This window comes from Ambystoma mexicanum, chromosome 1p (genome assembly GCF_040938575.1).
Source record: "Ambystoma mexicanum isolate Mex_15411 chromosome 1p, UKY_AmexF1_1, whole genome shotgun sequence".
NCBI lineage: Eukaryota > Metazoa > Chordata > Amphibia > Caudata > Ambystomatidae > Ambystoma > Ambystoma mexicanum.
The window spans coordinates 893,520,558-893,592,646 of NC_090921.1; positions in this window are offsets into that span (position 1 = coordinate 893,520,558).

Consider the following 72,089-nt stretch of genomic DNA (forward strand, 5'->3'; position numbering starts at 1 on the left):
GTTCCGACGATGGCGGATGACGGGCTGAAGTGAGTTGAAGATGGAGCCCGTGTGATGAATAGAAGCGCCTGGAAGCACGTAAGTAAGCGCTTGTTGCCTGCTTTACGATGCGCTCTAACTGTCTTTTTATTTTGCAGGTACGAGTTCGGAGCGGCTGCAGGGTGCCGGAATACCCACTGGATTAGATGTGGAAAGGAGTAATGGCACGTGAGTATTAAAGTGCCCCAATGTCTTTAAACGCACCTTGTTTTGTCTTTCAGATGCGGAATGCAGCGCCGAAGGCCTCCGGAGCGTGCGAAGAGTTGGTAAGCTTTTGTCTTTCAGATGCCGGAATGCAGTGTGAAGACCTCCGGAGCGCACGAAGAGTAGGTAAGCCTTTGCCTTTCAGATGCCGGAATGCTAACCTGTTCTTTCTTGTCTTTATAGGTGTTGCTGAAGACTGGATTCAGGATGGTAAGCCTTTGCCTTTCAGATGCCGGAATGCTAACCTGTTCTTTCTTGTCTTTATAGGTGTTGCTGAAGACTGGATTCAGGATGGTAAGCCTTTTTCCTTAGGCCCAGGACCGGATGCAGAAGACACGATGAGCGTTCTGCTGCAGAGGTTGCAGAATAACGCAAAGCAAGATTCATCCATCGGGTGTGGTTTAAATAGCCTCCTGTAGTGCTTAGGCGTCTCCTTCCACAGCCACGCCTAGTAAGAAAAGAGTTCCTGCTTTCCAGAAGAGTTCCAGTGTTCTGAATCTAGGGAGTGGCTCCTGCCCCACCCAACAGGAAAAGTAGTTCCAAACAGAAGAGGATCAGAGGCTCAACTGGCAGGCAAGTAAGCAGCATGGTCTGCTGCAGGTAAGTCCACCCAAGCATTATGAGCCCAGCGCTTCCAGCGCTGGGACTGGGCATATTTATGAGCCTGGTGCCACTGGCGCCAGGACTGGGTCCAAAAGGTCCCAATTGGGACTGGTTGGCACTCGGAACCTGGGTTATGGATCTGCTTCCAAGGGAGTTGGGAAAACCCTGACCTTTTGGAAGCAGAGATCATGACAATAACCGCCACACCCAAGACTCACGCCAAGTGCAGGTAGTAGGGAGTTCAACTACCTCATCCTCGTCAGCCTCTTCTTCCTCCTCTGCATCCTCACTCCTGTTCCCCTCTTCAGGCCCTTGGGGAGGTGGTAGTGTTGGAGGGGGTGAGGGTGGTGCTGAGGCAGATGCAGCACCAGGTGGCAGCAGTGCAGCCATGGATGCCATCAGGTTCACAATGGAAATCTGCAGTTGGCAGTAAAATTCGCTGTAGGATAGCCAGAAACACAATGAGAATAAGCTCAAGGCCGTGGTTTTTTATAGGGGTGCTTGTACGCGATTTGTGGACATGCGCACTGTCCGCGCACAGATCGAACACAAAAAAAGGTTCAAAAGGTTTCAAAAAGTATGTAGAAACTCAGGATTTTATGCTACATATACATATGGGACAATGGTATGTGGTTTTTTGTTTAAAATTATCTTCCACAAAGTGTTTTAAATTTTTAAAATTGGCCAACAGTAGATCCATTTTTTTCTTGTATGCTGTGAAGAGTCTTATCCATAAAAGCTTTTTCTGTAGTACTTTCTATTTTGGTATGCTCTGTACAAAAAAAATATATATGTTAAAAGTATATAAAATAATAATAATTAAATGGTTTATATTGTAAAGTGTCTACCATTAGATTCACTATCTTCTGACATTTCCTCATGTGGGAAATGCTCCTCTAGCCACTCCAGAGTACTAGAAATTTCTGTGAGAAAAAAAACATCATTCTTTTTTTATCTAATACAGAAAGTTTATAAATATATGAGTAAAATGCAGTACACTTACTATTCCAGGTAAGGTATGTTCTGAGTGGTCTGTAGATCTGCTGTTGTTCTTGGTTGTGGAGTTTCTGTGAGGTAATCATGTTGGAAGCCTATCTTTCTTCTTTTGGTATATTCCATTGTATTGTATTTAAATGAATGGTTAGTGTGTTACATATATGGGTTACACTTCTTATGTATTACTACATATAATGTGTATGTGTGCTGGTTTGGAAATTGTAAAATGTTCATATGTTATGATATAACAATGAAACATACCCACCCAGAGTTTTTGGGTAGTGGTGCTGTTGTCCGAACATGTCCGCGGACATTAAAAGAGTTTGCGGACATAGTAGTGGGGGTTCAGTATGTTCAATTTTACATGTACATAAAATCAGAGTTATTATTATTAAATTGTGCTACTAAAAACCTATGAAATTCAGTGAAAAAACTTTGTTAAAGGGACGTCATGGTTAAGTTGCGCTACTAAAAACCTATGAAAGTGATGTCATCAATGACATTTGTGATGTCATCTTTGATGTTGTGGGTGTTAGTCTTAGCAGTGTACGTGGTGGCACGATTTATGGTTGCTTAGCTTACCATAACTGGCGAATTTCAGGGTTTTTTCGGTTTTACTTGGAACCATAACGTCCCTTTAACAAACTTTTTCACGGAATTTCATAGGTTTTTAGTAGCGCAACTTAACCATAACGTCCCTTTAACAAAGTTTTTTCACTGAATATATATACATATATATATATACATATATATATATATATATATATATATATATATATATATATATTGTCAGTCATGACTTCAATCAATTTTTTTGTCAATTTTATTCATGATCTATTATTTGTTTTATATTCTCCTTAGCCTAGCACCACAGTAGATTGCAAGTGAGAAATATTAATTTAAACCTTATTCAGCAAAAAGATGAACCCTTTCCATGATCATTATATTCTACAGTTTGTTTATCATTACAACAAACATAATGACATCATCACATCACGCACATTGATGCAAACGTGTCCAATCGAAATGTCGGATATTTTGGGGGGTTACTGCTTAGCCTTGTAGACCTGTAGCCTCGACAACCTTGTAGTCCTTTAAGATGCAATTAATGAACTCCATCCTATAAGAAATACTACAAAGACGTATAATATCTAATTCTGTGACTTCGAGAATATGTCTAAATGCATAGACAAAGTCCTATTTCCGTTTGTCAGTTCTCTTCTATCATATATCAGAGATACCACAGACTTCCTAATGTGCATTAATGAGATACCATGGGAATATGATTATATGATGGTCACTATGGATGTTGTATCTCTTTACACATCAATAGGTCACTCATTTGGGAAATGGGCTTGTCAGCATTTTCTTAATACCAGGTTGCTGAACTATCTCGAAAATACACAAATGGTCTTACAAATGATAGATCTCTGTTTGACAAAAAATGGTTTTCTTTTTAATGACGAGTTCTTCTGACAAGTCCAGGGCACTGCGATGGGCACTACATTTGCGCCATCGTTTGCTAACTTAACAATGGGTGCCTGGGAGGAATGTGAAGTATGGTCCGAAGAAAATCAAATAAACACTGACAATGTGGTCTTATGGCTCAGATATATAGATGACTTGTTTATTATCTGGAAAGGATCAGAACTAGGTTGGCTCAACTTTGTTGGACAGATGAATTTGAATAACCACAATTTAAGATTTACAGAGACACACAATTGTTCCTTTCTCACCTTTTTGGACGTTAATCTAAGGGTCACATTATCATGTGAACTGCACAGAAAAGCAACAGGATCGAACACCCATTGCATGCCACTAGTGGATACCCAAAGAATTGAATATGCAGTGTCCCGTGTGGCAAATTTGTAAGCATGCAATGCAACAGCACAATGCTGGGGGCCTATGATTTAGAAAGCAAGATCACTACATAAGGCTATAGAAATCAAGCATATCGAAAAAGGTGATTGAGAGAGCATAACTGAAGACAAGATTGCAAGACAGACAAGGCCTCTTAACATGATCCCTCAAACAATCGAATCAGGATATAGAAAAAGATACCACTCAGATGATTCTCACATTTGACAATCAAGGTCCCATAATCAGACGCATCTTGCAGAGACATTGGAAAATCTTACATGCAGATAGGGATCTTGCATGCAGCCTGAACAAAAATCCAGACATCACTTTCAGAAGGAACCATTCCCTGAAGGACACATTGGTTCAGAGCTTCATGACTAAAACAGAGGATAGAAATGGAAGCACTTGGCTTACCAATCAAAAGAAGGATTTCACCAAATGCACAAGATGCAATATATGCAAATATGCTAAAAACTGTCTTTTAAACACCCCATGATAGGCGATACAGTTGAGATCTTGGACAGAATCACATGTGAAACAGAATATGTTGTGTATGTCCCGACTTGTGGTTGTCAGAAATGGTACATCGGAAGCACTAAGGGTAACTTAAAGATCAGAATCCAACAACATGTAAGAGCCATCCTGCATAAAGATTCCAACTATCCTATGGCCAAACATTTCACAGGCTACCATCAAAATAACATGGAAAGCTTTGCCTTTTTTGGCATTTATGCAATAGCAACTGGACTCTGGGGAAGAAACAGAGAGCTTATGCTCTGGCAAAAGGAGATACGCTGTATTTTAGACTTTGAGAGTAAACAATCGAGCAGTCACAACATCAACTAAGAACTATATACTTTCCTAGGACAATGAATCTACCTCTCTAACTCTATTAGATATGAAGTGCGCACCTTCTGGTCTTTTTGCCTTTACAATATAGTACGATTGAAGTTGGATACCTTATTGTGTTTTCAATAACATGCACAATTTTAATTCTATTTTAATTATTTTCTTATTGCTACATATCTTTTCTTGGTTATCTGTTTCCAGTACCTAGCACTTTTATAGCCACATAGGCATGAGATTATATGGCCCTCTATTTCTCCCACCCCCTCCTTTTTCTGGGTCGGCAGAGATAGAGAGATATGATATAAGGGCTAAGAATTATTGACATCTTCGGGGAACAAATTGTAGACAACAAAGGTTTGGCGAATGGTTGGCCGTTTCACAATTAGGCGTAACATGTTTGGCACACCCTTTGGTTAAAAGGCAATAGTTATGAGAAAAGACAAATTCCAATTAAGTACTATGCAGTTTAAATCTGCTTTGGTTATATAAAAACAAGCTACCAGTAATGGAACACCATGCATTTTATAATGGTTTTACAGTGGTTTTGTTTTAGAAGTAGGCTTAAAGTGCACAGTGGACCTGTTGACTATAAAGATAATGGTAATGAGAGAGGATATACACAAATCAAGCAATAGGGACTTCATAGTTGTTCTGTTCAGACAGGAAATTGCTGCTAATGATAAGCACTATGCACTTTATAGTGGCTTTGTTTACATAAGAAAATGCTGCTAGCAATTTTGCACTTTAAGGTTGTTGAGCTAAGAAAACTTTGCCAGAAATGGAGCACTATGCACTTTAGAGTGTTTTCGTTTACATGATAAAATACTATTGGCTATTTTGTACAGTAAGGCTGAATTTTAAGATACATATATGAAATATGGTTTGTTCAGCAATTGAAATGTGATAACAATGTAAATATGTTGTGATAAGCACTTGGTACTTAATGTTTAACTGTTCACATATGATTTCATGATTTGCACTTAGCTATTCTTGCAATATTGTGTTGAAAATGAAAAGAACTGCGCTGGCATTTTACCTATTGAATACAGAGTCACATTACCATCACCTGTAAGGTTACAGGGTTCCACAATCAAGTCAACAGCATATGCATGCACAAATTAAGACATGCCTTGACAAGCACCAAGCAATACCCACAACATGATGAGGACTAAGCAGCTTTTATTTATTTCCTAATGAAGAGGAATGTGGTCAGCATATTTCCATTCTTTATGTTTGGAACACAATTGTAAATATCAAACTGATTTGGATATAATGTTGTTTGCATTTTGCACTTTAATAAGATGCCACTGACAGATATATTTATATTTTTATATGTATCCGAAAAAATGCAATGTTTAGGTACCCATAACTATTAGCCGCAACGTAAAGGTAAAACATATGAAGGAATCAACCAGCTAGTAATGGCCACCACAAATACATAGAGGAAAAGGTCTGAGAGAAATGAGTCCTCTATCTTTGTTTCAAAACACACAGAATGTTTAAATGTGCACTAGGTACTGGGACAGTTGGTTGTGAACAAGCGGCAAGGTAGCCGCAAAATGTGTCAACACCAGGTTTTCTAATCCACACTATGGGAGCATCGCATTTCTGATGACTTTTAATCCCTTTTTCTGCTATTGCCTTGATTCTTGAACCAATGTTAATAAAGAAAGAGTGTTCATAAATGATGGTGGATCCTGATGATGATTTATAACCACGGAGAGTGCTGCTCATTTGACTGATTGTGATCAGTGTTAAGAAGATAAATATATATTACATGGCCTGTGGTAGCAGCCATGTAGTTATGGTTCAGTTGCTAATCCCATAGGAAGAGCACTTTATGGGAGGCTTATAACTTTGCTCATCCTGGACGAATCCTCAACAAACCTTTGCAAATAAACTATATGGCCCACTCTGGAGTTTGGTGAGGTTTGGTCCCGAGGGGACAAAGCTATAGTGGGGTCCCAAAATGTCTGTTTTTTCCCATAGACATAATGGGAAAAAACTTTGCTCACGCCTACAGGTCAAACCGCTGGACGGATTTCCACTTTCCATTTGGGGCATGCGTGACGGCTTAGTCCTGAAAGCGTGCTTGTGTTAATTTGGTGTAAATGCATCCAAAACTTCTTTTTAAAAGACCAAAACATAAGGCAAAAAACGTTGTGATATCTATGTATGGTCCGCGGACACACTTCCCTGTTCGCTCCGTGGACAGGAAAACGATTGGCTAATAGACTTGCATCATGTCTACGGACACACAACGTGTTCACTGATTGGCTGGAATGAGGCGTGAGGTGCGTCACATTGTTTTGATGCGCCCGACAACTTGGGTCCGCAGCGCAGCATCGAACAGAGGCAAAATGCAATTTTGGGGAGTGTGTTGGTGTGCAGGAGTGCTTGTGGAGGGTTGGGGAGTAAGAGATGGGTCAAATACTGTATTTGTTTAGGTGGCAGGTGCCCCTGATGTGTTCGCCATGTCCGTTGTCTTTGCGGCTGTCCACGGACATAATAAATGCACTACTAGCTATTTTACTTTAGTATGATGTTGGTTTTGGGTTTTGGGTTGTTTGAGCATTGATTGTAATTAATATCCCCTATAAGCAGCCCACATATCACAGTCAAAATGTTTGGTAGGATAGGTGTGCTATGCTGCAGTGGTTGTGGCCATGGCGGCATGCACCCAAACTTCTAGGCCCTGGCCACAACCACCGCAGCATAACACACCCATAGAATCGAAAACCCATCAAATATCCACAACCCACAGGTTTGTGTACTGTTTCATTTGTAGAGTTTGTATGTGAAGTTTTGGCTAGGCTATGCAGTTAAGATTGTAGAGTTTGTAACAAGGACTGCGTCATAAGATACGCATGGAAGTCAACATTTTGGATGGTGGTATATGGTTAGATATTTGCTTGAATGGGTGAGTTATGCAGCAGTGTTTGTGAGTCCATTCATTGTGTACTTACGGTTGAGTTTTTTGTGGTTGTATGCAGTTTTTTCATGACATGGGTAATTGGAACAGACATACTTTTTTGATCTCTGTGATAAAAGAAAAGATCATATGTTAGAGTAGGTAGTCCATAATGAGTTATTGCATTGCATAATAGACATTTTTGTATTTTTTTGACCCTCACATTTCATACTTTACAAGTACTATATTTCAAACCAGTGTACTTCGCTAGTTGCTCAGTTTCTGTGTTTGTTTTCTAAACCATTGTGTATGTGAGAAAAAAATCCATGCTGGATTTAAAAAAAAACATTCTTGGTTTTGTTAGAATATATTTCTTACATTGTTTTACTGTTTATTTCTTGCTAATCTTCTTTTTGTTGGGTTGTTGCAGATTTTTTGGGGCAGTTAGATACCTGTTGGCATATTCTAACTGTACATTTCTTGTTTGATTTTAGTAGTATTTATTTATCTGTTTGCTTGGTGCAGAATCTTGGGGCAGTGAGATACCTGTTTGCATATTCTAACTGTGTATTTCTTGTTACATTTTAGTGGTATTTATTTATCTTTTTGCTTGTTGCAGAATCTTGGGGCAGTTAGATACATGTTGGCGTATTCTAATTGTGCACAGTTTTGAAGTTGAAGTTTTGCTTATGTACATACACAGATTTTGGTTTTAAGAATATTAAGTAAGCAGTTACAAGATTTGCTGGTAATCTCTGCTTTAGAGTAATGGTACTATCATTACATTCGAACCATCCACAATTCTTTTTTATATATGCAGTGTAGTGACCTGCATTGGTTGTGGCTCCTGCGTGGTAGAGTATACATATTGTTGTGAAGGTTTTCTAACCAAGTGATACTTGACCATGTGTGAATCCAGTCAGTTTACAATTGTTTTTTTGAACCATCTGCATTGTAACGTAAAAGCATTACTATTACGTATTTACTATGTGTCTGTATTTGTAAGGTGGAGCGATTATCTGAATTGCAGGTAGTACATAATCTGCCATAGTTTGCATTTTATACAAGCTGCTGAAATGGAATGGATTCACAGTGAGGTATTGATACATACACAAACTGTTCATTAGGGACTTGTTCCTGTGCCACATGGCTACAGAGAGATGTATGTTTCCACATGTATGAAATCTGAAAGATTTCATTTATAGGTATGTTTTGTTTTCCAGTACTTGTAGTAAGTACATTAGACATTCTTGTGGATATTCTTGTGAGTTTATAGTGAATTTGACCATTCCAGCACAGTAGTCCAATTTGTGTCTTATTCCATGAACACTTTAAGTGTTATCAGGATTGTTGGTTGCATTTCTATGAAGGACTAACATTTGCAAACTCAATTGGTCTGTACTGTGTAAGTGAATGTTGTCAATCATTGGTGGCTTTTTGGAATAGAATATGTATTGCTACATTTGCGTAGCAATTTACACCAGTTGTATGTGAAAATTTGAATGGACCTGACAGTTCTCTGTCAAAGTCATTTGTTCGGAGTGTGTTGCTTCTTTGAAGAAGTAGTTGAGTTACTTTGACCAGTATATTCTTCTTTGGTTGTGGTACTTGATGAAGTATCAGTTTCTTTTTTTTACTTTGGAGGATTTGCAGTGAGATCCTGTATCGTTTCAGTTTAAAGTAGTTTTCTTTTAGAACGTTTTGCTTTTTGTGGAACAGGATAGGTTTTTAGATGGAGTGTGTAGAGTGAACACAGTGGGCCTCATTACGACCCAGGCGGTAAGTTACCGCCTGGGTCGTACCTTTACCACCATGGCATAAACTACATTTACGCCATGGTGGTTGGCGGATTTACCGCCCCATTCCGAGGTTGGCGGGGCGGTAAGTCCCTAATCCCCATTTACCCTTCCCCATTCCCATTTTTGCCCCATAGGGCATAATGGGAGTGGGGAAGGCGTTAATTACGCCACCGTAAATTACGGTGGCGTAATTAACAACAAGGTCCCTTAGCGCCATGGATTTTAACACCTGCTAAAAGCAGGTGTTAAATCCTCCATGGCACTAAGGGACCTCGGAATCAGGCGGTAAGGGTCGGCGCTGTTTACGCCGCCGTAAACCCCTTACCGCCTGGGTCGTAATGAGGCCCAGTCTATTGTATTCTAGAATGCAAAAAATATCAGTGTTGACTTTACTTGCATCAAAGTTGATTAGAAATAGCCCGTCAAGTGTACGTAAGCGTGATAGTGCTACATAGCTCATGCCTTCTTTAAAGACTGTGCTACCAATATCTATCTAGGGAAAGACTGTGTGATTTGTGAATGGCAACTGCGTATGCTAGAGTTAGTGAAAATTGTTCTTTGAGCTTAGAAACAATGGCAAAGTGGCTCTACTCCTCCTTCTTGATCTCTCGGCCGCATTTGGTTGATCATACTATTCTCTGTAACCACCTTAACACAGCGAAACACTTTTCTGACAATGCAATTACTTGGATTAGATCCTTCCTAAATGATAGAACCATGAGGGTCTTCTCTCCCACAGCAGCTGCAGACCCCATACCAATGACCTGTGGTGTGCCTCAGGGCTCTTGTGTCTCACCTACATTGTACAACATGTTTACCAAGCCCCTTTTCGATGATCTGAATCATCTCTGTATCACCTACACTAACTATGCAGATGATACCCAGATCCTCCTCCACTTTCTGGGGATTATGAACTGGATTTGGTCTTGGTAAACAGAGTGTACATCATCATCCGGGCATGGATGGCCACGCATGGTCTATGCCTGAATGATGATAAAACTGAATTTATCGTTCTGGGCACCACACCTAGCCTAAAAAAAACTAGGACCTGATTACTCCTTATTCATAATTGATGGCAACAACATAAAAGTTGGAATCAAGGTAAAAACACTATCAGGCCGATTCATGGAATAATTAGCGCGGGGCAAGTGGGCAAAAAAGTGCGAATCGCAGTGGAATAGCGAAAATCGCAGTGCAAGTGCGAAAATCGCACGAAAAGCAGCGCACGTCGATTCATGGAAGTCCGTGCGCGAGAAAACCAGCGGATGTGCGATAAAAAGTGCGCCGCGCACGTTGGCGCACAGGCCATCTAACAGCGTGCGCCAGGTCACAGCGAAAATCGCACAGGCCACAGCGAAATTCGCACATAGCGCGGCGCACGCAACAAAAGTAGGCGGAACACGGGCGTAACACTCGGAATGGGGAACAACTTGCAAAAACGTGGGCGTCACGGGGGAAGTACAGGGCACAAGTGCGCGGAACGCCCACACGCTCGCCTACAACACGTATTCATGGAATAGAATAGGGCAAAAAAGCGCACGCTCAAACCAGCGCACAGGCACAAACACGACCGCCACAAGAAAGCAGGCGGTAGCGTCTCTGCGGCTGTAAGAAATGTGCGCCAAAAGGTGCGCCAACAAATAGCACCCATATACTGCCATGATGAATGTCCTATACTGTGGCCCTCCAGGACAAATGACGTGCAAAGGGGTACCCACAAACACGGAAACGCTGACAAAAAATCCGTGTGCGTGTATACCGGGGTGCGCGGGAAGTCTCACACGCGATTTGGCCGGGTACGTGGATTTCAGGGGTGCGCGGGAAGTTCCACACGCAATTCCATCAGGGTAGGTGTATTTCAGGGGTGCGCGGGAAGTTCCACACGCGATTCCATCAGGGTACGTGTATTTCAGGGGTGCGCTGGAAGTCCCACACGCGATTACAGCAGGGTACGTGTATTTCAGGGGTGCGCGGGAAGTTCCACACGCGAATAGCCTGGGCGCGTGTATTTCAGGGGTGCGTGGGAAGTTCCAAACGCGAATAGCCTGGGCGCGTGTATTTCAGGGGTGCGCGGGAAGTCCCACACGCGATTACAGCAGGGTACGTGTATTTCAGGGGTGCGCGGGAAGTTCCACACGCGAATAGCCTGGGCGCGTGTATTTCAGGGGTGCGCGGGAAGTCCCACACGCGATTACAGCAGGGTACGTGTATTTCAGGGGTGCGCGGGAAGTTCCACACGCGAATAGCCTGGGCGCGTGTATTTCAGGGGTGCGCGGGAAGTTCCACACGCGAATAGCCTGGGCGCGTGTATTTCAGGGGTGCGCGGGAAGTTCCACACGCGAATAGCCTGGGCGCGTGTATTTCAGGGGTGCGCGGGAAGTTCCACACGCGAATAGCCTGGGCGCGTGTATTTCAGGGGTGCGCGTGAAGTTTAACACGCGATTTCAGCAGGGTACATGTATTACAGGGGTGCGTGGGAAGTTACACACGCGATTAGGCTGGGTGGGTCCTCACAGGTGTTCCCTGTACACCCTCGACGGCCCCTGCAGGCAGCCCACAAAACAGGGGACTACCCTGCACACCTGCTCATGTCTCCCACCACCCCCACCCCCCACCATCCAGGGGCACCCTCCACCAGGCCCCCACTCATGTCTCCCACCACCCCCACCCCCCAGCAGTGCAGGGGCAGCCCCCACCAGGCCCCCACTCATGTCCCCTATCACCCCCACCCCCCGCCACCAGGGGCACCCTCCACCAGGCCCCCACTCATGTCTCCCACCACCCCCACCCCCCCAGTCACCAGGGGCACCCTCCACCAGGCCCCCACTCATGTCTCCCACCACCCCCACCCCCCACCATCCAGGGGCACCCTCCACCAGGCCCCCACTCATGTCTCCCACCACCCCCACCCCCCACCATCCAGGGGCAGCCTCCACCAGGCCCCCACTCATGTCTCCCACCACCCCCACCCCCCAGCAGTGCAGGGGCAGCCTCCACCAGGCCCCCACTCATGTCTCCCACCACCCCCACCCCCCAGCAGTGCAGGGGCAGCCTCCACCAGGCCCCCACTCATGTCTCCCCCCACCCCCCAGCAGTGCAGGGGCACCCTCCACCAGGCCCCCACTCATGTCTCCCACCACCCCCACCCCCCCAGTCACCAGGGGCACCCTCCACCAGGCCCCCACTGATGTCTCCCACCACCCCCACTCCCCACCATCCAGGGGCACCCTCCACCAGGCCCCCACTCATGTCTCCCACCACCCCCACCCCCCACCATCCAGGGGCAGCCTCCACCAGGCCCCCACTCATGTCTCCCACCACCCCCACCCCCCTGCCACCGTGGGCACCTTCCACCATGCCCCCACTCATGTCTCCCACCACCCCCACCCCCCAGCAGTGCAGCGGCAGCCCCCACCAGGCCCCCACTCATGTCCCCTATCACCCCCACCCCCCCAGTCACCAGGGGCAGCCTCCACCAGGCCCCCACTCATGTCTCCCACCACCCCCAGCCCCCACCATTCAGGGACAGCCTCCACCAGGCCCCCACTCATGTCTCCCACCACCCCCACCCCCCTGCCACCATGGGTACCCTCCACCAGGCCCCCACTCATGTCTCCCACCACCCCCACCTCCCAGCAGTGCAGGGGCAGCCCCCACCAGACCCCCACTCATGTCCCCTATCACCCCCACCCCCCCGCCACCAGGGGCACCCTCCACCAGGCCCCCACTCATGTCTCCCACCACCCCCACCCCCCAGCAGTGCAGGGGCAGCCCCCACCAGGCCCCCACTCATGTCCCCTATCACCCCCACCCCCCGCCACCAGGGGCACCCTCCACCAGGCCCCCACTCATGTCTCCCACCACCCCCACCCCCCAGTCACCAGGGGCACCCTCCACCAGGCCCCCACTCATGTCTCCCACCACCCCCACCCCCCACCATCCAGGGGCACCCTCCACCAGGCCCCCACTCATGTCTCCCACCACCCCCACCCCCCCAGTCACCAGGGGCAGCCTCCACCAGGCCCCCACTCATGTCTCCCACCACCCCCACCCCCCACCATCCAGGGGCAGCCTCCACCAGGCCCCCACTCATGTCTCCCACCACCCCCACCCCCCACCATCCAGGGGCAGCCTCCACCAGGCCCCCACTCATGTCTCCCACCACCCCCAACCCCCAGCAGTGCAGGGGCAGCCTCCACCAGGCCCTCACTCATGTCCCCTATCACCCCCACCCCCCCACCACCAGGGGCACCCTCCACCAGGCCCCCACTCATGTCTCCCACCACCCCCACCCCCCCAGTCACCAGGGGCACCCTCCACCAGTCCCCCACTCATGTCTCCCACCACCCCCACCCCCCACCATCCAGGGGCACCCTCCACCAGGCCCCCACTCATGTCTCCCACCACCCCCACCCCCCCAGTCACCAGGGGCACCCTCCACCAGGCCCCCACTCATGTCTCCCACCACCCCCACCCCCCACCATCCAGGGGCAGCCTCCACCAGGCCCCCACTCATGTCTCCCACCACCCCCACCCCCCAGCAGTGCAGGGGCAGCCTCCACCAGGCCCCACTCATGTCTCCCACCACCCCACCCCCCAGCAGTGCAGGGGCAGCCTCCACCAGGCCCCCACCCATGTCTCCCACCACCCCCACCCCCCCAGTCACCAGGGGCAGCCTCCACCAGGCCCCCACTCATGTCTCCCACCACCCCCACCCCCCACCATCCAGGGGCAGCCTCCACCAGGCCCCCACTCATGTCTCCCACCACCCCCACCCCCCCAGTCACCAGGGGCAGCCTCCACCAGGCCCCCACTCATGTCTCCCACCACCCCCACCCCCCACCATCCAGGGGCAGCCTCCACCAGGCCCCCACTCATGTCTCCCACCACCCCCACCCCCCTGCCACCATGGGCACCCTCCACCATGCCCCCACTCATGTCTCCCACCACCCCCACCCCCCAGCAGTGCAGGGGCAGCCCCCACCAGGCCCCCACTCATGTCTCCTATCACCCCCAACCCCCCGCCACCAGGGGCACCCTCCACCAGGCCCCCACTCATGTCCCCTATCACCCCCACCCCCCCGCTACCAGGGGCACCCTCCACCAGGCCCCCACTCATGTCTCCCCCCAACCCCCAGTCACCAGGGGCACCCTCCACCAGGCCCCCACTCATGTATCCCACCACCCCCACCCCCCACCATCCAGGGGCAGCCTCCACCAGGCCCCCACTCATGTCTCCCACCACCCCCACCCCCCACCATCCAGGGGCACCCTCCACCAGGCCCCCACTCATGTCTCCCACCACCCCCACCCCCCAGTCACCAGGGGCAGCCTCCACCAGGCCCCCACTCATGTCTCCCACCACCCCCACCCCCCACCATTCAGGGACAGCCTCCACCAGGCCCCCACTCATGTCTCCCACCACCCCCACCCCCCTGCCACCATGGGCACCCTCCACCAGGCCCCCACTCATGTCTCCCACCACCCCCACCCCCCAGCAGTGCAGGGGCAGCCCCCACCAGACCCCCACTCATGTCCCCTATCACCCCCACCCCCCCGCCACCAGGGGCACCCTCCACCAGGCCCCCACTCATGTCTCCCACCACCCCCACCCCCCAGCAGTGCAGGGGCAGCCCCCACCAGGACCCACTCATGTCCCCTATCACCCCCACCCCCCGCCACCAGGGGCACCCTCCACCAGGCCCCCACTCATGTCTCCCACCACCCCCACCCCCCAGTCACCAGGGGCACCCTCCACCAGGCCCCCACTCATGTCTCCCACCACCCCCACCCCCCACCATCCAGGGGCACCCTCCACCAGGCCCCCACTCATGTCTCCCACCACCCCCACCCCCCCAGTCACCAGGGGCAGCCTCCACCAGGCCCCCACTCATGTCTCCCACCACCCCCACCCCCCACCATCCAGGGGCAGCCTCCACCAGGCCCCCACTCATGTCTCCCACCACCCCCACCCCCCACCATCCAGGGGCAGCCTCCACCAGGCCCCCACTCATGTCTCCCACCACCCCCACCCCCCAGCAGTGCAGGGGCAGCCTCCACCAGGCCCTCACTCATGTCCCCTATCACCCCCACCCCCCCACCACCAGGGGCACCCTCCACCAGGCCCCCACTCATGTCTCCAACCACCCCCACCCCCCCAGTCACCAGGGGCACCCTCCACCAGTCCCCCACTCATGTCTCCCACCACCCCCACCCCCCACCATCCAGGGGCACCCTCCACCAGGCCCCCACTCATGTCTCCCACCACCCCCACCCCCCCCAGTCACCAGGGGCACCCTCCACCAGGCCCCCACTCATGTCTCCCACCACCCCCACCCCCCACCATCCAGGGGCAGCCTCCACCAGGCCCCCACTCATGTCTCCCACCACCCCCACCCCCCAGCAGTGCAGGGGCAGCCTCCACCAGGCCCCACTCATGTCTCCCACCACCCCACCCCCCATCAGTGCAGGGGCAGCCTCCACCAGGCCCCCACTCATGTCTCCCACCACCCCCACCCCCCACCATCCAGGGGCAGCCTCCACCAGGCCCCCACTCATGTCTCCCACCACCCCCACCCCCCCAGTCACCAGGGGCAGCCTCCACCAGGCCCCCACTCATGTCTCCCACCACCCCCACCCCCCACCATCCAGGGGCTGCCTCCACCAGGCCCCCACTCATGTCTCCCACCACCCCCACCCCCCTGCCACCATGGGCACCCTCCACCATGCCCCCACTCATGTCTCCCACCACCCCCACCCCCCAGCAGTGCAGGGGCAGCCCCCACCAGGCCCCCACTCATGTCTCCTATCACCCCCAACCCCCCGCCACCAGGGGCACCCTCCACCAGGCCCCCACTCATGTCCCCTATCACCCCCACCCCCCCGCTACCAGGGGCACCCTCCACCAGGCCCCCACTCATGTCTCCCCCCAACCCCCAGTCACCAGGGGCACCCTCCACCAGGCCCCCACTCATGTATCCCACCACCCCCACCCCCCACCATCCAGGGGCAGCCTCCACCAGGCCCCCACTCATGTCTCCCACCACCCCCACCCCCCACCATCCAGGGGCACCCTCCACCAGGCCCCCACTCATGTCTCCCACCACCCCCACCCCCCCAGTCACCAGGGGCAGCCTCCACCAGGCCCCCACTCATGTCTCCCACCACCCCCACCCCCCTGCCACCATGGACACCCTCCACCAGGCCCCCACTCATGTCTCCCACCACCCCCACCCCCCCAGCAGTGCAGGGGCAGCCTCCACCAGGCCCCCACCCATGTCTCCCAAAACCCCCACCCCCCAGCAGTGCAGGGGCAGCCTCCACCAGGCCCCCACTCATGTCTCCCACCACCCCCACCCCCCAGCAGTGCAGGGGCAGCCTCCACCAGGCCCCCACTCATGTCTCCCACCACCCCCACCCCCCAGCAGTGCAGGGGCACCCTCCAACAGGCCCCCACTCATGTCTCCCACCACCCCCACCCCCCCAATCACCAGGGGCACCCTCCACCAGGCCCCCACTCATGTCTCCCACCACCCCCACCCCCCACCATCCAGGGGCACCCTCCACCAGGCCCCCACTCATGTCTCCCACCACCCCCACCATCCAGGGGCAGCCTCCACCAGGCCCCCACTCATGTCTCCCACCACCCCCACCCCCCAGCAGTGCAGGGGCAGCCTCCACCAGGCCCCCACCCATGTCTCCCACCACCCCCACCCCCCAGCAGTGCAGGGGCAGCCTCCACCAGGCCCCCACTCATGTCTCCCACCACCCCCACCCCCCAGCAGTGCAGGGGCAGCCTCCACCAGGCCCCCACTCATGTCTCCCACCACCCCCACCCCACAGCAGTGCAGGGGCAGCCTCTACCAGGCCCCCACTCATGTCTCCCACCACCCCCACCCCCCACCATCCAGGGGCACCCTCCACCAGGCCCCCACTCATGTCTCCCACCACCCCCACCCCCCCCAGTCACCAGGGGCACCCTCCACCAGGCCCCCACTCATGTCTCCCACCACCCCCACCCCCCACCATCCAGGGGCAGCCTCCACCAGGCCCCCACTCATGTCTCCCACCACCCCCACCCCCCAGCAGTGCAGGGGCAGCCTCCACCAGGCCCCACTCATGTCTCCCACCACCCCACCCCCCAGCAGTGCAGGGGCAGCCTCCACCAGGCCCCCACCCATGTCTCCCACCACCCCCACCCCCCCAGTCACCAGGGGCAGCCTCCACCAGGCCCCCACTCATGTCTCCCACCACCCCCACCCCCCACCATCCAGGGGCAGCCTCCACCAGGCCCCCACTCATGTCTCCCACCACCCCCACCCCCCCAGTCACCAGGGGCAGCCTCCACCAGGCCCCCACTCATGTCTCCCACCACCCCCACCCCCCACCATCCAGGGGCAGCCTCCACCAGGCCCCCACTCATGTCTCCCACCACCCCCACCCCCCTGCCACCATGGGCACCCTCCACCATGCCCCCACTCATGTCTCCCACCACCCCCACCCCCCAGCAGTGCAGGGGCAGCCCCCACCAGGCCCCCACTCATGTCTCCTATCACCCCCAACCCCCCGCCACCAGGTGCACCCTCCACCAGGCCCCCACTCACGTCCCCTATCACCCCCACCCCCCTGCTACCAGGGGCACCCTCCACCAGGCCCCCACTCATGTCTCCCCCCAACCCCCAGTCACCAGGGGCACCCTCCACCAGGCCCCCACTCATGTATCCCACCACCCCCACCCCCCACCATCCAGGGGCAGCCTCCACCAGGCCCCCACTCATGTCTCCCACCACCCCCACCCCCCACCATCCAGGGGCACCCTCCACCAGGCCCCCACTCATGTCTCCCACCACCCCCACCCCCCCAGTCACCAGGGGCAGCCTCCACCAGGCCCCCACTCATGTCTCCCACCACCCCCACCCCCCTGCCACCATGGACACCCTCCACCAGGCCCCCACTCATGTCTCCCACCACCCCCACCCCCCCAGCAGTGCAGGGGCAGCCTCCACCAGGCCCCCACCCATGTCTCCCAAAACCCCCACCCCCCAGCAGTGCAGGGGCAGCCTCCACCAGGCCCCCACTCATGTCTCCCACCACCCCCACCCCCCAGCAGTGCAGGGGCAGCCTCCACCAGGCCCCCACTCATGTCTCCCACCACCCCCACCCCCCAGCAGTGCAGGGGCACCCTCCAACAGGCCCCCACTCATGTCTCCCACCACCCCCACCCCCCCAATCACCAGGGGCACCCTCCACCAGGCCCCCACTCATGTCTCCCACCACCCCCACCCCCCACCATCCAGGGGCACCCTCCACCAGGCCCCCACTCATGTCTCCCACCACCCCCACCCCCCACCATCCAGGGGCAGCCTCCACCAGGCCCCCACTCATGTCTCCCACCACCCCCACCCCCCAGCAGTGCAGGGGCAGCCTCCACCAGGCCCCCACCCATGTCTCCCACCACCCCCACCCCCCAGCAGTGCAGGGGCAGCCTCCACCAGGCCCCCACTCATGTCTCCCACCACCCCCACCCCCCAGCAGTGCAGGGGCAGCCTCCACCAGGCCCCCACTCATGTCTCCCACCACCCCCACCCCCCAGCAGTGCAGGGGCAGCCTCTACCAGGCCCCCACTCATGTCTCCCACCACCCCCACCCCCCAGCAGTGCAGGGGCACCCTCCACCAGGCCCCCACTCATGTCTCCCACCACCCCCACCCCCCCAATCACCAGGGGCACCCTCCACCAGGCCCCCACTCATGTCTCCCACCACCCCCACCCCCCACCATCCAGGGGCACCCTCCACCAGGCCCCCACTCATGTCTCCCACCACCCCCACCCCCCAGCATCCCGGGGCAGCCTCCACCAAGCCCCCACTCATGTCTCCCACCCCCCCACCCCCCAGCAGTGCAGGGGCAGCCTCCACCAGGCCCCCACCCATGTCTCCCACCACCCCCACCCCCCAGCAGTGCAGGGGCAGCCTCCACCAGGCCCCCACTCATGTCTCCCACCACCCCCACCCCCCAGCAGTGCAGGGGCAGCCACCACCAGGCCCCCACTCATGTCTCTTCCCACCCCCACCCCCCAGCAGTGCAGGGGCACCCTCCACCAGGCCCCCACTCATGTCTCCCACCACCCCCACCCCCCCAGTCACCAGGGGCACCCTCCACCAGGCCCCCACTCATGTCTCCCACCACCCCCACCCCCCAACATCCAGGGGCACCCTCCACCAGGCCCCCACTCATGTCTCCCACCACCCCCACCCCCCACCATCCAGGGGCAGCCTCCACCAGGCCCCCACTCATGTCTCCCACCACCCCCACCCCCCTGCCACCATGGGCACCTTCCACCATGCCCCCACTCATGTCTCCCACCACCCCCACCCCCCAGCAGTGCAGGGGCAGCCCCCACCAGGCCCCCACTCATGTCCCCTATCACCCCCACCCCCCCGCCACCAGGGGCACCCTCCACCAGGCCCCCACTCATGTCTCCCACCACCCCCACCCCCCCCAGTCACCAGGGGCAGCCTCCACCAGGCCCCCACTCATGTCTCCCACCACCCCCACCCCCCACCATCCAGGGGCAGCCTCCACCAGGCCCCCACTCATGTCTCCCACCACCCCCACCCCCCTGCCACCATGGGCACCCTCCACCAGGCCCCCACTCATGTCTCCCACCACCCCCACCCCCCAGCAGTGCAGGGGCAGCCTCAACCAGGCCCCCACTCATGTCTCCCACCACCCCCACCCCCTGCCACCATGGGCACCCTCCACCAGGCCCCCACTCATGTCTCCCACCACCCCCACCCCCCAGCAGTGCAGGGGCAGCCCCCACCAGGCCCCCACTCATGTCCCCTATCACCCCCACCCCCCCGCCACCAGGGGCACCCTCCACCAGGCCCCCACTCATGTCCCCTATCACCCCCACCCCCCCGCCACCAGGGGCACCCTCCACCAGGCCCCCACTCATGTCTCCCACCACCCCCACCCCCCCAGTCACCAGGGGCACCCTCCACCAGGCCCCCACTCATGTCTCCCACCACCCCCACCCCCCACCATCCAGGGGCAGCCTCCACCAGGCCCCCACTCATGTCTCCCACCACCCCCACCCCCCACCATCCAGGGGCACCCTCCACCAGGCCCCCACTCATGTCTCCCACCACCCCCACCCCCCCAGTCACCAGGGGCAGCCTCCACCAGGCCCCCACTCATGTCTCCCACCACCCCCAACCCCCTGCCACCATGGGCACCCTCCACCAGGCCCCCACTCATGTCTCCCACCACCCCCACCCCCCAGCAGTGCAGGGGCAGCCTCCACCAGGCCCCCACCCATGTCTCCCACCACCCCCACCCCCCAGCAGTGCAGGGGCAGCCTCCACCAGGCCCCCACTCATGTCTCCCACCACCCCCACCCCCCAGCAGTGCAGGGGCAGCCTCCACCAGGCCCCCACTCATGTCTCCCACCACCCCCACCCCCCAGCAGTGCAGGGGCACCCTCCACCAGGCCCCCACTCATGTCTCCCACCACCCCCACCCCCCCAGTCACCACGGGCACCCTCCACCAGGCCCCCACTCATGTCTCCCACCACCCCCACCCCCCACCATCCAGGGACACCCTCCACCAGGCCCCCACTCATGTCTCCCACCACCCCCACCCCCACCATCCAGGGGCAGCCTCCACCAGGCCCCCACTCATGTCTCCCACCACCCCCAACCCCCTGCCACCATGGGCACCCTCCACCAGGCCCCCACTCATGTCTCCCACCACCCCCACCCCCCAGCTGTGCAGGGGCAGCCCCCACCAGGCCCCCACTCATGTCCCCTATCACCCCCACCCCCCGCCACCAGGGGCACCCTCCACCAGGCCCCCACTCATGTCTCCCACCACACCCACCCCCCAGTCACCAGGGGCAGCCTCCACCAGGCCCCCACTCATGTCTCCCACCACCCCCACCCCCCACCATCCAGGGGCAGCCTCCACCCGGCCCCCACGCATGTCTCCCACCACCCCCACCCCCCTGCCACCATGGGCACCCTCCACCAGGCCCCCACTCATGTCTCCCACCACCCCCACCCCCCAGCAGTGCAGGGGCAGCCTCCACCAGGCCCCCACTCATGTCTCCCTCCACCCCCACCCCCCAGCAGTGCAGGGGCAGCCTCCACCAGGCACCCACACATGTCCCCCTGCCCCCAGGTCCTGACGATACTCAATCATGGCAGTAATGGGCAGCATACCCAGCACAAACACCCAGGCAAGGATTGCATCCACCCACATAGTGAATGCAATTACATGATACAACCCCAATGGCAAGTATGTAAATGAACACATGTCCGTCACACACACATACACAACGGGTGCAAGTGAATGTCAAAACCCATATCATGACATGTATGAAACCAATGAGAAAATACCACAAGTGAAAGTTAAAAAAACATGTATTAAAGATGAAAAATCAGTAAACAAATCAAACATACAACAATGGGGATAACAAAATAAATGGTCCATGTCCGAGAACAAATATAAAAAAAAAAAAAAAAAAGTAATCCAAAAACAAATGTTGTCCAAAGCAATGTCATGTGGAAGGAAAATAATGAAAAACCATTTCCTCATGGTGAACACAATAATCAATAAAACAAATGTTTCTTCAAAAAGCAAACTATATACACGAATATTCCAGGGTCCATGAGCCCAACACCATAAATGAAACCTACTACTACCTAATGAAAAAAATATCTACAAAAAAGTGGCCATTGTCCGAGCGGTCCAAAAAAATAAAAATGAATAAAGGAAACATAACACTAACTAACTAAATAACTATATACAAAGGCAGCGGGCAAGTCCTGCGGCTCACTCGGTGATGTTGCTGGCCAGGGCATCATCGAACTCCATGTCCATGTCCTGGAGGCGGGACTCTGTCCTGGCCCCGAGGTCTCGCAGGGATAAGCCCATGTTCAGCTCAAACTCCCTGTGAGCTTCCTCGAGGCACTCAGCCCGCCTCAACGCCCGACGCATGGAGAACTCCGCCCTGACCATGGTGAGCCGCTCCTCTTCCGCCCGCTGCCGCTCCGCACCTATCCGCTGGACCAACTGCTCCCACACGGAAGACACCACCATCCCAGGGTTGCCCTGCCCTCCGGCCGATGCCTGCCCCTCTGATCTTGATGGCCCCGAGCCATGATGCCTCCCACTGCTGCTGCCTCCGACGCCACTGCCTCTGCCAGCACGACGGCATCCAGGCTGATGGAAACCACCGATGCCGTCGTGCACGTGCCCTGCCCGATGATGCTGTCACATCTTCCATCTGCTGGGGTCCAGTTGCTGTGTTGTCCACCCCTGCTGGACCTCCGACTCCCAACTGTGGCAGGGATGGGATCCCCAGCGAGCTGGCTGCATTGGTCGGGGCAGGTCCACAGGGGGCCCTGGTGGCATCTGGGCCGGAAGACGGCAAGGAGAACGACTGGTGTATAGCCTGCACAGAGGAGGAGAGGGCCGCCAGATTGGCCAACACATGCAGCAAACCCCCGAACATGGCCGATCCCAATTGGGCCACGTCGGCACGGTGCACTTCGTGATGACGTGCGTGCTCCTCCCGGGAAGCATGCACGGCATCACGAATCACAGCCGTGCGCATCGTGACCCCAATCAGGACCTTCTCCACACGGCCAGGGGTTCCCACGTCCGCAGGTGGAGGGGAGTCAGGTGACATGAACATCCCCTCTACCTGCGGACGGGCCTGGGACGGGGCATCCCTGCTGGTGCATGGTGGTGCACTCACAGGGTCAGGGACAGCGACATGCACAGGCCCCTCCACGGTGACCTGTGCTGCCTCCTGCCCCTGGACTGCACCACTTGCACCAGCAGGGATGCCCCCACCAGGCCCCATGTGTGCCCCAGTGGCGGCCTCCTCCTCCTCTGTGCAAACCACCAACCTGGATGGCTCCTCACCGTCTCCCACCGTAGCAGGCCCCTGTGGGGGCTCACCCACCCCTTCCGCTGCAGCCGTGGGGGCATCCCCGCCGCCTTCCTCCACAGCGCCGTCTCCGCCCTCTTCTTCACTAGCCGCTGCGTAGAGGGAGACAAAGAACACAAGCATCAGGGTACTGTACAATGGTCCCCTAGACAGGAAGCAATAGCAGATGAGCACCACTGTCAAAGTACACTTCCATCATGTCCCTCCACAACACATGGGTCAGTCCAGGCAAAACACACACAGTAACAGGCATGGTGCATGCCATGGACATTTCCATGCATGTCCAATGGACTCTTGAAACATTCAATGATATGTAACTCACATGCATCATGGCTCATGCCTACCACATGCACACACTTCACCTCAGTCACATCCATCTGGCCCCAAACACACCAAACACAGCGGATACAAGGGTAATTTGGCTGCTTCACTGAATCTGTGCATTGTCACACACATGTGTCATGCATCCATGGCATGCACAAGTCACAGACACGCAGGTCAGGCACACAGACATGGCTACCATATATGTACCTGGCATCAGCACCCATCCCTCACCCCCACCCATGTCCAGGTACAGAGACTGGCATGCTCTCATGTTCAAAATCTGCATAGGGCTCCCCATGTGTCACACCGCGGCCGTGGAAACTCTGGGCAAGATGGAGGCGGTATCGAGCCTCTGTGCCGGTCCGCTTGACGCGCTAGTCGTCTTGGACCGGCAGGTATAACAAGAGACCACGCCCCCTGCAACTCGCGTTGCAACTCGCTTTCGTTAGTCTCTTGGCTTTCGCCCGCGCAGCAGTGCCTCGTCCAGGGTCCATTATTTCTCTTGCTCCCTCTGGCCCTTTGCCATCCTGACCGCTCCGACTGAGTATTTCTTATGCTCGTATTCCCTGTCACCCGGTCACGGTGTGTTCTGTGTCCGCGACTCCTTACTACATTCGTGTCTTTCACTCTTTCTCTCTCTCCCGCTCGCTCTCTCTCTCTCTCTCTCTTTCTCTCTCGCTCTCCCTCTCTCTCTCGCACTCGCACTCTCTCTTTTCTCTCTCTCTCTCTTTCTCTCTCGCTCTCCCTCTCTCTCTCGCACTCGCACTCTCTCTTTTCTCTCTCTCTCTCGCGCTCGCACTCTCTCTCTCTCTCTCCCTCACGATCTCTTCCTCTTTCATCGTTCACTCTTCTCTTACCTTCCTCCAGAGTTCTATTGTGGCAATCCTTCCTCTTTTAAGCCTCCCGTCTGGAACAGTTCCTCGCTTCCAGTAATAGGGCGAACCCCATTCTCTACCAGAGCTTCGCTTGGAACAAATCAGACCTTCTGTTTACTTACGGTATCAGCCGATACAGGACAACGCCAGCCTCTCCAGTCTCCTATCTCCAATCTCCAGTCTTCAGTCTCCAGTCTCCACATCGGATTTGCCAATACCATCAATTGACACACAGGGTTTTTTCTGCCATAACAGGCTTTTTCCCTGTTTGAGGAGCGGACTCCCCTGGGTTCACCTGACTGCCAGATCCATCGGCGGGCAAGGTGGCCTCGGGGGGAGACCGTCCCTATCTCTTCGAACGGAAGAAGGGAAGAAGGACTAACCAGTCAAACGACGAAAGAGGGAGTTCCCAGACAGAAAGAAGAAGGAGACCAAAGTCACCAAACCCTGCTGAAGTACCAGGTGAGGAGTCTCAGGGGGACGGAACTTTTACACACTCTGACAGATTGCAACGCCCAACTACCGGCATGGCCTCACTGGAACAATACCAAGAGATGGTGACAGCAATTCAGGGCCTTCAAGCCGAGGTTCTGAATCTCCGAACCGAGAACACTAACCTACGCCAACAAGTAGGAACACGAGAAGAATCCCGAGGCGACTTACCTCCCCTGGCTTTTTCTTTTGGGAAGTATGATGGCAATCCGAAACTCCTAAAGGAATTCCTGAACGCCTGTATGGTTTATTTCACATTTCGACCAAGGGCATATGAACTAGATAGAACTAAGGTAGGATTTCTTGTTTCCAACCTTGCTGGTAACGCACTGGCTTGGGCAACTCCACTGATAGCCCTCGCAGATCCTGCCTTAACGGATTACTCTCAGTTTACTCAACTGCTGCGTACCAGATTTGAGAGACCAGAGGTCCAATATTCTTCTTATGAAACCCTTCTAGATCTCCGTCAAGGTTATCATGATGTACAGACTTATGCTTCTACTTTTACCAGATTGGCCACAGACTCTGGATGGCCAGATACGGCCCAGCAGACCCTATTTCGCCGAGGCTTACAGGATGAGCTCAAGGACGAGCTAGCCAGGATGGCGCGTCCCACCTCCTTTCAGGAGTTGGTTACTTTATCCCTGCAATTGGAGTACAGATTGCAGGAACGAAGGTCAGAAAGAAGGAGATTCAAACACCATCCTCCAGGAGGGATTCCCACTGCAGGTTCTCCTAACCGACCACAACAGGAGGAGCCTATGCAAATAGGAACAACCCGAGGCCCGTTGACCCCCGACGAACGCAAGAGACGCAGAGACCTAGGTCTTTGCATGTACTGCGGATCCTCGAAACATTTGCTCCGGAATTGTCCAGAAGTACCCCCGAGAGTCGAAGAATCCCTGCAATTCCACCCACCAGGATCCTTCTGCGGACAATAACAGCCTTATGGTGTTTTCTGTGCACCTTACATTTGAATCCTCTCCTTCTGTAGAAGTCCTAGCAATGCTGGACTGTGGTGCGGCCGGAAACTTTATTGATATCCAGTGGGCTAAAGAACAAGGTATACCCCTACGCCGGAAGGCCTGCCCTTTGCCTGTAGAAGGGGTAGATGGAGCTCCCCTTTCATCCGGTCCCATCATTAAGGAGACAGTCCCGGCTAACATGTCCTTGTCTCAGCACCAAGAACGGATTGTCTTTGATGTTATAAGAGCAGCCCATTTCCCAATCATCCTGGGCATACCCTGGCTACGTAAACATAATCCCAGGATTGATTGGTCAGCTAATACCGTCTGTTTCTTGTCACAGTACTGCACGAAGGAATGTCTACCACAACCCTCCCCTTTGATGAGGAAGGGGATCACACTCTCGACATCCACCACAGTGATCCAAACGATTCCACCGCATTATCAGGAGTATGCTGGAATCTTCGAAGATAGGCTACCTCGTACTCTACCCCCACACCGCGCCGAGGACTGCGGTATCGAGCTAAAACCCGAGGCATCGGTACCTTTTGGTCGTATGTACCCTATGTCTCTCCCAGAAAGAAGAGCCTTGAAGGAGTACTTGGATGCCAATCTGCAAAACGGCTTAATACAAGAATCCCGTTCTCCGGCCGGAGCCTCAATGTTCTTCATTCCCAAGAAGGGGACTACGGAATTAAGATCGTGTATAGACTACCGTGGGCTTAACAGCCTGACCATCAGAGACAGGTACCCTATGCCCCTCATTAAGGAGGTACTGGAAGCAGTGGAAGGAGCCTCAATCTTTACAAAGCTAGACCTGCGAGGAGCCTATCATTTGTTGAGAATAAAGGAGGGAGACGAGTGGAAAACGGCATTTAGAACTCCCTTGGGACATTTTGAGTATAGGGTAATGCCCTTCGGACTTGTGAATGCTCCTGCCGTGTTCCAACGTTTTGTAGATAAAATCTTCTCAGATATGCTATACATCTCAGTGGTGGTCTATTTAAATGACATTTTGATCTTCTCTTCCTCCCTCTCTGAACATCGAAGACACGTCACGCAAGTCCTTCAAAGGTTGAGTGAACACCAACTACTGGTTAAACCCGAGAAATGTGTTTTTGAAGCCTCCTCAGTATCATATTTAGGATTCATTCTTTCTAAGGAGGGGGTACAGATGGATTCGGAGAAGGTTACCGCAGTTCTTCTATGGCCTACTCCCAAGAATCCCAAGGATATACAGAGATTTCTGGGATTATCTAACTTTTACAGAAGATTTATTCCTAGCTTCTCGGATATCGTTCTACCAATCACCCGTTTGCTTAAGAAGGGTCAGAAGTTCGAATGGGATAAGGAGGCGGATCAGGCTTTTCTTTTACTTAAGAGGACTTTCACCACCGCTCCTATCCTAGTGCAACCAAATCAGTCTCTTCCTTTTGTGGTAGAGACGGATGCTTCAGGAGGTGCCATAGGAGCTGCTCTCCTACAATCAGGCAAAGATGGAGCAGAACATCTGGTAGCATACTATTCCAGAACTCTTACACCTAGTGAGCGGAACTACTCCGTGTTGGAACGAGAATTACCAGCGATTCGTCAGGCATGCATTGAGTGGAGGCATTTACTGCAGGGGGCGGCTCATCCATTCCTGGTTCGCACAGACCACCGGAATCTTAAGGTATTACAACAGATGGAATGCCGCAATTCTCGCCACGCCCGCTGGGCGTATTTTTTTTCCCAATTCGACTTTGAAATAACCTACCTTCCAGGAAAGGAGAACACCCTAGCTGACGCTCTGTCCCGCAGTCTGGAGCCCAAGGAAGAACAGGGCCTGGGTGAGATACTCTCGGGTAAGAGAATCTTAGGAATGATCAACGCCTTCCTACAAGAAGTAGAGTGCTCGACCAGACCCTCTGAAGTATCTCCCGACCACATGACCCTCATGGAAAGGAGAGGGAAGCTATTCTTTCATCAAGGATCACTGTATTTACCATCTGAGAAACTCCAGACGCAAGCCTTGTTCTGGTGCCATGACCTTCCCTCGGCTGGACATAAGGGCCAAGAGGCAACACTCCATCTGATATCCAGATACTTCTGGTGGCCAACTATGGATCAGGACGTCAGAACTTATGTGAAGGCATGCCCGATATGTGCGGCTAATAAACCCATTACTCATCGACCCATGGGGTTGCTCCAGCAAGAACCTCTACCATCACAACCCTGGGAACACATTTCCACTGATTTCATCGTGGATCTCCCTCTCTCTATGGGATCCACCGCAATTATGGTTAAGGTGGATACATTGAGCAAGATGGCTCACTTCTCTCCCTTGCCTGGTTTGCCTTCTGCATCCGAAACCGCCGAAGTGTTCATGAAGGAAATAGTCAGGTTGCATGGTCTACCTCGGACCATAGTTTCCGATAGGGGTTCCCAATTCACATCCCGATTCTGGTCAGCCTTATGTAGCACTTTGGGTATAAGGAGAGCCTTATCCTCTGGTTATCATCCCCAAAGCAACGGACAAACAGAACGCCTCAATTCCACCCTCGAACAATATCTCCGTTGTTTTTGTCATCAGGAACAAGAGAAGTGGAAATCCTTTCTAACATTAGCAGAATTCACCTACAACAACACCAAACATTCGGCAACGGGCTGTAGCCCCTTCTACTTCACCTACGGTTATCATCCGAGGCATATACCTCTCTTTGGGGTTCCTCCAACTTCAGTCCCTTCGGTAGACCAGCGCCTGTTTGATCTTCGATCCATCCAGAAGGAAGCAACTCAGAAGCTGGAGGCAAGTAGAACTCGATACAAGAAGTATGCCGATAAGAAGAGATCTCCAAACCCCGAATGGGAGGTGGGAACTAAGGTCTGGTTATCTACCAAATATCTCCCACGTTGGGTTCATCCTGGTAAATTCTCAGCCCGCTTTATAGGCCCTTTTCCCATTTTATCTCAAGTGAACCCAGTGGCCTTTCGACTACGTCTGCCATCCAGTCTGAGAAGGATACACCCTGTTTTTCATACCTCTCTCTTGAAGGCTTATTTCCCAGATCCCAGGGGCCGTCGTGTACCCTTTTCTATACTCCAAGATCCTGAACCGGAAGAATATGAGGTGGAGAGGCTGGTGGATTCACGCTACAGGCATGGAACTATACAATATCTAGTTCAATGGAAGGGATATTCTGTCGCTGAACAGTCCTGGGAGCCTAGAAGTCATATCCACGCCCCAAGACTTCTAAGACAGTTCCATCGCCTACATCCGGGGAAACCTGGGGGAGAGTTGATGAAGAGAGGGCATACTGTCACACCGCGGCCGTGGAAACTCTGGGCAAGATGGAGGCGGTATCGAGCCTCTGTGCCGGTCCGCTTGACGCGCTAGTCGTCTTGGACCGGCAGGTATAACAAGAGACCACGCCCCCTGCAACTCGCGTTGCAACTCGCTTTCGTTAGTCTCTTGGCTTTCGCCCGCGCAGCAGTGCCCCGTCCAGGGTCCATTATTTCTCTTGCTCCCTCTGGCCCTTTGCCATCCTGACCGCTCCGACTGAGTATTTCTTATGCTCGTATTCCCTGTCACCCGGTCGCGGTGTGTTCTGTGTCCGCGACTCCTTACTACATTTGTGTCTTTCACTCTTTCTCTCTCTCCCGCTCGCTCTCTCTCTCTCTCTCTCTTTCTCTCTCGCTCTCCCTCTCTCTCTCGCACTCGCACTCTCTCTTTTCTCTCTCTCTCTCTTTCTCTCTCGCTCTCCCTCTCTCTCTCGCACTCGCACTCTCTCTTTTCTCTCTCTCTCTCGCGCTCGCACTCTCTCTCTCTCTCTCCCTCACGATCTCTTCCTCTTTCATCGTTCACTCTTCTCTTACCTTCCTCCAGAGTTCTATTGTGGCAATCCTTCCTCTTTTAAGCCTCCCGTCTGGAACAGTTCCTCGCTTCCAGTAATAGGGCGAACCCCATTCTCTACCAGAGCTTCGCTTGGAACAAATCAGACCTTCTGTTTACTTACGGTATCAGCCGATACAGGACAACGCCAGCCTCTGCAGTCTCCTATCTCCAATCTCCAGTCTTCAGTCTCCAGTCTCCACATCGGATTTGCCAATACCATCAATTGACACACAGGGTTTTTTCTGCCATAACAGGCTTTTTCCCTGTTTGAGGAGCGGACTCCCCTGGGTTCACCTGACTGCCAGATCCATCGGCGGGCAAGGTGGCCTCGGGGGGAGACCGTCCCTATCTCTTCGAACGGAAGAAGGGAAGAAGGACTAACCAGTCAAACGACGAAAGAGGGAGTTCCCAGACAGAAAGAAGAAGGAGACCAAAGTCACCAAACCCTGCTGAAGTACTAGGTGAGGAGTCTCAGGGGGACGGAACTTTTACACACTCTGACACCATGCGGCATTTGAACACATGCAACAACCTTGTGGGTCACACATCACTGGTCGCACATGCATTACTATGATGTCCCTGCACACATACATGCATACATGGCCTATGGCACACATACAGGCAAGTATCATAGAACCAGCACACCGCAACATGCCCTGTCTCACACAGTAATGCTTGGACACTTACCGCTCAACTCCAGACGGGCCTCCCTCTCAAGGATCTGGGCGTGGAGCGCTGGGCGTACGTGTTCCAGGACCCTCATCTGGATGGAACTCATGCGGCCCCGGCCCCCCTCCACGAGGCGCCGGGCCTTCACAAGGGTCCTGGACCTCAAGTCCTCCCAGCGCTTCTTGATCTTCAGGACGTTGCGGGTTGCCACCCCCTCCGCTTTGATGGCAACCACACAGTCGGCCCAGATCCTCTCCCGTCCTTCCTTGCTGGCGCGGGACGATCCAAAGAGGGCATCATACTGCCCCAGGACATGCTCCACCAGGACACCAACTTCGGTGGCAGTGAAGCTGGTGCCCCTCTGCCCCTCTGGCCTGGGGTTGCCACTGGTGCCAGATGTGGAAGTGCCCGACATGGCAACCCCAGAGGCAGGTGTGGGTGGGCAACTGGGTCCTGGGGCTGGGCTGTGGAGCAATGTAATCCCAGTCGGGAGTCTTCATTTCCAGCAGGGGTGGACACAGCAACTGGACCCCTGCAGATGGCTGATGTGCAGGCACCAAATGGCAGGGCACGGTGGCAGCAGGCAGGCAGGCAGGCAGCAGCAGATGGCACGTGGGAGGCTGCTCGGGGCACTGGGGGGCAGTAACTCGGCCGTCTGGGCAGGAGCGTGGTCTTCCGTGTGTTTTCGCGTGGCCAGCTTGATAGGGAGTGATTTGGCACGTGAAAATCCTGCACGTCAGCGTGAAATCCGAGGAAAGGACCTCAGCGCGTAAGCGCGTCAGCACGCATACGCGATTCTATTGGACCAGAGTCCCTCAGCGCGTAAGCGCGTCTGTGACGTGACCCGCACGGGTGTTCCCCACTCAGCACGTGATGACGGAGCACACGTGGAAATACTGCACGTCAGCGTGTAATTGGACAAAAGTGCGCGTACACGCGATTGGCCTATGTACGTGTATTTCATGGGTGCGCGGGCACTTCCACACGCAAGTACGTCAGCGCATCTGTATCCCGTGGTGCGTGGGAATTTCCACACGCTATTGGACTGGGAACTGGATTCCAGGGGTGCGCGGGTCACACGCTCGCCTAGAACACGCGCAAAGCATAAATTTGCGCACTTTAACAGTAACAAGCTCAGACGCCAGGATGAACATACCGTTCCTAGCAGCAGTGGCAGTGGGCTACCAAAGGAGGAGGAGGAGGATAGTCAGGGCCAGAATATTCACACCCAGAACCAGCCTTTTCGGGATGCCTGATGACCAGGTGTATGGGAGGTACAGGTTTCCACCACACATAATACTGGACCTGGTGAGTGAGTGGGAGGATGACCTCACATCACCCACCCTGTGCTCCCAAGCACTCAGCCCCCTGGAGAAGGTCCTCAATGTACTGCACTTCTTAGCCACTGGATCATTTCAGCGGACAAGTGCCATAGTGGGTGGGGTGTCACAGGCCACCCAGTCACGCTGCCTACACCAGGTCTTGAACATCATCACTGCACGCCCATCAGTCCGCAGGCACATATACCTGCCCAGAACACCTGCAGAAAGGCATGCTGCCGCCCTGGATTTTTACGGTGTGGTTCGATTCCCCAAAGTGCTAGGTGCCATCGACTGCACCCATGTGGCTCTACGTCCCCCCAGGGCATCTGAGCACATCTATAGGAACCGCAAGCACTGGCATTCCATCAACGTGCAGGTAGCATGTAATGCCAAGGGAATCATCACCTCAGTATATGCCAACTATCCCAGGTCCACCCACGACAGCTTCATTTACCGAATGTCCCCCCTAAGCCGGGACCTAGAAGCTGGGCGGCATGGCGATACATGGCTGCTTGGTGAGTATGTATGCCACTGCACATGCATGCATGTTGGATACTGAGCAAGGTCACAACCCCACCAATGATACCAATCACCACCTCCACAGGGGACAGTGCCTACCCTCTCAGCCCCCACATGATGACGCCAATTCGGAACCCCACCACGCCACCCGAGGTAAGATATAACACAGCCCACATTACGACCCGGGGCATAGTGGAGCGCACATTCGGAGTGCTAAAGTCACGCTTTCGCTCCCTTGACGGTTCTGGCGGCCAGCTGTTATACGCTCCCCCAGTAGTGTGCAGGATCATAGTGGCAGCATGTGTCCTGCACAACGTTGCAACACGCCGGGGCCTGGCCGTGGACATGGTGGTGGCCCCACATCCCCAACCACATGCACAGCCGCTGCGCATGGGAGGGGAAAGGGCACGGGGGGAGGCAGCCCGTACACAGCTAGTGGCTAATTACTTCACATAGAAATCACATCCCTGTGGAGTGCACACTGCCCTGGCACATTCCATCTGACAATCAATGATGACTCAACCTGACACTGATCCTGAATGTCTGGAGAATGAACCGTGAATACCATATCAGCCTGAGATTGTTCACCTGGAAGTGTCACAATGTGTGCATCCCTACCCACACAGACACCACCAATGCAGTTTTGTGGAGTTACACATTCAAGCAGCTAAAAAGAATACCCACTTGCAAAATGCAACAAGAGGACAGTGCCATGTCAGCCAACCCAACCCCAGCACCGCCACACGACACACCGTGCCATGTCATGCTATTTGCAGGTAAACAAAGTAATACCCACAACATGACACTAGTGTCACTATGTACAGTGTCCCTATTAGAAACCTGCAACACCTGAAATGCTCACAGCAATGCCGGACCAACAACATACTTGAGCACGTACTACCATTAACATGACATCACAAATGTTACATATTAGTAGTCTCACCACCTGGAAATGCCTGCACTCCCACCACTACCAACTGTGCAGTGTTGGCGCCATGTAGAGTTGTAGGTGCACTGCTGCCAACATGGACCCCATCTCCAGACTAGAGGTCCTTGTGTAGACATGAGGAAGGGACCTGCAAATTGGGAGGTAGACACAGAAGATGAGTTACACATCAATGCAACATGCAGTGTACAACACAACAGCAATATGCACTAGGAATGTATACACAGTATTGACTACAGACTGCCCACACAGCTCATGGGAGTCCAACGTCACTGTGTAATTCACTGTCACTTGGGCACACCCTTTGCAAGCCCATGGAAACGGGAAGCAGGAGGGGTGTGTGTGACTCAAACCCAAGCATCTGAACCAAATACATTACAAGCCTGCATGTGCCCAGCCACAATGCAGCGTATGCCCACAGGAACCACGGAAGCCAACAAATCGTCCCAAAAAAATAGGGAATAAAATAAATAAAAATAAAAATAAAAATAAGAAACAATCAAAAATGGCCATTGATGGGCCCGGGGGGGTTGGGGAGGCCACCCAGGAGGTCCGGGGCAGGATGCACACCAGAACCCACCTGCGTGGATCCTGGGAAAATAAAACACCTCCATGGGCTCATGGCCCACACGGCTACCCTATTGTGGGAGTATCACTGTTGTCGCTAGTATCACCCTGTGCAGCTGCATCCGGAGGTGGTTGCACTATGGGAGGCAGCCCACGCAAGGCCCTAGTCTGCTCCTCCATGGCTGCAAGCATGCGGGTGTGGTAGGTCTGGTTCTGGAGGATGAGTGTACGGAGGTCCCCATGCAGCAACTCACGGGATGCCCGGACCTACGCCCTCGTTGCCTGCATCTCAGCTGAGAGCGTACGGGTGAGACGCTCCAGCTGCTGTTCTGTCCTTTGGTGTGTTGAAGCCTCAAGCTCAACAAGAGTCGTCCTGAGGTGAAGGAGCTCCTGCCTCAGGGCTTCCCTGTGGCCCTGGGACTCAATGGAGATGGCCTCCTGCAGAGTCGCCAGTGCCGCCCGCCTGACCCTGTCCCTGTTGGACCCCAACAGGTCCTCCCTGTGTCACTGGGAGTCGGTTGCCTGCTCTAGTCGCTCCATCAGCCTTACTGGGGGTACAATGGAAGTGGCCACCCTATCCATGGCCTGAGCCATCATCTCCGATGATGCAGCCTGTTGGGTTGCCATACCGTAAATGGATTGCTCCCATGCGGTATTGCCAGGTGGCGTACGGCCACCACGACGGCGGGCACCACACCTGTCTGGGGCAAGGCGAACTGCGCCTTGCTGTGCCGGCACTGCCTGAGGCTGCAGGACTGCATTCCCCCTCTGATCTGCTGGCCCAGGAACAGGATCAGATGTCGCGGAGTCTGAACCTGCATCCGTAACCACCAAAGGCATAGCTGCCAACACTGACATCCTCATGGAGGGTTCTGACCCTGGTGCAGGTGGGTGAGACAGAACAGAATCCCTCCCTGGAACACTCACCTGCGACAGCATGTAGGTCTCATCCGAATCAACACCTGAGTACAGCTCGGGGGAGGTGCAGCCAGAGACACCCCTTGAGAGCACGACCTGCAGCACTTTCGGGTTCTCCCCCACCACCACACCACGTCCCTCACTGGTGGTTGGTCGGCCCTCGGACCCCTCCTGGGTCTGCACCATCTCCACAACCCCAGCAGTATCAGGTGCGAATTCCCCTGCAAAGACATGTAAACAAAGAAATGGAAACAGGCATTAGCACCATGGCACACAATGAGGGCTGAGAAGCAAGAGAACCAGTACTTGATTGACACATGTCCCACATGACTAAAACCCTCCCATGCATGCACCCTCACAGCGTATGAAGTGCAGGCAAATGGCACACACTGATGACACCAAGATGGAAGATGAACACATTTTCTGCATGCTGCCTGGCAGTGGCATCACACATTGGCCTGTGATTGCCAGGTGAAACACACATGCCATCACACAGATGGCATGTACCATTGCTATTGAGTGAAGATGGAGAGGAGGGAAGCACCTATTCATTCAGTCCAGTTCCCGCATGTAATTGCTTTTCTAATTCTAACAGGTCAGATTTTTCACCTGGAGCTGCCAGTCTGAAATGGTCCAATTGCACAGGGACATGTGTGTACAAATGATATCCAGGTAACAAAGTCACTCCACTTTACCATAGCCATGTCAGACATGTGACTAGTGGACAGCGACATGGCTAGTAAAAGTGGGGGAATGCAAACAATCTGACTGAATGAACAGTGAAAAATAAGCAACTATGTTGTGGCAAGGTGACACTTCAAGGGCAACTGGCGTGCAGTTGGGCTAGATGTCTACTGTTGGCAGAAGGGATACTGCTATGGCCAAATGCAGCTGCGCAGGAAGTATTGCATGAAGCACATGGCTGACCCATACGACTCAGGCGCACACACTCTCACCTGGCACACAAACAGAAGCCCTCACACCCACACCATGCACATGGATGACACACACATGAATGTGCACTCACCGGACAATGCCTCGTAATCAGCCAGATCTCCCACGCCTTGGATCTGTTCCTCCATGACGTAGGTCCCAGCGACTGACTCATGTGGAGTGAGTTCCATGTCTACTACTGGAGACCCACCTCCAGTCACTAGAGTTGCGGGATGACTTGAGGCCAGCTTACTCTTTGCCCTGCGCTTTAGGTCATTCCAGCGCTTATAGCAATCATTGGCTGTGCGCCTCACGATTCCAAGGGCACTTACGATGTCCGCAACAGTCTGCCAGTGTGCCTGGCGTTGTGCAGGTGTGGTCTTGGATCCTGCAACAATGACCATCTCGTTGTCATGTGCGGACACATACTCGACAAGTGCATTCAGTTCGTCATCCGTGAAGCTGGGCTTCCTGGACGGGCCGGACTGTGTAGCCGTGTCTGGGGCATCAGCCTGTGCCGGACGAGCACTCTTCCTCTTCCGCTTGGAAGGTGGTGGTGATCCTGAGTGTCCTGCGCCGCTCTGGACACTAGGGGCAGGAGCCCTGGTGGACTCTGTATCAGGAGTGTGGGATTGCACACTCAGCATGGGAGTTGGTGCAGGCATTGGCTCTAGTGTGATGGTGTCAGGGGGAATGTCAGCAGCATGGACTAGGACCGACACTGTCCTGGCTGGGTGTGTGAGGGCTGGGGTGGATGGAGCCGCAGCTGCCCCTGCAGCCTCTCCGCCCTGCCTCCTTGGTGCAGCAGATGACCTTGCTGCCCCAGATCCACGTGGCATGATGGCATCAACGTGCACCAGCGCACGTGTCGTAGCCCTGCTGACCTGGAAGTCAGCCATGGAGTCAGCCAGGTCTGGTGCCACAATGGGCTGGTCCAACAAGGGCTGAGCATGGATGGTGTCAGCCACATCAGCCTCAACGGGAGGGGGGGAGGGGGGATTATGGGTGCCCGTGACTGGTCCTCCACACATGGGGGGACAGGCTCACCCTGCAAGTTACGACCACGTCCCCTACCGGATCCACCACGGCCACCACTTTTGGCTCTTCCACCTTTGCCACCCTTACGGAATCCTCGCCTCCCAGCCATGGCACTGATGTTAATGTGCGTATGGGAGTGGATGTAGAATATTGTCCTGGGCAATTGGGGGACAAAGGGGTTGGGTACCAGATGGTAATTGTACCCTAGTGCTCTAGCAAGGCTGAATGTAACCCCTGGGGAAAGATGACGGGTCACGCAACGCACAGGAGGCCCAAAAAAGGGAGATGACGTGCACGCAACCCCTCCTAGACCACGTGTGCAGAAAGAAAAACCTGCACTACGCTGTGGCACCCAGTAACACAAGAATGAACGTATGCGTGTCACACGCAGCCTAGAATGACCTCTGAAGGGGTCGGCTACACACGGGGCAAGCACAGATGTTAGATACGTGCGTGACTCACCGTCTGCCAGGTAAAAGAGCGTGAAAAAAGCTGTCAGAGGTAACAGGGAGTACGAACTTGAAACGCTGTGAAGTAAATCGCGTGTGAAACGACAAGAAGTACAGAATTCACCCACTCGCTCTCCACGAAAAGCAGTACAAGGAATTGGTGTTCTACACGTACTTTATATGCAGGCCCACACGTACAGCGTCACATACGCGACGTGTACGTGCTAGGCCCATTCCCACCAATTACACGCTTTGTCACTTCTGCGTGTAGGTCCATTTGCACCAATTACACGCTTTGTCACTTCTGCGTGTATGTCCATTTGCACCAATTACACGCTTTGACACTTCTGCGTGTAGGTCCATTTGCACCAATTACACGCTTTGACACTTCTGCGTGTAGGGCTATTTCCAACAATAACACGCTTTGACACTCGGACGTGTCACGCAACTTTTTCCTACACGTGCACGTGACTTCATAGACGCACATACGCATTTACGCGCTAAGGGCCTTTCATCGATTTACACGCAGACGTGTGGGATTTTCACGTGCAAAATCACTCACTACGTATCAAGCTGTCCACGCGTTCACACACGAAAGACCACGCTCCTGCCCAGGAGGCCAAATTACTGCCCCCCAGAGCCCTGAGCACGCTCCCACCTGCCATCTGCTGCTGCCTGACTGCCTGCTGCCCATGTGCCCTGCCATTTGCTGCCTGCACATCAGCCAGGGGTGCTGTTGCTGTGACCACCCCTGCTGGAACCAAAGGCTCCCGACTGCTTTTCCGTCGCCCCACAGCCCAGCCCCAGGACCCAGTTGCCCACCCACTCCTGCCTCTGGGGTTGCCATGTCGGGCACTACAACATCTGGCACCAGTGGCAACCCCCGGCCAAGGAGGCAGAGGGGCACCAGCTTCAGTGCCAGGGAAGTTGGTGTCCTGCTGGAGGATGCCCCTGGTGGCTGGGGGGTGGGGGTGGTGGGAGACATGGGTTGGACATGGGTGGGGGCCTGCTGGCAGGTGCCCCACAGCGCCTGGGGGGTGGGGGTGGTAGGAGACATGGGTGGGGGCCTGGTGGAGGCTGCCCCTGCACTGCCGGGGGGTGGGGGTGGTGGGAGACATGGGTGGGGGCCTGGTGGAGGGTGCCCATGGTGGCTGGGGGTTGGGGGTGGTGGGAGACATGAGTGGGGGCCTGGTGGAGGCTGCCCCTGCACTGCTGGGGGGTGGGTGTGGTGGGAGACATGAGTGGGGGCCTGGTGGAGGGTGCCCCTGGTGGCTGGGGGTTGGGGGTGATAGGGGACATGAGTGGGGGCCTGGTGGAGGGTGCCCCTGCACTGCTGGGGGGTGGGGGTGATAGGGGACATGGGTGGGGGCCTGGTGGAGGGTGCCCCTGCACTGCTGGGGGGTGGGGGTGGTGGGAGACATGGATGGGGGCCTGGTGGAGGCTGCCCCTGCACTGCTGGGGGGTGGGGGTGGTGGGAGACATGAGTGGGGGCCTGGTGGAGGGTGCCCCTGGTGGCTGGGGGGTGGGGGTGATAGGGGACATGAGTGGGGGCCTGGTGGAGGGTGCCCCTGCACTGCTGGGGGGTGGGGGTGATAGGGGACATGGGTGGGGGCCTGGTGGAGGGTGCCCCTGCACTGCTGGGGGGTGGGGGTGGTGGGAGACATGGATGGGGGCCTGGTGGAGGGTGCCCCTGGTGGCTGGGGGGTGGGGGTGGTGGGAGCATGGATGGGGGCCTTGTGAAGGGTGCCCCTGGTGGCGGGGGGGTGGGGGTGATAGGGGACATGAGTGGGGGCCTGGTGGAGGGTGCCCCTGCACTGCTGGGGGGTGGGGGTGGTGGGAGACATGGATGGGGGCCTGGTGGAGGGTGCCCCTGGTGGCGGGGGGGTGGGGGTGGTGGGAGACATGGATGGGGGCCTTGGGAAGGGTGCCCCTGGTGGCGGGGGGGGGTGGGGGTGATAGGGGACATGAGTGGGGGCCTGGTGGAGGGTGCCCCTGCACTGCTGGGGGGTGGGGGTGGTGGGAGACATGGATGGGGGCCTGGTGGAGGGTGCCCCTGGTGGCGGGGGGTGGGGTTGATAGGGGACATGAGTGGGGGCCTGGTGTAGGGTGCCCCTGTACTGCTGGGGGGTGGGGGTGGTGGGAGACATGGATGGGGGCCTGGTGGAGGGTGCCCCTGGTGGCGGGGGGGTGGGGGTGATAGGGGACATGAGTGGGGTCCTGGTGGAGGCTGCCCCTGCACTGCTGGGGGGTGGGGGTGGTGGGAGACATGAGTGGGGGCCTGGTGGAGGGTGCCCCTGGTGGCTGGGGGGTGGGGGTGGTGGGAGACATGGGTGGGGGCCTGGTGGAGGGTGCCCCTGGATGCTGGGGGGTGGGGGTGGTGGGAGACATGAGTGGGGGCCTGGTGGAGGGTGCCCCTGCACTGCTGGGGGGTGGGGGTGATAGGGGACATGGGTGGGGGCCTGGTGGAGGGTGCCCCTGCACTGCTGGGGGGTGGGGGTGGTGGGAGACATGGATGGGGGCATGGTGGAGGGTGCCCCTGGTGGCTGGGGGGTGGGGGTGGTGGGAGACATGGATGGGGGCCTTGTGAAGGATGCCCCTGGTGGCGGGGGGGTGGGGGTGATAGGGGACATGAGTGGGGGCCTGGTGGAGGGTGCCCCTGCACTACTGGGGGGTGGGGGTGGTGAGAGACATGGATGGGGGCCTGGTGGAGGGTGCCCCTGGTGGCGGGGGGTGGGGGTGGTGGGAGACATGGATGGGGGCCTTGTGAAGGGTGCCCCTGGTGGCGGGGGGGGGTGGGGGTGATAGGGGACATGAGTGGGGGCCTGGTGGAGGGTGCCCCTGCACTGCTGGGGGGTGGGGGTGGTGGGAGACATGGATGGGGGCCTGGTGGAGGGTGCCCCTGGTGGCGGGGGGGTGGGGGTGATAGGGGACATGAGTGGGGGCCTGGTGGAGGGTGCCCCTGCACGGCTGGGGGGTGGGGGTGGTGGGAGACATGGATGGGGGCCTGGTGGAGGGTGCCCCTGTTGGCGGGGGGGTGGGGGTGATAGGGGACATGAGTGGGGGCCTGGTGGAGGGTGCCCCTGCACTGCTGGGGGGTGGGGGTGATAGGGGACATGAGTGGGGTCCTGGTGGAGGCTGCCCCTGCACTGCTGGGGGGTGGGGGTGGTGGGAGACATGAGTGGGGGCCTGGTGGAGGGTGCCCCTGGTGGCTGGGGGGTGGGGGTGGTGGCAGACATGGGTGGGGGCCTGGTGGAGGGTGCCCCTGGATGCTGGGGGGTGGGGGTGGTGGGAGACATGAGTGGGGGCCTGGTGGAGGGTGCCCCTGGTGGCTGGGGGGTGGGGGTGGTGGGAGACATGGGTGGGAGCCTGGTGGAGGGTGCCCCTGGATGCTGGGGGGTGGGGGTGGTGGGAGACATGAGTGGGGGCCTGGTGGAGGGTGCCCCTGGTGGCTGGGGGGTGGTGGTGGTGGGAGACATGAGTGGGGGCCTGGTGGAGGGTGCCCCTGGTGGCTGGGGGGTGGGGGTGATAGGAGACATGAGTGGGGGCCTGGTGGAGGGTGCCCCTGCACTGCTGGGGGGTGGGGGTGATAGGGGACATGGGTGGGGGCCTGGTGGAGGGTGCCCCTGCACTGCTGGGGGGTGGGGGTGGTGGGAGACATGGATGGGGGCCTGGTGGAGGCTGCCCCTGCACTGCTGGGGGGTGGGGGGTGGTGGGAGACATGAGTGGGGGCCTGGTGGAGGGTGCCCCTGGTGGCTGGGGGGTGGGGGTGATAGGGGACATGAGTGGGGGCCTGGTGGAGGGTGCCCCTGCACTGCTGGGGGGTGGGGGTGATAGGGGACATGGGTGGGGGCCTGGTGGAGGGTGCCCCTGCACTGCTGGGGGGTGGGGGTGGTGGGAGACATGGATGGGGGCCTGGTGGAGGGTGCCCCTGGTGGCTGGGGGGTGGGGGTGGTGGGAGCATGGATGGGGGCCTTGTGAAGGGTGCCCCTGGTGGCGGGGGGGTGGGGGTGATAGGGGACATGAGTGGGGGCCTGGTGGAGGGTGCCCCTGCACTGCTGGGGGGTGGGGGTAGTGGGAGACATGGATGGGGGCCTGGTGGAGGGTGCCCCTGGTGGCGGGGGGTGGGGGTGGTGGGAGACATGGATGGGGGCCTTGTGAAGGGTGCCCCTGGTGGCGGGGGGGGGTGGGGGTGATAGGGGACATGAGTGGGGGCCTGGTGGAGGGTGCCCCTGCACTGCTGGGGGGTGGGGGTGGTGGGAGACATGGATGGGGGCCTGGTGGAGGGTGCCCCTGGTGGCGGGGGGTGGGGTTGATAGGGGACATGAGTGGGGGCCTGGTGTAGGGTGCCCCTGTACTGCTGGGGGGTGGGGGTGGTGGGAGACATGGATGGGGGCCTGGTGGAGGGTGCCCCTGGTGGCGGGGGGGTGGGGGTGATAGGGGACATGAGTGGGGTACTGGTGGAGGCTGCCCCTGCACTGCTGGGGGGTGGGGGTGGTGGGAGACATGAGTGGGGGCCTGGTGGAGGGTGCCCCTGGTGGCTGGGGGGTGGGGGTGGTGGGAGACATGGGTGGGGGCCTGGTGGTGGGGTGCCCCTGGATGCTGGGGGGTGGGGGTGGTGGGAGACATGAGTGGGGGCCTGGTGGAGGGTGCCCCTGCACTGCTGGGGGGTGGGGGTGATAGGGGACATGGGTGGGGGCCTGGTGGAGGGTGCCCCTGCACTGCTGGGGGGTGGGGGTGGTGGGAGACATGGATGGGGGCATGGTGGAGGGTGCCCCTGGTGGCTGGGGGGTGGGGGTGGTGGGAGACATGGATGGGGGCCTTGTGAAGGATGCCCCTGGTGGCGGGGGGGTGGGGGTGATAGGGGACATGAGTGGGGGCCTGGTGGAGGGTGCCCCTGCACTACTGGGGGGTGGGGGTGGTGAGAGACATGGATGGGGGCCTGGTGGAGGGTGCCCCTGGTGGCGGGGGGTGGGGGTGGTGGGAGACATGGATGGGGGCCTTGTGAAGGGTGCCCCTGGTGGCGGGGGGGTGGGGGTGATAGGGGACATGAGTGGGGGCCTGGTGGAGGGTGCCCCTGCACTGCTGGGGGGTGGGGGTGGTGGGAGACATGGATGGGGGCCTGGTGGAGGGTGCCCCTGGTGGCGGGGGGGTGGGGGTGATAGGGGACATGAGTGGGGGCCTGGTGGAGGGTGCCCCTGCACTGCTGGGGGGTGGGGGTGGTGGGAGACATGGATGGGGGCCTGGTGGAGGGTGCCCCTGTTGGCGGGGGGTGGGGGTGATAGGGGACATGAGTGGGGTCCTGGTGGAGGCTGCCCCTGCACTGCTGGGGGGTGGGGGTGGTGGGAGACATGAGTGGGGGCCTGGTGGAGGGTGCCCCTGGTGGCTGGGGGGTGGGGGTGGTGGCAGACATGGGTGGGGGCCTGGTGGAGGGTGCCCCTGGATGCTGGGGGGTGGGGGTGGTGGGAGACATGAGTGGGGGCCTGGTGGAGGGTGCCCCTGGTAGCTGGGGGGTGGGGGTGGTGGGAGACATGGGTGGGAGCCTGGTGGAGGGTGCCCCTGGATGCTGGGGGGTGGGGGTGGTGGGAGACATGAGTGGGGGCCTGGTGGAGGGTGCCCCTGGTGGCTGGGGGGTGGTGGTGGTGGGAGACATGAGTGGGGGCCTGGTGGAGGGTGCCCCTGGTGGCTTGGGGGTGGGGGTGATAGGGGACATGAGTGGGGGCCTGGTGGAGGGTGCCCCTGCACTGCTGGGGGGTGGGGGTGATAGGGGACATGGGTGGGGGCCTGGTGGAGGGTGCCCCTGCACTGCTGGGGGTGGGGGTGGTGGGAGACATGGATGGGGGCCTGGTGGAGGGTGCCCCTGGTGGCTGGGGGGTGGGGGTGGTGGGAGACATGGATGGGGGCCTTGTGAAGGGTGCCCCTGGTGGTGGGGGGGTGAGGGTGATAGGGGACATGAGTGGGGGCCTGGTGGAGGGTGCCCCTGCACTGCTGGGGGGTGGGGGTGGTGGGAGACATGGATGGGGGCCTGGTGGAGGGTGCCCCTGGTGGCGGGGGGGTGGGGGTGATAGGGGACATGAGTGGGGGCCTGGTGGAGGGTGCCCCTGCACTGCTGGGGGTGGGGGTGGTGGGAGACATGGATGGGGGCCTGGTGGAGAGTGCCCCTGGTGGCGGGGGGGTGGGGGTGATAGGGGACAAGAGTGGGGTCCTGGTGGAGGCTGCCCCTGCACTGCTGGGGGGTGGGGGTGGTGGGAGACATGAGTGGGGACCTGGTGGAGGGTGCCCCTGGATGCTGGGGAGTGTGGGTGGTGGGAGACATGAGTGGGGGCCTGGTGGAGGGTGCCCCTGGTGGCTGGGGGGTGGGGGTGGTGGGAGATATGGGTGGGAGCCTGGTGGAGGGTGCCCCTGGATGCTGGGGGGTGGGGGTGGTGGGAGACATGGGTGGGGGCCTGGTGGAGGGTGCCCCTGGATGCTGGGGGGTGGGGGTGGTGGGAGACATGGATGGGGGCCTGGTGGAGGGTGCCCCTGGTGGCGGGGGGGTGGGGGTGATAGGGGACATGAGTGGGGGCCTGGTGGAGGGTGCCCCTGCACTGTTGGGGGGTGGGGGTGGTGGGAGACATGGGTGGGGGCCTGGTGGAGGGTGCCCCTGGTGGCTGGGGGGTGGGGGTGGTGGGAGACATGAGTGGGGGCCTGGTGGATGCTGCCCCTGCACTGCTGGGGGGTGGGGGTGGTGGGAGACATGAGTGGGGGCCTGGTGGAGGGTGCCCCTGGTGGCGGCGGGGTGGGGGTGATAGGGGACATGAGTGGGGTCCTGGTGGAGGCTGCCCCTGCACTGCTGGGGGGTGGGGGTGGTGGGAGACATGAGTGGGGGCCTGGTGGAGGGTGTCCCTGGATGCTGGGGGGTGGGGGTGGTGGGAGACATGAGTGGGGGCCTGGTGGAGGGTGCCCCTGGTGGCTGGGTGGTGGGGGTGGTGGGAGACATGGGTGGGAGCCTGGTGGAGGGTGCCCCTGGATGCTGGGGGGTGGGGGTGGTGGGAGACATGGGTGGGGGCCTGGTGGAGGGTGCCCCTGGATGCTGGGGTGTGGGGGTGGTGGGAGACATGGATGGGGGCCTGGTGGAGGGTGCCCCTGGTGGCGGGGGGGTGGGGGTGATAGGGGACATGAGTGGGGGCCTGGTGGAGGGTGGCCCTGTACTGCTGGGGGGTGGGGGTGGTGGGAGACATGGGTGGGGGCCTGGTGGAGGGTGCCCCTGGTGGCTGGGGGGTGGGGGTGTTGGGAGACATGAGTGGGGGCCTGGTGGAGGGTGCCCCTGGATGCTGGGGGGTGGGGGTGGTGGGAGACATGGATGGGGGCCTGGTGGAGGGTGCCCCTGGTGGCGGGGGGCTGAGGGTGATAGGGGACATGAGTGGGGGCCTGTTGGAGGGTGCCCCTGCACTGCTGGGGGGTGGGGGTGGTGGGAGACATGGGTGGGGGCCTGGTGGAGGGTGCCCCTGGTGGCTGGGGGGTGGGGGTGGTGGGAGACATGAGTGGGGGCCTGGTGGAGGCTGCCCCTGGTGGCTGGGGGGTGGGGGTGATAGGGGACATGAGTGGGGGCCTGGTGGAGGGTGCCCCTGCACTGCTGGGGGTGGGGGTGATAGGGGACATGAGTGGGGGCCTGGTGGAGGGTGCCCTTGCACTGCTGGGGGGTGGGGGTGGTGGGAGACATGGATGGGGGCCTGGTGGAGGGTGCCCCTGGTGGCGGGGGGTGGGGGTGGTGGGAGACATGGTTGGGGGCCTTGTGAAGGGTGCCCCTGGTGGCGGGGGGGTTGGGGGTGATAGGGGACATGAGTGGGGGCCTGGTGGAGGGTGCCCCTGCACTGCTGGGGGGTGGGGGTGGTGGGAGACATGGATGGGGGCCTGGTGGAGAGTGCCCCTGGTGGCGGGGGGGTGGGGGTGATAGGGGACATGAGTGGGGTCCTGGTGGAGGCTGCCCCTGCACTGCTGGGGGGTGGGGGTGGTGGGAGACATGAGTGGGGGCCTGGTGGAGGGTGCCCCTGTATGCTGGGGAGTGGGGGTGGTGGGAGACATGAGTGGGGGCCTGGTGGAGGGTGCCCCTGGTGGCTGGGGGGTGGGGGTGGTGGGAGACATGGGTGGGAGCCTGGTGGAGGGTGCCCCTGGATGCTGGGGGGTGGGGGTGGTGGGAGACATGGGTGGGCGCCTGGTGGAGGGTGCCCCTGGATGGTGGGGGGTGGGGGTGGTGGGAGACATGGATGGGGGCCTGGTGGAGGGTGCCCCTGGGGGCGGGGGGGTGGGGGTGATAGGGGACATGAGTGGGGGCCTGGTGGAGGGTGCCCCTGCACTGCTGGGGGGTGGGGGTGGTGGGAGACATGGGTGGGGGCCTGGTGGAGGGTTCCCCTGGTGGCTGGGGGGTCTGGGTGGTGGGAGACATGAGTGGGGGCCTGGTGGAGGCTGCCCCTGCACTGCTGGGGGGTGGGGGTGGTGGGAGACATGAGTGGGGGCCTGGTGGAGGGTGCCCCTGGTGGCGGGGGGGTGGGGGTGATAGGGGACATGAGTGGGGTCCTGGTGGAGGCTGCCCCTGCACTGCTGGGGGGTGGGGGTGGTGGGAGACATGAGTGGGGGCCTGGTGGAGGGTGCCCCTGGATGCTGGGGGGTGGGGGTGGTGGGAGACATGAGTGGGGGCCTGGTGGAGGGTGCCCCTGGTGGCTGGGGGGTGGGGGTGGTGGGAGACATGGGTGGGAGCCTGGTGGAGGGTGCCCCTGGATGCTGGGGGGTGGGGGTGGTGGGAGACATGGGTGGGGGCCTGGTGGAGGGTGCCCCTGGATGCTGGGGGGTGGGGGTGGTGGGAGACATGGATGGGGGCCTGGTGGAGGGTGCCCCTGGTGGCGGGGGGGTGGGGGTGATAAGGGACATGAGTGGGGGCCTGGTGGAGGGTGCCCCTGCACTGCTGGGGGGTGGGGGTGGTGGGAGACATGGGTGGGGGCCTGGTGGAGGGTGCCCCTGGTGGATGGGGGGTGGGGGTGGTGGGAGACATGAGTGGGGGCCTGGTGGAGGGTGCCCCTGTATGCTGGGGGTTGGGGGTGGTGGGAGACATGAGTGGGGGCCTGGTGGAGGGTGCCCCTGGTGGCGGGGGGGCTGGGGGTGATAGGGGACATGAGTGGGGGCCTGGTGGAGGGTGCCCCTGCACTGCTGGGGGGTGGGGGTGGTGGGAGACATGGGTGGGAGCCTGGTGGAGGGTGCCCCTGGATGCTGGGGGGTGGGGGTGGTGGGAGACATGGGTGGGGGCCTGGTGGAGGGTGCCCCTGGATGCTGGGGGGTGGGGGTGGTGGGAGACATGGATGGGGGCCTGGTGGAGGGTGCCCCTGGTGGCGGGGGGGTGGGGGTGATAGGGGACATGAGTATGGGCCTGGTGGAGGGTGCCCCTGCACTGCTGGGGGGTGGGGGTGGTGGGAGACATGGGTGGGGGCCTGGTGGAGGGTGCCCCTGGTGGCTGGGGGGTGGGGGTGGTGGGAGACATGAGTGGGGGCCTGGTGGAGGCTGCCCCTGCACTGCTGGGGGGTGGGGGTGGTGGGAGACATGAGTGGGGGCCTGGTGGAGGGTGCCCCTGGTGGCGGGGGGGGTGGGGGTGATAGGGGACATGAGTGGGGGCCTGGTGGAGGGTGCCCCTGCACTGCTGGGGGGTGGGGGTGGTGGGAAACATTGAAGGGGGCATGGTGGAGGGTGCCCCTGGTGGCGGGGGGGTGGGGGTGATAGGGGACATGAGTGGGGGCCTGGTGGAGGGTGCCCCTGCACTGCTGGGGGGTGGGGGTGGTGGGAGACATGGGTGGGGGCCTGGTGGAGGGTGCCCCTGGTGGCTGGGGGGTGGGGGTGGTGGGAGACATGAGTGGGGGCCAGGTGGAGGCTGCCCCTGCACTGCTGGGGGGTGGGGGTGGTGGGAGACATGAGTGGGGGCCTGGTGGAGGGTGCCCCTGGTGGCTGGGGGGTGGGGGTGATAGGGGACATGAGTGGGGGCCTGTTGGAGGGTGCCCCTGCACTGCTGGGGGGTGGGGGTGATAGGGGACATGGGTGGGGGCCTGGTGGAGGATGCCACTGCACTGCTGGGGGGTGGGGGTGGTGGGAGACATGGATGGGGGCCTGATGGAGGGTGCCCCTGGTGGCTGGGGGGTGGGGGTGGCGGGAGACATGAGTGGGGGCCTGGTGGAGGGTGCCCCTGGATGCTGGGGGGTGGGGGTGGTGGGAGACATGAGTGGGGGCCTGGTGGAGGGTGCCCCTGGTGGCTGGGGGGTGGGGGTGATAGGGGACATGAGTGGGGGCCTGTTGGAGGGTGCCCTTGCACTGCTGGGGGGTGGGGGTGATAGGGGACATGGGTGGGGGCCTGGTGGAGGGTGCCCCTGCACTGCTGGGGGGTGGGGGTGGTGGGAGACATGGATGGGGGCCTGGTGGAGGGTGCCCCTGGTGGCTGGGGGGTGGGGGTGGTGGGAGACATGAGTGGGGGCCTGGTGGAGGGTGCCCCTGGATGCTGGGGGGTGGGGGTGGTGGGAGACATGAGTGGGGCCCTGGTGGAGGGTGCCCCTGGTGGCTGGGGGGTGGGGGTGGTGGGAGACATGGGTGGGAGCCTGGTGGAGGGTGCCCCTGGATGCTGGGTGGTGGGGGTGGTGCAAGACATGGGTGGGGGCCTGGTGGAGGGTGCCCCTGCACTGCTGGGGGGTGGGGGTGGTGGGAGACATGGATGGGGGCCTGGTGGAGGCTGCCCCTGCACTGCTGGGCGGTGGGGGTGGTGGGAGACATGAGTGGGGGCCTGGTGGAGGGTGCCCCTGGTGGCTGGGGGGTGGGGGTGGTGGGAGACATGAGTGGGGGCCTGGTGGAGGGTGCCCCTGGATGCCGGGGGGTGGGGGTGGTGGGAGACATGAGTGGGGGCCTGGTGGAGGGTGCCCCTGGTGGCTGGGGGGTGGGGGTGATAGGGGACATGAGTGGGGGCCTGTTGGAGGGTGCCCCTGCACTGCTGGGGGGTGGGGGTGATAGGGGACATGGGTGGGGGCCTGGTGGAGGGTGCCCCTGCACTGCTGGGGGGTGGGGGTGGTGGGAGACATGGATGGGGGCCTGGTGGAGGGTGTCCCTGGTGGCTGGGGGGTGGGGGTGGTGGGAGACATGAGTGAGGGCCTGGTGGAGGGTGCCCCTGGATGCTGGGGGGTGGGGGTGGTGGGAGACATGAGTGGGGGCCTGGTGGAGGGTGCCCCTGGTGGCTGGGGGGTGGGGGTGGTGGGAGACATGGGTGGGAGCCTGGTGGAGGGTGCCCCTGGATGCTGGGTGGTGGGGGTGGTGCAAGACATGGGTGGGGGCCTGGTGGAGGGTGCCCCTGCACTGCTGGGGAGTGGGGGTGGTGGGAGACATGGATGGGGGCCTGGTGGAGGCTGCCCCTGCACTGCTGGGGGGTGGGGGTGGTGGGAGACATGAGTGGGGGCCTGGTGGAGGGTGCCCCTGGTGGCTGGAGGGTGGGGGTGATAGGGGACATGAGTGGGGGCCTGGTGGAGGGTGCCCCTGCACTGCTGGGGGGTGGGGGTGATAGGGGACATGGGTGGGGGCCTGGTGGAGGGTGCCCCTGCACTGCTGGGGGGTGGGGGTGGTGGGAGACATGGATGGGGGCCTGATGGAGGGTGCCCCTGGTGGCTGGGGGGTGGGGGTGGCGGGAGACATGAGTGGGGGCCTGGTGGAGGGTGCCCCTGGATGCTGGGGGGTGGGGGTGGTGGGAGACATGAGTGGGGGCCTGGTGGAGGGTGCCCCTGGTGGCTGGGGGGTGGGGGTGATAGGGGACATGAGTGGGGGCCTGTTGGAGGGTGCCCTTGCACTGCTGGGGGGTGGGGGTGATAGGGGACATGGGTGGGGGCCTGGTGGAGGGTGCCCCTGCACTGCTGGGGGGTGGGGGTGGTGGGAGACATGGATGGGGGCCTGGTGGAGGGTGCCCCTGGTGGCTGGGGGGTGGGGGTGGTGGGAGACATGAGTGGGGGCCTGGTGGAGGGTGCCCCTGGATGCTGGGGGGTGGGGGTGGTGGGAGACATGAGTGGGGCCCTGGTGGAGGGTGCCCCTGCACTGCTGGGGAGTGGGGGTGGTGGGAGACATGGGTGGGAGCCTGGTGGAGGGTGCCCCTGGATGCTGGGTGGTGGGGGTGGTGCAAGACATGGGTGGGGGCCTGGTGGAGGGTGCCCCTGCACTGCTGGGGAGTGGGGGTGGTGGGAGACATGGATGGGGGCCTGGTGGAGGCTGCCCCTGCACTGCTGGGGGGTGGGGGTGGTGGGAGACATGAGTGGGGGCCTGGTGGAGGGTGCCCTTGCACTGCTGGGGGGTGGGGGTGATAGGGGACATGGGTGGGGGCCTGGTGGAGGGTGCCCCTGCACTGCTGGGGGGTGGGGGTGGTGGGAGACATGGATGGGGGCCTGGTGGAGGGTGCCCCTGGTGGCTGGGGGGTGGGGGTGGTGGGAGACATGAGTGAGGGCCTGGTGGAGGGTGCCCCTGGATGCTGGGGGGTGGGGGTGGTGGGAGACATGAGTGGGGGCCTGGTGGAGGGTGCCCCTGGTGGCTGGGGGGTGGGGGTGGTGGAAGACATGGGTGGGAGCCTGGTGGAGGGTGCCCCTGGATGCTGGGTGGTGGGGGTGGTGCAAGACATGGGTGGGGGCCTGGTGGAGGGTGCCCCTGCACTGCTGGGGAGTGGGGGTGGTGGGAGACATGGATGGGGGCCTGGTGGAGGCTGCCCCTGCACTGCTGGGGGGTGGGGGTGGTGGGAGACATGAGTGGGGGCCTGGTGGAGGGTGCCCCTGGTGGCTGGAGGGTGGGGGTGATAGGGGACATGAGTGGGGGCCTGGTGGAGGGTGCCCCTGCACTGCTGGGGGGTGGGGGTGATAGGGGACATGGGTGGGGGCCTTGTGGAGGGTGCCCCTGCACTGCTGGGGGGTGGGGGTGGTGGGAGACATGGATGGGGGCCTGGTGGAGGGTGCCCCTGGTGGCTGGGGGGTGGGGGTGGTGGGAGACATGGATGGGGGCCTTGTGAAGGGTGCCCCTGGTGGTGGGGGGGTGGGGGTGATAGGGGACATGAGTGGGGGCCTGGTGGAGGGTGCCCCTGCACTGCTGGGGGGTGGGGGTGGTGGGAGACATGGATGGGGACCTGGTGGAGGGTGCCCCTGGTGGCGGGGGGTGGGGGTGATAGGGGACATGAGTGGGGTCCTGGTGGAGGCTGCACCTGCACTGCTGGGGGGTGGGGGTGGTGGGAGACATGAGTGGGGGCCTGGTGGAGGGTGCCCCTGGATGCTGGGGGGTGGGGGTGGTGATAGACATGAGTGGGGGCCTGGTGGAGGCTGCCCCTGCACTGCTGGGGGATGGGGGTGCAGGGGGACATGAGCAGGTGTGCAGGGTAGTCCCCTGTTTTGTTGGCTGCCTGCAGGGGCCGTGGAGGGTGTACAGGGAACACCTGTGAGGACCCACCCAGCCTAATTGCATGTGATAATTCCCGCACACCCCTGTAATACACGTACCTGGCCAAATCGCATGTGAGAATTCCCGCGCACCCCTGTAATACACGTACCCAGCCGAATCGCGTGTAGAACTTCCCGTGTACCCCTGTAATACACGTACCCAGCCAAATCGCGTGTGATAATTCCCACGTACCCCTGTAATACACGTACCCTAGCCAATCGCGTGTAGAACTTCCCACGCACCCCTGTAATACACGTACCAAGCCAAATCGCGTGTGATAATTCCTGCGCACCCCTGTAATACACGTACCTGGCCAAATCGCATGTGAGAATTCCCGCGCACCCCTGTAATACACGTACCCAGCCGAATCGCGTGTAGAACTTCCCGTGTACCCCTGTAATACACGTACCCAGCCAAATCGCGTGTGATAATTCCTGCGTACCCCTGTAATACACGTACCCTGGCTAATCGCGTGTATAACTTTACGCGTACCCCTGATATGCACGTTACCCGCTTTGCGTTCCTTGTTTGGCAGCCCTGTAGACTGGTCCAGGGTTAGCGCAGCCCTTTGCGATGATTTAGCGATTTTGATGGCTTTTCCTTGCGCGAGGGCGTTCTTGGGGGCGTTACTGGTGCTGCTGCAGGGTCGCTGCGATACTCTGCGCCACGGCTGGTTTGGGAGCCTAAAATCCATGAATACGCTGTGCGCGGAAATCGGTTTTAGCGCACGTGCCTGGCGCAGACAATCGCACGCGGACACTCTGCGCCAGCCGCTTGCGACACTTTTCTGCGAAATTCTATGAATTACCCTGTATGTTTTTTTCTTGACTCAAACCTCACATTTGCCAAACAAGTTAACTCGCTAGCGTCCTCCACGGCCTATACATGTAAACTTATCTGCACAGCTAAGCCATTTCTGTGTGACACTAGCTGCATTACCTTAGCCAGAGCCCTCATCCTGTCTCGCCTGGACTATTGTAATGCTCTTTATCTGGGGGCAACCAAAGCCACCACTAGAAAAATCCAAACTCTTCAAAACAATGCTCTTAGAGCAGCATTAGGCATCTCCAGAGGAGACCACATTTCTGAGAGGAGCCGACAGAATAACTGGCTTCCAACCCATGATAAAATAATACTAAACACATTGGGGGTCATTCCGAGTTGGGTGGTAAGGGAAAAATGATGCCGCTAAAGGACTACCGGCATCGTTTCCCGTTACGGCCCATTCTGACCCACCAGACCGTTATTTACAGCGCCGTAAAGTATGATGCCGTAAATAGCGGTTTAGTGGCGCGCGCCTGACACGCCATGCCGTAATTAGCGGCATGGTGTAAACCGGGGCTGATCCCAAATAAAGCGGACATGGAAAAAACGGTCTCCACAAGACCGCAAAGTACCTTACCGCCATGGAGAAAATACCGGCATCGCCGAGAAGGTGTTAAGGACCCTGAGCAGTGTTTCCAAGAGGAACAGGTGCACTCAATCAGCACAGGTGGAGGCAATGGAGTCTGGCACAGCACAAAAGGAGCACACCCACACACCACACCCCCTCCCACACCTAGATGATACCAATTGTAGCAGCATTCCTGGAGCTGGATGCCCTGCTTGCAAGGCAGCAACTACAACAACAGCAACTACAACAACCACAACCCCCACCACAGAGGATACACAGGAGGAGAAGGAGGGTGAGACAGGCCCAGCATTCCCTACCGGTGCAGCCACCATGACCACGCCGGCAGCCCCCAATCCCCCACATCAGAGCCACCCCCTTCGACCTCACACCAGAGCAGATCCACACCCTGTACCGGCTTGACTGGGACACCATTACCAGCATAGTGGACATGATACATGATGATACAGTGAGCCGCATAGAAATCCGCACTGCTATCCCCCCTCTACTGAAGGTAGTGTCTGTGCTTCACTTCCTTGCCACAGGCAGCTACCAGCATAGAGTGGGGCACATGCGTGGCATTTCACAGCCCATATTTTCACGGATACTCAAACAAGTGCTGGATGCCCTCCTCACCCACACAAGGGAATACATATCACTACCCCGTACTCCCCAGGAGATATATGACACCAAAGCTGCCTTCCATGCACTGGCAGGCATGCCAAATTGCAAAGGTGCCATCGACTGCACCCACGTGGAATTAGTGGTCCCGCATGCCATGGAGGTGCCGTATCACAACCGCAAGCAATACCACTCCATCAACGTCCAGATGGTGTGTAATGCCAGTAAAGCCATCACACATTGCAATGCCCGATACCCCGGATCAACTCATGACTCCTTGGTCCTGCGGAACTCAACACTACCATGCTACATGGAGCGACATGCCGGACGACGTGCCTGGCTGCTTGGTGAGTAACCTGAATGGGCCATGGCAGTGCATTGGGGCTGTGAGTAGGTCACCTGCATACTCCACCTGGGTGGGAAAGGGGGGGATGCATACTCCACCTGGGTGGGAAAGGGGGGGGATGCATACTCCACCTGGGTGGGAAAGGGGGGGGATGCATACTCCACCTGGGTGGGAAAGGGGGGGTGCATACTCCACCTGGGTGGGAAAGGGGGGGGATGCATACTCCACCTGGGTGGGAAAGGGGGGGATGCACACTCATCCCAGTAATCATCTGACTAGTACAATTCTCCACCATGAATGCACATGAATGCACACACAATTACCTCCTTTCCACTTCCATGCGGTGATGCTGGCCACCCTCTAAAGCCGTGGCTCATGACCCCGGTCCGCAACCCACAGAACAGGCACGAGGAGGACTACAATAGATCCCATACCCGTACACGGGTGGTGATAGAGCAGACCTTCGGCCTGTTGAAGGCACGATTACGTTGCCTCAGCCGGTCTGGTGGGGCACTCATCTACAGCCACGAGAAGGTGTCCAAGATCACCATGGCATGTGTAATGCTACACAACATGTGCATCCGTCGGAACGTGCCACTGCCCCCTGACGTGGAACTGCTACCACCAGATGATGATGAGGGGGAGAAGGAAGGAATCGCAGGACAGCAGCACGGTGCCGATGCACAGGAGGGACGTTCAGTGCGTCAATCATTGATTGGACAATATTTCTGACTCACAAGTCAGCTGAGGTTGTGAGGGTGAGAGGACATTGGGCACTGGGTGTGGGGATACATGTACACCATGCAATGTGCGACATCAAAAGACACAAGCAAAATGAGCAGTGTCCACTCTGTTTTTTGGGAATGAACAACCAGTGTATTCAACATTTATGTAGGAACGTGTACAACAAAACCACCACCCTCACCCCCTTCCCCCTCCCCCCCAACTCCCACACACACCCTCACCCCCCTCGCCCCCAACTCCCACACACACCCTCCCCCCCTCCCCCTCCCCCCCAACTCCCACACACACCCTCACCCCCCTCCCCCCCAACTCCCACACACACCCTCACCCCCCTCCCACTCCCCCCACAACAACCCCACAATAGTCCCATCAGTGCAACATAGGCCACTTGTGTGTGGCAGTATGGTCATTGTGTGCTTCCAGAGCCAGGGGTATCCATGTTCTGGCGGCGGAGTGGGCGCATTGACCGACGGACAGGGCTGGTCTGCGTGGAGGAGCACTGTGAGGGTGGGTACTCCCACTGGGGCTGTGGTCTGGGGGGTGCTGCCTCCAGGGCATCAGCGATCCGGCCTAGCACCTCACAGAGCCGGTTTGTGTTGGCAGTGATGACTTCGCCCAGGGCCTGCAGGTCATTGTGCCACTCCGACCTGGATTCACGGTTGTCCCGGATAAAGTCCTCAATCAGGCCCGTGAGGCGCTGGGAGTGCAATCTATCCATGGCCGGTGTGGCAGATGTGCTAGGCAGCCGTGGTGTTGAGCCTGCAGCCCTTTTGGGGCTTTCTGCAGGGGAGGTGGATCCAGGACTGGCAGGTGGTGCTCCTTGGCCTGTGAGGCCTGGGGTGTCACTCTCCCCGGAGTCGCTGTGTTCAACTTGACTGTAGGATGGGTTGTCTGGGCTGTGCACAATGTCATGGGGCTCCTCCACGTCGGATACGGGAATAGATGTTGGGCTATCTGGCTCATCAGGGAGGCACATGGCAGCATTCTCCCCTGCCACACTGGACTCCTCTGAGTGCACCGTGGGGCATGTCTCCGTCGGCAGTGCAGGCATGGGTAGGGGTGTGGGTGTGGGTTGTGCAGCCTCCATGGGGGTTGCTGGTGCAGGTGGTGTTGTCTGTGCCTTCTTCCTTCCTGCAGGTTTACGCTGTCTCCTGGCTGTGCCCCTGGAGGTACAGGGCTGTGTGGCTTCCTGGCCCTCACTTTCATGGCCGCTGCCTGTGGGGGGGAAGAGAGAGATGGCATGAGCTATGATTTGGGGGTCAGCATTTCTTCAAGCCTATGGTATGACAATGGGATTGCAGCGTTTTGTTGACATTTGGGTTGGGAGTGGGACAGTGATCTGGGCTTGGACGGTAAATGCATGCAGGTGTCTGGGTCACTCATGTTGGTGGAGTACTGTGCTGACTCACATTGACTGCCTCTTTGTGTGCTGTGGCCAATATGGGTTGGAGCCTTGCACCTGGCATCAGCCTGGGTCCCACTTGTGACGGCATGATTTGATGGGGGGGAGGGGGTTCCCATACGTGATGTGACTGCTTGCCCAGCCCTTGGCGGTGCCTTACATTGGGAATGCATTTACTATCTTCACTCATGACACTCACCTCCATCTGGGGATGACGGGGCACCGCACTCCATCTCGCCGACCCCCTCTATGGCTTCAGTGCCCATCATGTCCGCACACGTTTGCTCCCAGGGCATCATCTTGATGGGAGAAGCTGGGCCTCCTCCTGTCTCCAGGGCCTGTGTTCGGTTGGCTGATAGGATGGCCCGCACCCTGAGACGGAGGTCATCCCACCGTTTCCTGCAGTCCCTCGTCGTACAGGGGGTGTTCCCTACGGCGCTCACCCTCTGTGCAACCAAGTCCCAGATCTCCTTCTTCCTGGCAATGGTCGGCCTACGCATGTCACTGCTGAATACTGTCTCAGCATTTGCGTGTAGGGTGTCCACCAGGACCTGGAGCTCGTCCTGCGTGAAACACTCCTTCCTGATGCGGGCGACACCTTTCTTCAGTGCTTTCGGCATGATACTGGTCACTGATGGCTTTTTTGAGGGTCAAAATATACCTCCGGGTACTGTATTAAGAGGATGACAGTGGATTGTGTTTTTAAAGATGGCCGCCGCGCTCCTTCCCGTTCCTGTGCGATGACATAATTTCCGTATCCGTTAATTAGCGGTGACCGTAATTTACGGATACCGTAAATTACGGTCACCGCTAATAACCGACAGCGAAGCTTCGGTGGCGGTGTTGTAATGACCGTCTCGCTTCATGCAGCTAAGGGGTTTTACGGGCCCTTTAGCGGTATGCCGCTAGGGGATTTACTGGCATAGTGGAAAGCTCGTGCCCGCGAAGTCGGAAGGGCCTGTAAATTGCGGCGTCGTATCAGACCGGACTCGGTCTTTCCGCCATGCCGGTAAAAACCCATACTTACCGCAAAACTCGGAATGAGTCCCATTGTCACTTACCCACAAATCCCTTAATAATGCTGCGCCCACCTACCTGGTCAACAGATTCCACAGACAGATATCCACAAGACCTTCCTGATCTGCTTATAAAGATTGCCTCTCTATTCCTAAGTTCAATTGCTCTACAATTGGCGGTAGTAGGTTCCCAGTGAAAGCAGCTAAACTGTGGAACTCCCTACCTCCCACATTGAGAATTGACCTACCCTACCAAAACTTCAGGACCAACTCCATCCTGTGGCTGAAAGCGAATGCCCATTAATATAGTATGTAGCTAGAATCCACTGCCGGGAACCTCTACTACCCCTCACCCAGATGTATACTTGCTTACCTTATCTTCACCTTTACCTGTATATACTACAGTTGCAAAGAAGTTGTATGTATCATTTGCATTCTTGCTCTTGCACTAGCCACCTGTGAATAAGTTTCATCTGTATATACCCTGTACTGTATTTAATAATTGTCTGTACATTTTATGTTGTTGCATATAAGTGTAACTGCTGTGCCCTGTTACCTGAGGGTATGTCGCGCATTATAGATAATAAACAAACAAACAAACAAACATGCATGTCTTTGAAAAGAAGGAATCAAGCTGCTGAGTACCCTATCCTTTTTACTGCTGATAGTTTGTCAAAGAGAATATTGACAAACTGAATGTTGTTGTTACGTGGGTAGGTTTGAAAGCCAACATCTGTACCAGGTGCTCCATTAACTAGTCCTTGCTCCACGTCAAGGTTACGTTTAAGCATTACTCTACAGTTTAAAGATAATTTTAATATTTTCTCCAAACCAGCTGTGTTGGACATAGAGTTTCTAAGGTATTTAGTCTTGCTGTGGCCTGTTGACACATGGGTAGTGTCATACCATGTACGTCCAATGTATCTGTGGAGCAAATTTCAATTATTGGCTGCATTTCTTTTTTCAACATTGTTTCATTGAATTTTAAAAAGCTTGCAAGAGTTGGCATCAAGGACATAAAATTGACATTTTTGAGTGCTAATTGTTCCATGACATCAGTATGACATGAGTTATGGCCATAGAGTGCATGTATGTGCCTGGTTTTTAATATTGATTGTGCTTCTTGAGATAGTACACCAACTCTAATACTTTTTAAAATGTTGGCGCATTTGACATCTACAGACTGTTGCATGTTTTCTGGTAATTCTCTGTATTGGAAATGTTGCCAAAGGTTGACATTTCCTATGCTGCCAAGAGTGTTATGGCACAGTTTGTGCCCTAAGGTTTTAAAACCTTTTGCTGGTATCAATTGAAGAAGATCTCTGAAAACAAAAATGTGTTTTGCTCCAAAGAGCTCTTCGTAGTCTGTTTTGATTTCCTCTTGTAAACTAAGGTGAATCAAAGCCACATTAGGTTGGAGACCATGCTCACCTCATCTATTAGTAGCATTTTCATTTGTTTCAAAACTCTGCATAGTTCCCTTGTAGCTTCTGTAGAAAGTTTGTAGTAGTCTAATTTGTTTTGGTGTTCTACTGGAAGGAGTAGTAATCGGTGTAAAGTGACACCACCTATGTTGTAGGCAGCTAAACCTGTGGGGGCAGTTACAACAGCTGGCAGTTTGTTGTTAGTCAATTGTTGGAGGAACTTGCTGATCATTTTGATTAAGAGTGATTTTCCTCAACCAGCTTGACCACTCACGCATAGCAGTATAGTTTTGTAGTCTTGGCAGGTACCATTTTTATGTTCATGGTGCACACCATGTTTAATTTGTTTTGTTACTTCTTGGAAAATGCTACGCTGTTCATTGTTCAGTTGTGATTTCAGTACACCAAAGTCTTCTGTAGCTTGTTTATACTGACACATGGTGTTTTCTACTTCTGTTATGGCTAATTCTGCCTCATTTGCTATTAGTGGCTGTCCAAGTGGTTCTTGGATTCCTGTTACAGAAGGTTGACTACTGTCGGGAGTGTCCACTTCTAGTTAGGCCTGGAGTTCTTCTTCATGTTGCTGTTCATTATGCAACATTGCTTGATACTGTGTAAAGTTTACGTCTGTTATAGTGCTTTCATTTTCTTTGAAAGCATCTTCATGGGAGTCAATTGTATCCAGTAACTCTTCTTCTTTTCTCCATGGTTTAAAAAGTTGTAGCAGGGACATGTAATGCAGTTCTTTATGTTGAGGAGTTTTTAATGACAATTTGATATTATTAATTAAGATGCAATTGGTAAGTTTCACTAAGCTGCCATCACAATTTATAACTCTGTATCTATCTTTCTTTTCTTCTGGTTTAATATTATTTTTGTATGTGAATAATTGAGGTATGTGGTACAGACACATGCATGGTTTCCAAAGTGGTACTCCTGTTTGGGTAGTATATGTCTAGTAAATTGTTTTTCTTGGCTGTTGGGATAATGTTTTGGCTATTGTTTCTATGTCCCAGTCTGATTTGAGAACTCTTTTTCTAGATTTAGCAGGACCAAGACTTACCCATACTATATTGTCAGACTTTTCATACAAGGCAGTACCGGTCTGCAGCTTCATAGCAGCCACATTCTCTATGAGAGAGCATTTTTATGCCTAAGCTGTACAATTTCTGTGATAGTGTTTTGTCAGATGATATGTCATCCCTGAGGTCCTGAGGCTCTGTTTTCTCTGCTTTGGTTAAGTAGGCTGTGATTTATCATGCAACTGCAGTGGAATTGTCAGCAATGTACTGCACACCTATGTTTGCATTCCATAGGAGGGTAATGATTGAATTGTAATCATTGATGTATTTTGATTCTTCTGTTCTTTTTATGTAATATGTGTTCTTAGGGGATTTATCTTTGACACAATGTCTGACTGAAGACATGAAGTTGTTTACTTGACCTGTTCCTGAAACTTGTCTAGGGAAACCAAAGTGGCATTTGCTGTAGTATGTCCCTTTTTTTTATATATTTGCAGTGACATTATTTCCCACATGTGTGTCTTTGAAATTGTAAAATGTGTGCATGAAGGTCACTTTGTGTTTTTTATGAAGGGATTTCACAAGTGACATATTTTTGTATGAACTGTAAAACAGTGGCATCACTGTCCTGACCAAATTTAGGAGCATCTTTAATCCATAATACCATGTGGATGTGTGGTGCTCTTCTGGCTTGGTATTTTTTTCTCCAAAAGAAGTGTTGAACTTCTCCAATGGGAGGAACAGTCTTATTACAAATAAAGTGTAGCATAGCAATGAAGCGATGATGGAAATATCTTGATACATTTACAGGATTTAGAGAGCAGAGTTCTCCTGGTGTTTTTATATCTATGTTTGTTTTGTTTTTGTTTGCTATACGTAGGAAATTGTGTAAATCTTCACATGCATACTATGTACAATTTAATGTAACAAACCAAGTGGGTGGGCCAAGATTTCTTATCATACAGCGTACATCTCTCTGACGTCAGAACCAGTATTTTTTGGTACCACGCATGTTTGCTAAAAGACTTGTAATACTTGACTGTAAAACCTCATATTTTTCTTGCACTTTTTGTAATAATTGCGTAGCTGTCATATTTTGAAAATGGTAACCTGATTTTAATGTGTTTGCCACTCTGTAGCATAGAGTTGCTAGTTCATTTTCAAAGAGAAGGTGGAATATGTATTCCACATTTTGTCTTAATCTGGGGTAATCAGAATACATTCTTAAAGAGCGTTATTCTGATGCTGTTATCTGTGTGGGTCTATCTTTGTACCTTCCTCCTTTTCCAGTAGGAAAAAGTAGAGGAAAGGCCTGTGCTTCTATACTTTTTTCCCATATGCTGATTGGAGATTCTTTGGCTTGTCGCATTTGGTTAATTTCCAGTGCATCATCTATAGTGTCTTTAGAGTGTAAAGGATGAATTGTATAATGGTCTAAAATATTGGATTTTGTAGCAGAATTTAGAAGTTGAAATTGACCAGTTTCTGGTGACTCTTGAATTATTTCAATGGTTTCTCTCAGGTTTTCTTCAATATTAATTTCTTTGTAGTATTCATTGTTATTTTTTAGATATTGCAGTGCTTGTCTAACTTTATGTAAGTCCACGAGTTGTTGGCAAATTCTTTTGTCTTTTGTAGGTACGCGATTTACTAAGACAATTAAAGATTGATCTATTGGCTGTTGCACACATAGAGTGTGTACATTTTCTTTGAGATATAATGGTAAATAAACTACTTTGCCACAAATGCCTTTCACTAATTCAGAGGGAGGTAATTTTGCTGTTTTTGGTCGAAGGCATATTATTGCTTGAAATGTGTGCACTGTTTGAATTATGATGCTCTCATATAAATGTAGCTGTTGCAGGGCTTTTGGTATTGGGAATAATTTCAAGTAATTTGTGATAGCACGTGAAGGTGTTTGGTTGTTATTAAGTTTTGCAGTGCAGTAATTGCAAAGTAGTAAGGGGTCAGTAACTTCGTATTTGTTTTCTGCTATAAGGTAGAGAGCTAATTGGAACCATTTGGAATCTTCATTGTCTTTTTTTTTGTACGTTATGTCTATAGTTTTTGTGCTACTTCTATAAAAAATTCCTGCAGCAACACACACACATGGTTTGATAAATCCTGCGGCAACACACACACACATGGTTTGGTACTTCAGCGGAGGTACTTTTAAACTTAAGTATTTCTTTTTTGTATGTGTTTAATAGCAGGTTGCTAGTTGTACAGTAGTTGCTAGTTTGTTGTAAAGCTATTGTATTTTGTAAGTGGCTTTCACTTCGAAAATATTTTTTCTGGATATGCTCTATTTCTTCAAGTACTTGTTTGGCTGTACCATGTAGAAGATTGTTATTTAAATTGGCTAGTGCTCAAGCAGGACTTTTAGCATAGTAGAGTTTATGGACCAGATTTCTTATAGTTGAATGATGTGTTGACATCATTTAATATGATGGAAGGTGCTTTTGCAAATAGGTCCTGAAATGCAGGCTAATGAATGTCCTTGTAGTCCTGTGTATTTGCGCACTGGACAGGAATCCATATTTTGTTGTAGTTTCATTTTGAATTTGTCTTTGCTTTTTACGTACTGATTGAGGAACTGGCGTAAAGATTTGAAAGATTTTTTGGCAATATTACACATTAATGTGCACGGCCATTTGTGGACTGGACGTTTTGGTTCAGTAGAATGGGGAGGTGATATTGAGTTTTCTGGGGAAATTTTTGTGAGCAGAGTTTTTTGTTCCATAATGGTGTTATTAAGTTTTTCATACCCTCGTCCACTGCTATGTATGGCAATTGGGTTTGTTTGCTTTTGTTTATATGCTTCTTCATTAAAATATGGCTCTGTGGTCGTAGTGTGACTCCAGTCACCTCCACAGATGATTAAGAAGCTATTTTTGTTGATATTCCATTTATTGAGAAGTCTGTTTTGTAGTTCAGTAGTTAGTTTTCTTAGTGGTTTCATTCTGTTTAAAACTAAAATAAATAACTTCATTTTGAGAAGGATTGCACTGTCTATGAGAGCTTCTAGGATTAATTTTCTACTGTAGGTTTTAAGGGTTGTGCATGATTTCTCTCCTGTTTTATAAGGTTCTGAAGGACTCTGTGGCTGAACATTTTTTGTAAAATATTTTTTTTGGTATGCTTACTTGCCACTACATTAAGATTTATGGGTGCAGTGTTAGCAGTAGGGGTAGTTGAAGTCTTGTTAATTACTTTCTGTTTCGTTTTACATTTTGATAGAGGAGGGAAAGTTTCTGTACTGGAAGCTTGTTTTGTGTCGCTTAATGACTGTATTACCTGTTTTGTTTGAACTTTTTGTACAAAATCTGCAACAGATGGATGCTTATTTTCGACACTTTTATTTTGATTTGCTCTACTTTTGCGTTCTTTTCTATAGAGTTGCTTTTTGGTAGGTATTCTTTGGGGTCTGTTGGAGAAAAAAAGAAAGCGTGGGTTGGGATGTTGTGCAGTGTATGTGTGCTTTGTATGATAGTAAGGATGTTTGTGGAGGTGTGTGATTGTGCAATGGGCAGCTACATCAAGTTGGGAAGGCTATTCTTTTATTTGAGTGTTATATACTGGGGTTCAGATGACAATGCAAAGTATGCAGCTGGTGAGGGGAAGCACTAATACTACATCTAATGGTAAAAGGTTAATACACTTGTTTGTTCTTCAATACAAAAATGTAAGCGTGTTTGAGTAACAGTTAAAATATTATCTTAGTATTGTACTTACTCTTTTGTATGGAAAGAGTAGGTTTCTTCTAAGTTCTTCGTACTTCAGACACTGCTGCTTTTCAGGAGAGTGGTCGTCAGTGCAATTGTAAAAGAAAGAAGTTAGTAAATATGTGTGTTTATAGCACTTTTGTTAATGTAGAGATTGATTTTTTTGGTTTTTGTAGTAGTAGCAGTGTTTTCATATAACTTATAACTGAGCATAGTATACAAATGCAATTTCCTTTGCCTACGTGCATCCTATATAATTTGCTAAGAATCTTTTAGTTGAATATGTTTTACAAATGAGTATAATAATAGTAATTGTATAGAGCACACTTTTTTTAAGGCTATGTTATTGGATGTTAAGAGATAGAAGAAATAATCATATGCATGTTTTGCTATTTTTGCAGGGTAAATGGCAAAGATTGTACAGAAAAGCATGCAATATATGCATTTGTGAAGGTCTCGGAAATAAAGCAGAAGGATTTGATATAGAGGCAGTTGTGTTGTTTCAGCTACGAACCTTTCTAATGATATTGGCCCTCATTACGAGGTATGACGGTAAGGGAAAAACAATGCCGGTATGTAAGTCACCGGCATCATTCACCGTTCCGTAGCATTCCGACCTGGAACCCCGATATTAGCGGCATACCAAACAACGGTGCCGCTAATGGCGGCATAGGCGCGCGCACGCGCCTCTTCAGGTAGTAAATACCGGCATGCCGGTAATAGGGGGTAATTACAACCCACGCAAACATGCAAATAACGGCATCGCGAACCCGGTAATAATGGCTGCATGATGCCGGCAAAACAGGCATCGTGCACCACCCGCAAACAGCAAGCAAGATACAAGGAAGCTGCCACAGGTGCACACAATCCCCGCAGGCGGCGTCAAAGGAGGCTGCGCCAGTATGAACTGAGCACACCCACACACCACAACCCCCCCTGTGTAGGCAATGCAGAGTTGCCCAGTACAAAAGGAGCACAACTAAACACCACACCCCTTCCAACACCAAAATGCCACCACTAGCATTTGCAAACATGGCGCAGGAGGGCCTGCCTATACTGATACAACTACAACAACAACTGCAACAACAACAACAACAGCAGCAAGAACAGGCAGCACAGAGGAGACAGAGGAGGAGAAGGAGGTTGGGACAGGCCCATCCATTACCACCAGCGCAGCCACCAGAGCCTCGTAGGCAGCCAGCAATATTTCGCACCAGACCCAGCCCATTCAACCTTACCCCTGAGCAGATCCACACCCTGTACCGGTTGGACCGTGACACCATCACCACCATAGTGCACATGATACAGAACGACATTGCCAGCCACATACAAATATGCACTGCCATCCCCCCACTACTAAAGGTGGTGTCTGTGCCACACTTCCTGGCCACAGGCACCTACCAACACACAGTGGGCCAGCTGCATGGCATTTCACAACCACTATTTTCGTGCATGCTGAACCAAGTGCTGGATGCCCTCCTGAAGCACGCAAACACCCACATATCGCTACCACGGACTGCCCAGGAGATAGCCGAAACCAAAGTAGGCTCCCAGACACTGGCAGGCATGCCCAATTGTGTCAGTGCCATTGACTGCACCCATGTGGAATTGATAGTCCCCCATGCCATAGAGGCCGTGTACCGCAATCGCAAACAATACCACTCCATCAATGTGCAAATGGTATGTGACTCCAGGAAGATCATCACCCATTGCTGTGACCGATTTCCTGGATCAACACATGATGCCATGTTACTGGGTAAATCCACGGTACCCCATCAAATGGAGTGACATGCTGGACCACGTGCCTGGCTGCTTGGTGAGTTGCACAACCGTCCCATGGCAGTGCTTTGGGGTACTGATGTGTGGGGTTGCTTGAGGGGGGGGCAATACTGCACCTGGGTGGGAATAGCCGGTGATTGAAGAATGCATGCAGAGCCAAACACTCCTGACCTGAACCAGTCAAACGGTACATGACACTTCACTGGGCCACAGATCAAAAATAATGCATTTCAATGAGAACAAGTAAGAGGCACAACCAGACCACCATGGTGATGGCAAGCAATGCATGAATGAACAGGGCGGCAAGTGTGGCTATGTGGGCAGTGTGACCATGCATAGTAAATAATGAACAGCATGAATTGGAGTCAAAACATTGTTGCACTATCACAGCATATCTGTCTCAGCATGCATGATTACATCCTGCATCATCTATTGAATGCCAACTAGACTACCACACCTCATGACAGTACAGATTACACCTAGATAACCTATTTTCATGCTTACAGGGACATGTGCATGGCCACACCAAATAGCTGGCGGCATGACTGTGCTCCCTGATTTACGGGAATTCAGAGTGACACACACCTATTTGAATCTGCTTGCAGGTGATGGAGGATATCCCTTGAGGCCGTGGCTACACACCCCTGTGCCTAACCCGCAGAAAGGCCATGAGGAGGTTTACAATCGTGTGCACACCCGTACCCGTGTTGTCGTTGGGCAGACCTTTGGCCTGTCGAAGGGGCGGTTCCGCTGCCTCAGCAGGTCTGGTGGGGCACTCCTATATAGGCCTGAGAAGGTGGCAAAGATCACCAGGCCTGTGTCATGCTGCATGACATGTGCGTCCGGAGAAATGAACCATTGTCACCTGACATTGACATGCATGGGCCGGGTGAGGATGATGAGGATGGAGACGGAGGTGAAGTAGCCCCACTGCCAGTACGTGATGCACGGGATGGCCATGCTGTGCGGCAAGCACAAATTCAAGTATACTTCTGAAACACAGGGACTATGACAGACTTGTGTCAGTCATACACTGGGCCAATGTGAACATGCACACAGGGAATGTTGGGTGTTGGGTGTTGTGCACTGAACACCGTAACACATTAAATGGATGCACACGAAAAATAACAATGTCCAGCCATGGATTTTTCTTCTCACAACTTGTCTATTCTTTAAAACAGCAAACATGTGCCCACTCCCCCTCCCAGACCCCCCAAAAAACTCCCTCACCCACCCCAAAAACCTCAGTAAATACCCCAGCAAACTCCCTCACCCACCCCACAAACCCCAGTAAATACCCCAACAAACTCCCTCACCCACCCACAAACCATAGTAAATACCCCAACAAACTCCCTCACCCACCGCACAGATCCCAAATGACCCCATGTGTGCAACAAACAGTGTTCCCTTCACCAATGTAGTTCTTCACATTGTCATTGCCCATACTGTTATTTCTTTGAGGCTTTTGGGTCTAGGGGCGCCATGGCCGAGTGCCGTGCACTCCTCCGCGTTAACCACACAGGGCTCGATTGCACTGAGGTGGAAGGGGTTGTTGTAGTGGAGGTGTCTATTGTCAGTCCCATCGCTGGGCCAAGGTGTGGCCGCTGCATTTGTGGGATGTTTGCAAGAAGGGCCTGTGTCAGTGACCCCATGCACTCCCTGAATACACACGTAGATGTCTCCACTGCAGCTGTATTGGCTGCAATGGCCGTGGCTATAGCCCTCATGGCCTCATTCCCAGCATCGGCCTGTTGACGCATGATTTGCAGCATTGACTCTTGGCGGGCCTCTACCCTTGCCAGGCGAGCCTCGAAGGAGGTGTCGGTCGCAGGTGTACTGGTGGCTGGCAGGGTGGTGGCTGGCAGGGTGATGGCTGGCAGGGTGGTGGAAGGCAGGGTGGTAGCTGGCAGGGTGCTGGCTGGCAGGGTGGTGGAAGGCACCTGCGTGGGGTCCTCGTCCTGGGCACTGTCCTCCTCGAAGATCCCAATGTCTGATTCTCCAAGGTCAGAGTCATGGAGACACGGATCGTCCAGGCTCTAAGACTCCGCAGGTGGGGGGGGCTGGCAATGGGCCTTGGGGTGGGTGTTCCAGACATGATTCCAGCCTCATCATCCACCTCTGTGGACACAACGTCCGCGGTGGCTGGCAGAACGGCTCCCACTGTTGTGGGTGCCTGCTGCTGTTCTGTCGCTGCAGGTGCCCCCTGCAGGGTTGATGCCTTGCGTGGCACACTGGGTGTTGCTGCAGGCATTTTCTTGGATGGGGGGGTGGCGGTGGCCCTGGTACCTTTGCGTGCACTGGATGTACTCGCACCCCTGTCCTGTGTTCCACCTTGCTCATCAGTGCCTGGGAGATAGAAGAGATGCAGGTCATCAGTGATGTTGTCAAATGGCAGCTATGATGTATTGCGGTGTGATATGTTCATACATTCAGGCATCATTTCATTTCTGGTGTGTGGCATTTGGTGTACTGAGGGGACATGTTGGCAATCAATGCATGGCTGGTGGCATAGCATTGATTTGGTGTCTGTGTGGTGGGTCCCATGGGCATGGTTGGGTCATATTGCACCTCTGTTGGGATTGGGATTTTCACTCAGCATGCGTGTGGTGCAGGGTGTGGCACTCATTATTCTATGGATGTGTTGATGTAGCCTTGGAACATGCATTGCCTTGCCTACTCTAACTTCCACATCACTTGTGCCACATCATGTTTTGGTATACGTGGATGTGATGGTTCACTCACCTTCCTCTGTGGTAGTTGCAGCGCCGACCTCCTGGTCTCCTATTCCCTCTATGGATTCCGGGTCAATGAATGAAATTGCGGTCTCCTCCCATGCGATGAGATTCACAGGGGAGTGTGTGCCATCGCCTGTCGCCATTGCGGCCCTCCTGTTCTCCGCCAGGATCTTCCTGACCCGGAGGCGGAGGTCGTCCCAGCGCTTTCGGCAGTCACGTACATTCCTTGGGGTGCTCCCCACTGCCGACACCCTCTGAGCGACCTCCTGCCAGACCTCTTTTTTTCTGGTTTGGGCCGCATGCTTGAGGTCTGTGCTTCTGATTGTGTCTGCGAGGGTGTTAGCAAGCATTGTGAGTTCAGCGTCAGAAAAACGCTGCTTCCTCTTCCTTTGGCAGGATTTCTGGTGGCCTTCGACATCCTGCTTCAGTTGTGGCACACAACAACACGAGTGTAGTGGTGGTTATGGAGGATGGCAATGGATTGTGTTTTTAAAGATGGCCGCCGGCTCATTTCCCGTTCCTGCGCGATGACGTAATTCCGGGTCCTTTTTTGCGACCACGGTAATACCGTGCCGGTATTACCGTGCCAGTGTTTAGTGGTTGTTATGATGTGGTTACGGAATGGGCGGTACCCGCAATGCCGGTATAGGGGGGTTGGTGGCCCGTTACCGGCATGGCGGTTTTTCCACTACCGGCATGGGGTAACTCACGTTCTCGCGCACTCGTAATCACACGCTGTTAGCGGGTTCATACGGGCACGGACTTGCACGTTCCGGCATGCCGGTGATGGACACGCTGTTACTGGGATACTCGTAATGGGGGCCATTGTCTCTGTGTGTGTGCATAAATGAAGATGCATGTACTCATCCTGGCTGTGTGTAATTTTATAACACACTAGACATCCTTTTTCATAATATTACTGTTATTTCTCCTATCTTTTAATGTGAAATAACATATTTTTAGATAGCTGTGTGTGTAAACAAACATTTGGAGAGCAGACAGTTTTGCAAGTGACACTTCATCATAGCAGATGGGAGAAATTACAGTAAATGTACTGGTTAGAACATATTCATACCTGCAGTCTGTGTTCTTTCATGTGGATGTGAATGAATCTGCAAGTAGAAATCTTGGGGAGTTTTATAGTAGTTGTTGCTGTAGGTCCTTTACAATCACAGCCCAATTGTACAGAGAGTGATGAATAGTACATCTAAAGTGCTGATCTGTAATGATGGAATTAGATGCAGAGTTCTTGGATGTGATTGGTGGATGATTGTGTGACTGCTTAACAGTAGCCAATGAGACAATGGTGCAGAGAGTGAAGTGGAAAGGGTAGAAGGGCTGCCCCAGTGTAACTTGCTCCGTGGACACTGCAACTGTCCGCGGACATGGCGTGCCACATCCGGGGTTTCTCAGCAAATCCAAAATGGAAAGGGGACGGTAGGGATAAGTCAATCAGATTTTGAGGTTGTGGTTTGTGATGAAAAGGTTGTGTGTAGTGAAGATGGCAGAGGTGGAGAAAGTCATGGTGTTGGCGTTTGGAGATATGTTTCTGCATGGTTTGGAGCAGTATGCTAAATGCAGGAATGTGGCAAACAATTTTGATTTTAAAGGAGTGGAGGTGGTGTGGAGCACTGTGCCTGGTTTTAATGTGCATGGAATTGTAGACGTTTGTGGAGATATGGGCAGGGTGAACAGTCCACATGTAGCTGTTTTGCACTGCGGTGGGTTGCATTTGGGCTATGTCAGTGCCCCTACTTTGTTGGCAGGTTTGGAACACTTGGTTCAGGCAGTAATGAAAATAATTCCAAATGCCAAGGTTAATTTTTCTGGCTAGTACCTAGGGCAATATGGGAAAATAGATCTGTTTTTTGACCTCAGCAAAATATTTCTAGGTGTGCAATCAACCGAGGCAAGTTTGCTTTCATGCTTTGTGCTGGTGTGTTCTTTTGTAATAATGAGAATATTGATTCTGCTAATGTTTATTTTAAAGAAGATTGAATGTCCTTATCTTTCATGGGACATACCATGCTGTTTTGGAACATAAGGGTTATTTTGGAGAAGCTAATGTGAAGATTTTTGGAGGAAAATAGGGAAAAAAACAAAAAAAAACAAAATAAAAGTGTTTCTGAAGGAAAAAAAAGGTTCTTTTCATAGCCAACCTCAAAGGGTAAATGGGGCACATTATTTAAATTTGCATTCCCCTCGCTCAGATGTTTTGATCTGTCCGCAGACACCGTAGTTGTCTGCGGACAGCGCATATTACATACAGGGATTTTGGGGCTGTGAGGCATGCAAATGAGACTGAGCAAAGCAAAGGATTGGTCAATAAGGTTTGCGGGGTGTGTTGTGTAAAGAGAGAGTTTGTCAGAAAGTATTTTTCCTGAGAGAAGAGCAGATAGATATGGCTGTGTGTTTCCGAAGGCATATTGTTTGGATTTTGGGAGATTCATGGATAAATTGGTTGGAGGTGCATGCAGATCGCTGTGGAGTGGCTGCACATCTTGGATTCCCTCATGTGGAAGTGCACTGGCATGGAGTGTGTGGAATGAAGTGGCTGGATTTGGTACCTCTCAGTGCTACCTAGGTGACACAGCGTCATCCAGACTTTATTATTATTCATTGTGGAGGGAACAGTTTAGGACATGTGTCTGAATCTCTTTGCAATTTGCAATGAAAGAAGGACTTGGGAAAGTCATGGACATGTGTCCAAACTCCAGAGTAATTTTTTCCCGTATTGCGCAGAGACAAATGTGGCTGCGTTCTTTTTCCTTTGGTCCACAAATGATGAAAGCAAGGCACAATGTTAACAAGGCTGTCTCTGCCTTTTTGAGAGATGTTGGTATGTCCTCTTTTCAGAATGAAAACATTATGTTTCATAGTACATACATTTTTCACAGAGATGGAGTACATCTTACTTATGCCAGCAATCAGATTTTTCTGCGAAATGTACATAATGCATTGCAACCTTTTTTGGAATTACAGCAATCCATTTTGCAGTAGGTGTTGACCATTTGAAGTTTTTGAAACACAAAAAAACACCACAAAAAGGCTCTTTTCAGAGCCACCACTTCCTCCAATAGAAAAGTGCAATGGTTCTGATAGGGTAGCACCAACAAAAAATTAAATGTCTGCGGACACACAAAACACGACACACAAGGAAAGGAGGTGAAAGGAGGGTAAGGAAGGGACACCGACCATGGGGATAAGAAAGGACAGGTGGAGAGAGGAAGATGTAGGTTGGGCCTTATTAAGGTAGTGGGCAGTCCTTCTCGTGCTCCTTGACCGCAGTCTCGAAAGCACTCCAAAAGTTCTCCCCTCTGCAGAGTACTGCATCGCAGTACATGCACAATGTTGTGACCCTCTAAAGGTAAGGGTCAAGAACATCATGAATGGCCTGCGAGGCAGCTGGAGGGATGCACTGTCCCATATGAGTGTCTCTTTTGGTGACAGGAGCGGAAACGGAGAATGCTGCAGAGGAACACAACCTACTACGTTTATCATAAGGTACATTTATCATAAGGTACAACCTTACGAATAGCCCTACCGTGGAACGACTTTGGGTGTCACATCCATGATGTCATCAATGACATTTGTGATGTCATCTTTGATGTCCTGGGTGTTAGTCTTAGCAGTGAACGGTGGTGGCACGAGTTATGGTTGCTTAGCTTACCATAACTGGTGAATTTCAAGGGTTTTCAATTTTACTTGGAACCATAATGTCCCTTTAACAAAGTTTTTTTCACTGAATTTCATAGGTTTTAGTAGCGCAACTTAACCATAATCTCCCTTTAACAACGTGTTTTTCACATTTATTTTGTCTGTGAAAACACTTTGTTAAAGGGACGTTTTGGTTCAGTTTCCCTAATAAAAAACCATAACTCTTGCCACCACTGTGCACTGCTAAAACAAACTCTCAGGACATCACATATTTCATATGAAATTAATTTGCATGAAAAGTCCCTACGAGTGGTTGTGTTTGTAATGTTGGTAACAAGATGTCAGGGGTGATCAGGAAACTTATCTGAGCTACTTAATGTATTAAAGAATTTACTGATCTAAACAAAACATTATCGGGGTAATTCATAGATTTCAGCGCAGAGGCAGTGCATGCGAGTAGCACAGAGAGGTAGCGTGCGCCAGGGTGCACCAGCAGTGTGCGCTAAACAGCATTCTGGCGCACCGCATATTCATGGAATATCAAAGCCATTTTGAGCGCTGGCACACAGAACATCCCACAGCGCCAGTTACGCCCCCAAGAACGCCTCTTGCGCAAGGATAAGGCATTGAAATCCCCAATGCAGCGCAAAGGGCTGCGCTAACCCTGCACTAGTTCACAGGGCCGGTACAGTGTATTTGGTGGGTGCGCGGGAAGTTGTACACGCGATAGGCCTTGTGCGAGTGGGGTACATGTATCTTGGGGGTGTGCAGGAAGTTCAACACGCGATAGGCCTTGTGCGAGCTGGGTAAGTGTATCTTGGGGGTGCGCGGGAAGTTGTACACGCGATAGGCCTTGTGCGAGCGGGGTACGTGTATTCTGAGGGGTGCGCGGGGAGTATCACACGTGATAGGCCTTGTGTGAGTGGGGTACATGTATCTTGGGGGTGCGCAGGAAGTTTCACACGCGATAGGCCTTGTGCAAGCGGGGTACGTGTATTCTGAGGGGTGCGCGGGGAGTATCACATCCGATAGGCCTTGTGCGAGCAGGGTACATGTATACTGAGGGGTTTGCGGGGAGTTTCACATGCGATTTCGCTGGGCGAGCGGGGTACGTGTATTCCTGGGGTGCACCAATGCGAATTGGCAGTGTATGTCCTCCCAGGTGTGCCCTCTCCCCCCTCCCCAGGCCCTGCAGGCAGCCCACAACACAGAGGACTACCATGCACCGCTGGCCATGCCCCCAGCCTGCCCACAAGTCACCATGCACAAGTGAGCACTGACGCATTTCCCCCTGTACCCCCACCCACCCAGAAGTGACGGGCACCTGCCAGCAGGCCCCGACTCATGTCCCCCCACCCACTCACCCACCCAGGAGTGATGGGAACATGCCAGTAGGCCCCGACTCATGTCCCCCCATCCACTCACCCACCCAGCAGTGACAGGCACCTGCCAGCAGGCCCTGACTCATGTCCCCCCACCCACTCACCCACCCAGCAGTGATGGCCACGTGCCAGCAGTCCCCGACTCATGTCACCCACCCATTCACCCACCCAGCAGTGACAGGCACCTGCCAGAAGGCCCTGACTCATGTCCCCCCACCCACTCACCCACCCAGCAGTGACAGGCACCTGCCAGCAGGCCCCGATTCATGTCCCCCCACCC